The 70,996-nt window shown below is 41.8% G+C and overlaps 5 protein-coding genes and 2 long non-coding RNA genes across 13 annotated transcripts in view; 5 read left to right on the top strand and 2 right to left on the bottom strand.

Moving 5' to 3' along the window:
• The first annotated feature begins 5,833 nt into the window (after window positions 1-5,833).
• dnase1l1l (deoxyribonuclease I-like 1-like) lies at window positions 5,834-25,033 on the top strand. 2 transcript variants are annotated; one of them, XM_014147468.3, is made up of 9 exons: window positions 5,903-5,990; window positions 6,246-6,402; window positions 12,505-12,593; window positions 12,843-12,929; window positions 13,090-13,217; window positions 23,946-24,058; window positions 24,234-24,391; window positions 24,538-24,634; window positions 24,744-25,033. In XM_014147468.3, the coding sequence occupies exons 2-9, from the start codon at window positions 6,265-6,267 to the stop codon at window positions 24,822-24,824; spliced, it is 891 nt and encodes a 296-aa protein (XP_014002943.1). In that variant the 5' UTR covers window positions 5,903-5,990; window positions 6,246-6,264; the 3' UTR covers window positions 24,825-25,033. The 2 variants fall into 2 exon arrangements, with proteins under 2 accessions (XP_014002944.1, XP_014002943.1); XM_014147469.3 differs by lacking the exon at window positions 6,246-6,402 and having other exon boundaries at window positions 5,834-5,990.
• An 857-nt stretch (window positions 25,034-25,890) lies between these two features.
• Window positions 25,891-29,492, top strand: LOC106572891 (uncharacterized). 5 transcript variants are annotated; one of them, XM_045696461.2, is made up of 6 exons: window positions 25,892-25,970; window positions 26,157-26,385; window positions 26,527-28,630; window positions 28,775-28,847; window positions 28,955-29,050; window positions 29,131-29,492. In XM_045696461.2, exons 2-6 carry the CDS (start codon window positions 26,343-26,345, stop codon window positions 29,230-29,232), a joined length of 2,418 nt encoding a protein of 805 aa, XP_045552417.2. In that variant the 5' UTR covers window positions 25,892-25,970; window positions 26,157-26,342; the 3' UTR covers window positions 29,233-29,492. The 5 variants fall into 5 exon arrangements, with proteins under 5 accessions (XP_045552421.2, XP_045552417.2, XP_045552420.2 ...); XM_045696464.2 differs by having other exon boundaries at window positions 28,778-28,847; XM_045696465.2 differs by lacking the exon at window positions 28,775-28,847 and having other exon boundaries at window positions 25,891-25,970.
• A 961-nt stretch (window positions 29,493-30,453) lies between these two features.
• Window positions 30,454-34,930, top strand: LOC106572892 (emerin). Its single transcript, XM_014147471.3, has 6 exons — window positions 30,454-30,716; window positions 30,946-31,047; window positions 31,341-31,375; window positions 31,529-31,611; window positions 31,728-31,784; window positions 34,219-34,930. Exons 1-6 carry the CDS (start codon window positions 30,635-30,637, stop codon window positions 34,439-34,441), a joined length of 582 nt encoding a protein of 193 aa, XP_014002946.1. The 5' UTR covers window positions 30,454-30,634; the 3' UTR covers window positions 34,442-34,930.
• Window positions 34,931-35,022: 92 nt separating this feature from the next.
• On the top strand, window positions 35,023-36,938 carry LOC123727372 (uncharacterized). Its single transcript, XR_006759365.2, has 2 exons — window positions 35,023-36,302; window positions 36,335-36,938. It is a non-coding gene; the product is annotated as an uncharacterized LOC123727372 (long non-coding RNA).
• Window positions 36,939-38,268: 1,330 nt separating this feature from the next.
• Window positions 38,269-51,167, top strand: LOC145860930 (uncharacterized). The gene is made up of 2 exons (XR_014380731.1): window positions 38,269-38,667; window positions 40,807-51,167. It is a non-coding gene; the product is annotated as an uncharacterized LOC145860930 (long non-coding RNA).
• Window positions 41,405-53,941, bottom strand: LOC106572873 (uncharacterized). Of its 2 annotated transcripts, XM_082962255.1 has the most exons (7): window positions 53,345-53,939; window positions 52,599-52,955; window positions 47,812-48,123; window positions 47,310-47,426; window positions 46,809-47,006; window positions 43,717-43,872; window positions 41,405-43,420 (listed from the first exon to the last, which is right to left on the bottom strand). In XM_082962255.1, the coding sequence occupies exons 1-7, from the start codon at window positions 53,388-53,390 to the stop codon at window positions 43,365-43,367; spliced, it is 1,242 nt and encodes a 413-aa protein (XP_082818381.1). In that variant the 5' UTR covers window positions 53,391-53,939; the 3' UTR covers window positions 41,405-43,364. The 2 variants fall into 2 exon arrangements, with proteins under 2 accessions (XP_082818381.1, XP_014002891.2); XM_014147416.3 differs by having other exon boundaries at window positions 41,405-43,872; window positions 53,345-53,941.
• Window positions 53,942-69,716: 15,775 nt separating this feature from the next.
• Window positions 69,717-70,996, bottom strand: part of s2533 (Solute carrier family 25 member 33) — an 18,628-nt gene continuing 17,348 nt past the window's right edge. Inside the window, 1 exon segment of the mRNA NM_001140233.1 lies at window positions 69,717-70,924. Within this exon segment, the coding sequence (NP_001133705.1) occupies window positions 70,722-70,924 (203 nt within the window). The 3' untranslated portion in view covers window positions 69,717-70,721.

Here is a 70,996-nt window from a genome sequence, read left to right on the forward strand (position 1 = left end):
CACCCTGGCCTAACCAAAATAAAGAACAAAAACCCCTCTCTATGGCCAGGGCGTTACATTCCCATATATTTTTAATAGTCCCAGACTACTTCCCATATAGTTTTACTTGTCCCAGACTACTTCCCATATATTCTTACTAGTCCCAGACTACTTCCCATATGTTTTTAATAGTCCCAGACTACTTCCCATATATTTTTAATAGTCCCAGACTACTTCCCATATATTTTTAATAGTCCCAGACTACTTCCCATATATTTTTACTTGTCCCAGACTACTTCCCATATATTCTTACTAGTCCCAGACTACTTCCCATATGTTTTTAATAGTCCCAGACTACTTCCCATATATTTTTACTAGTCCTAGACTACTTCCCATATTCCTCTAATAGTCCCAGAGTATTTCGATACGGGGTAGTTTCTTTTGGTAATGGCCTCAACCACCTTGAGTCATTGAGGACCCAATTTTGTTCAATACTCAGCCCCCCGTTTTATATTTATCTAGATACTTTGTTACTTTTGAACTTTCTCTATATAAACTTCTAAAAACGGTATACTGAATATGAATCCTCCTGGACTTTAGTAATTATCACCTTACCTACACAAGAATTATAACAATGTATACATCTAATGCAAGTTTAGATCCTACCGCCGAAACCCATAAATAAAGACTACTGACCTTATTCTTGCAGCTGAGAATTCAATGTTGGTTAGATCTCGTCACCGTTTCTGTCGTATACCAGTTCGCCACCGGCCTGTAAAGAACCCTCAAACTGGGGCCAGGACTTTAATCTACGGATTTCTCATCCGCCCGTGCACGGTTTCGGTGTGTCCATGGACCGACAGAAGCAGATATTGAGATCCGGCCTCGAAAGGACCAAGCTGTCACGAGAATTTTCTATCCCAATGATGGTAACTAACAATTATTTAAGCTTTGACCAATCCCCGAGATTTGTAAGATCCTGGGTTTAATAATAATTAGGCAAAGACTCACCTTATGCAAAAGGTCCGTACAGTTTATTCAGAGAATTTTAAAGTTAAAAAAAATGCAAAGACATGACATTTTATAACTTCCATTTCTCCCATCTCCTTACACGTACATACAGACACACAAACAGTAGGTGGGCTGTATCTTTCCCCATTCCTAACCTAACCCATTCCTACATTCCTCGTCTATCACTACCAAGCTGGCAGTTCTATCCTCCCGAGATTAGAGGGACCTTGACGGGACTCCCTTTCCTGCCGTAAGTTTCTCAGAGTTCTAACCGGGTCAGGTCATGAATAGTTTAATTGTTCTCTGTGTTTTCTTAAGACACACACACACATTTCTACTTGTCTCGAACAAACCACACACACACACATTTCTACTTGTCTCGACCAAACCTTATTGGACTGTAGTTTATCATTCTAATTATTAATTATATATGTTACACAATCCATCAATTACGCTTCAGGGTGGAATTCTTTAGTCATTACCTTAAACATATAAATTCCCTTATCACAGGTGCCTTGGTGGAAGAGTGGGGTAACATCTCACAGCAAGAACTGGCAAATCTGGTGCAGTCCATGAGGAGGAGATTCACTGCAGTACTTAATGCAGCTGGTGGCCACACCAGATACTGTTACTTTTGATTTTGACCCCCCCTTTGTTCAGGGACACATTATTCCATTTCTGTTAGTCACATGTCTGTGGAACTTATTCAGTTTATGTCTCAGTTGTTGAATCTTGTTATGTTCATACAAATATTTATACATGTTAAGTTTGCTGAAAATAAAACGCAGTTGAAGTGCGAGGATGTTTCTTTTTTTGCTGAGTTTATTAAGCAAACCAGACGACACCATTTTTAAATGTATTTATTTTATTTATGGATAGCCAAGGGCACAGTCCAACATTCAGACATAATTTACAAATGAAACATGTGTGTTTAGTGAGTCCTCCAGATCAGAGGCAGTAGGGATGACCAGGGATGTTCTCTGTTACGTGAGTCCTCCAGATCAGAGGCAGTAGGGATGACCAGGGATGTTCTCTGTTTACTGAGTCCACCAGATCAGAGACAATAGGGATGACCAGGGATGTTCTCTGTTTAGTGAGTCCTCCAGATCAGAGGCAGTAGGGATGACCAGGGATGTTCTCTGTTTAGTGAGTCCACCAGATCAGAGACAGTAGGGATGACCAGGGATGTTCTCTGTTTAGTGAGTCCTCCAGATCAGAGGCAGTAGGGATGACCAGGGATGTTCTCTGTTTACTGAGTCCACCAGATCAGAGACAGTAGGGATGACCAGGGATGTTCTCTGTTTAGTGAGTCCTCCAGATCAGAGGCAGTAGGGATTACCAGGGATGTTCTCTGTTTAGTGAGTCCACCAGATCAGAGGCAGTAGGGATGACCAGGGATGTTTTCTTGAGAAGTGCGTGGATTGGACCATTTTCCTGTCCTGGTAAGCATTCGAAATGTAAGGAGGACTTTTGGATTTCAGATAAATATTTTCTTAAGGAATGTAGTGAAGTAAAAGTAGTCAAAAACATAATTAGTAACATACAGATACCCCAAAAAAATTACTTCAGTATTACTTTAAATTATTTTTACTTAAGTACTTTACACCACTGCTATGACATAACAAAAGATGTCAGCCTAACGTCTTTTCAACCAATAGTGCCATTTTGGAATATGACTGAAAAGCTGTAAAAAGAATAACATTACTTGTAAGACAAAATATCTAGTTAACTAGCATGGTAGCAGTTGGTATTACTTACACGCCATGTATCCCAAATGCCATGTGAGCAAACCCAACTATCTGTCCTTCCATAGTTGGCTTGACCTTTATGGTTCCCCAGTCTGATCTTTATGGTTCCCCAGTCTGATCTTTATGGTTCCCCAGTCTGATCTTTATGGTTCCCCAGTCTGACCTTTATGGTTCCCCAGTCTGACCTTTATGGTTCCGCAGTCTGATCTTTATGGTTCCCCAGTCTGATCTTTATGGTTCCCCAGTCTGACCTTTATGGTTCCCCAGTCTGATCTTTATGGTTCCCCAGTCTGACCTTTATGGTTCCCCAGTCTGATCTTTATGGTTCCCCAGTCTGACCTTTATGGTTCCCCAGTCTGTTCCCCAGTCTGATCTTTATGGTTCCCCAGTCTGACCTTTATGGTTCCCCAGTCTGATCTTTATGGTTCCCCAGTCTGACCTTTATGGTTCCCCAGTCTGTTCCCCAGTCTGACCTTTATGGTTCCCCAGTCTGATCTTTATGGTTCCCCAGTCTGACCTTTATGGTTCCCCAGTCTGATCTTTATGGTTCCCCAGTCTGTTCCGCAGTCTGACCTTTATGGTTCCGCAGTCTGACCTTTATGGTTCCGCAGTCTGATCTTTATGGTTCCCCAGTCTGATCTTTATGGTTCCCCAGTCTGACCTTTATGGTTCCGCAGTCTGACCTTTATGGTTCCCCAGTCTGTTCCCCAGTCTGACCTTTATGGTTCCCCAGTCTGATCTTTATGGTTCCGCAATCTGACCTTTATGGTTCCGCAGTCTGACCTTTATGGTTCCCCAGTCTGACCTTTATGGTTCCCCAGTCTGACCTTTATGGTTCCCCAGTCTGACCTTTATGGTTCCCCAGTCTGATCTTTATGGTTCCCCAGTCTGACCTTTATGGTTCCCCAGTCTGACCTTTATGGTTCCGCAGTCTGACCTTTATGGTTCCCCAGTCTGTTCCCCAGTCTGACCTTTATGGTTCCCCAGTCTGATCTTTATGGTTCCCCAGTCTGACCTTTATGGTTCCCCAGTCTGATCTTTATGGTTCCCCAGTCTGTTCCGCAGTCTGACCTTTATGGTTCCGCAGTCTGACCTTTATGGTTCCGCAGTCTGATCTTTATGGTTCCCCAGTCTGATCTTTATGGTTCCCCAGTCTGACCTTTATGGTTCCGCAGTCTGACCTTTATGGTTCCCCAGTCTGTTCCCCAGTCTGACCTTTATGGTTCCCCAGTCTGATCTTTATGGTTCCGCAATCTGATCTTTATGGTTCCCCAGTCTGACCTTTATGGTTCCCCAGTCTGACCTTTATGGTTCCGCAGTCTGACCTTTATGGTTCCCCAGTCTGACCTTTATGGTTCCGCAGTCTGACCTTTATGGTTCCCCAGTCTGACCTTTACGGTTCCCCAGTCTGACCTTTATGGTTCCCCAGTCTGACCTTTATGGTTCCCCAGTCTGATCTTTATGGTTCCCCAGTCTGATCTTTATGGTTCCCCAGTCTGATATTAATGGTTCCTCCATCTGTGGTAAAACATTACATTTACTGGAAAAGTCCACAATAGTGTCACAAATGACAGACATGTCATGACAACTTCCAGAGCTGGTTTATCCAGACACATTTTAAACCCAGTGCTGGACTAAGAAACACTTTCATTTGAGGAGTGCTTCTTAGTCCAGGACTAGGTATAATTTCATCTGTACTGGAAATCGGCCCCAAATGTTAAAAACAGTACAGCTGTTTACAGCTGAAACAGGCTCCTATCAGAACTTACTACGATCAAGAGGAGCGGTATTCCCTTCACAAGCTTGAACAAACTTATCTGAAAATCGTGACAAAAATAAACAAAAGTCATTCAATATTTTTTTCACGTATTATGTATACACTTGTATGGGGCTGTAAAAAAAAAATGGATAAGAGGTTCAAGTGGTGAAGGGTCCCTTTAAGAATTTCTGTTTTTTTTCTTCATTAAATCCATTTTATGTGGTAATGTATCTACTTGTTAAGCTTTTATTGTTTGATAAAAAAAATGCTTAGAAGATCCTGTATTGTAAGCTATTTCAAATATGATCGTATTAAAATAAATCCACATAGTATTCCATGGTAGAAGCGTATAAGGATACATTTAATGCAACAAAACAGATTATTTCTAAACTGCCGAAAATAAACACTAAAAGTGTGAGAAAAATATACTTAAAACATCAGACAACCCCACGTTTTGTCAAAGAACAAGAAACGATTTACTTAAAATATGCACAAAATTATATACTTTTACTTAAAGACCAGTTTCCTTACTCAGCACTACCAACGGGATACTATACACTTGATTGTCTAGTAATCATTGACAGACTTGGCCATAGACCCACAGTGTATTCCTTATTATTGTGTCTGAGTGGTAATTCATAAACACTACAAAGTGAAAGCTATTTTTTTTACTAGAGGGGCTGAAAACACAACTATTTCCTTGTACCTTAACTACCCCCTGAAATCTTAAAATGTAATGTCTAATGGCTACAATGCACAGGGTGAAAATATTTCGTTGGGCCAGGGGCTGATCATAGTTGGGGGTCCTTGACATGGAAAAGTTTGAAAACCCCTGATCTAGCTCACAGATTTAGAAGAATGATTGGCAGTCTTTTATTCATAGTCCTAGTATCATATGGATTCTCTCTGGTCTATTGTTGGGCAGCACTTCACCTTTGAGACAATAGTCAGTCAGAAGCAGAACTTTCTGAATGTGTGATGAAGTCCATTGTGCCTGTGTGTTTTCAGTGGTGTAGCCAATGTGGGTGTGTGTGTGTGTGTGTGTGTGTGTGTGTGTGTGTGTGTGTGTGTGTGTGTGTGTGTGTGTGTGTGTGTGTGTGTGTGTGTGTGTGTGTGTAGTCAGTCAGAAGCAGAAGTTTCTGAATGTGTGATGGAGTCCATTGAGCCACTGTGTTCAGTGGTATAGCAAACGTTTCCAGATAGAGCTCCATTCTGAATTTCCCACTGACACAGCACAACAGACCCCTGCCCTCTGCCCCATGTTTGTGTCCCAAATGGCACCTTGTTCCCTATATAGGCACTACTTTTGACCAGAGCCCTATGAGTAAAAGACAGTTGGGGCTAATGGAATAGGGTGCCGTTTGGGACGCAGAATCTCATGTCTTTCACCCTCTATGTTACCTGTATGTTCCCAATATAGCACAGGACAGGACATTCGGGAGACGGCTCTTCCCTCCACTAGGGCTGACCTACCTGAGAAACTAGCACAGAGGGTAAGAGATATTCTGATTTCAAATGAGTAATATTAAGGATGTCTAATTCGATGAATATTACAGATTATTACGCAATATGAATGACATATTATACAACGGAAATATAAACGTTAAGCTACACAGCTGATCTAGTACAAACTTAGTTATGGATGAGTATCTATAACCCCAGACAAATACAGGCCCACGAACATGTTTTTATGTTGTCACAATTCAAACATAATTTTGAGCAGCTCTACTGTTTTACTGTGTTTACAGAAATCCTATTCAAAACAGAATGAAGTGGCCAGTTCTTGTGACGTGTTTTGTGGGACTGTGGCACATTGCAATGTCACTGAAAATTTGTGCCTTCAACGTTCAGAGCTTTGGGGAGGCGAAAGCTAACAACAAAAAGGTTATGGGAATTCTGATCAAGGTAGGTGTAAGAGACAAGAACTGTGAAGATAGCTACAACTAAACAACTAAACTAGACAGCTACAACTAAACTAGACAGCTACACTAAACTAGACAGCTACCACTAAACTAGACAGCTACAACTAAACTAGACAGCTACTACTAAACTAGACAGCTACCACTAAACTAGACAGCTACCACTAAACTAGACAGCTACAACTAAACTAGACAGCTACTACTAAACTAGACAGCCTACTACACTAAACTAGACAGCTACTACTAAACTAGACAGCTACTACTAAACTAGACAGCTACCTACTAAACTAGACAGCTACTACTAAACTAGACAGCTACTACTAAACTAGACAGCTACTACTAAACTAGACAGCTACCACTAAACTAGACAGCTACACTAAACTAGACAGCTACACTAAACTAGACAGCTCACTCACTAAACTAGACAGCTACTACTAAACTAGACAGCTACACTAAACTAGACAGCTACACTAAACTAGACAGCTACTACTAAACAACTAAACTAGACAGCTACCACTAAACTAGACAGCCTACTCAACTAAACTAGACAGCTACTACTAAACTAGACAGCTACTCAACTAAACTAGACAGCTACTACTAAACTAGACAGCTACCACTAAACTAGACAGCTACCACTAAACTAGACAGCTACTACTACAACTAAACTAGACAGCTACACTAAACTAGACAGCTACTACTAAACTAGACAGCTACCACTAAACTAGACAGCTACCACTAAACTAGACAGCTACTACTAAACTAGACAGCTACCACTAAACTAGACAGCTACAACTAAACTAGACAGCTACAACTAAACTAGACAGCTACCACTAAACTAGACAGCTACTACTAAACTAGACAGCTACACTAAACTAGACAGCTACTACTAAACTAGACAGCTACCACTAAACTAGACAGCTACCACTAAACTAGACAGCTACTACTAAACTAGACAGCTACTACTAAACTAGACAGCTACCACTAAACTAGACAGCTACTACTAAACAACTAAACTAGACAGCTACTACTAAACTAGACAGCTACAACTAAACTAGACAGCTACTACTAAACTAGACAGCTACTACTAAACTAGACAGCTACTACTAAACTAGACAGCTACCACTAAACTAGACAGCTACTACTAAACTAGACAGCTACTACTAAACTAGACAGCTACCACTAAACTAGACAGCTACACTAAACTAGACAGCTACACTAAACTAGACAGCTACCACTAAACTAGACAGCTACTACTAAACTAGACAGCTACCACTAAACTAGACAGCTACTACTAAACTAGACAGCTACTACTAAACTAGACAGCTACAACTAAACTAGACAGCTACTACTAAACTAGACAGCTACCAACTAACAACTAGACAGCTACAACTAAACTAGACAGCTACTACTAAACTAGACAGCTACTACTAAACAACTAAACTAGACAGCTACTACTAAACTAGACAGCTACAACTAAACTAGACAGCTACTACTAAACTAGACAGCTACCACTAAACTAGACAGCTACACTAAACTAGACAGCTACAACTAAACTAGACAGCTACTACTAAACTAGACAGCTACTACTAAACTAGACAGCTACAACTAAACTAGACAGCTACTACTAAACAACTAAACTAGACAGCTACAACTAAACTAGACAGCTACTACTAAACTAGACAGCTACAACTAAACTAGACAGCTACTACTAAACTAGACAGCTACTACTAAACTAGACAGCTACAACTAAACTAGACAGCTACTACTAAACTAGACAGCTACTACTAAACTAGACAGCTACTACTAAACTAGACAGCTACCACTAAACTAGACAGCTACCACTAAACTAGACAGCTACTACTAAACAACTAAACTAGACAGCTACAACTAAACTAGACAGCTACTACTAAACTAGACAGCTACCACTAAACTAGACAGCTACCACTAAACTAGACAGCTACTACTAAACTAGACAGCTACCACTAAACTAGACAGCTACAACTAAACTAGACAGCTACAACTAAACTAGACAGCTACCACTAAACTAGACAGCTACCACTAAACTAGACAGCTACTACTAAACTAGACAGCTACCACTAAACTAGACAGCTACTACTAAACTAGACAGCTACTACTAAACTAGACAGCTACTACTAAACTAGACAGCTACTACTAAACTAGACAGCTACACTAAACTAGACAGCTACTACTAAACTAGACAGCTACTACTAAACTAGACAGCTACAACTAAACTAGACAGCTACTACTAAACTAGACAGCTACTACTAAACTAGACAGCTACTACTAAACTAGACAGCTACTACTAAACTAGACAGCTACCACTAAACTAGACAGCTACCACTAAACTAGACAGCTACTACTAAACTAGACAGCTACAACTAAACTAGACAGCTACTACTAAACTAGACAGCTACACTAAACTAGACAGCTACACTAAACTAGACAGCTACTACTAAACTAGACAGCTACAACTAAACTAGACAGCTACTACTAAACTAGACAGCTGCAACTAAACTAGACAGCTACTACTAAACTAGACAGCTACAACTAAACTAGACAGCTACAACTAAACAACTAGACAGCTACTACTAATCTAGACAGCTACTACTAAACTAGACAGCTACTACTAAACAACTAGACAGCTGCAACTAAACAACTAAACTAGACAGCTACTACTAAAAGAGCAAGAGGGAGTGCGGTGATGTAGTGTCCACTGTTATGTGTAAGGCTTGGATTCCACCTGCTGGTATGGTACTATACTGTTAGGTTACAGACCGGATGCCTTTGTTCTAACCGCGGGATATGACAGTTGTTACACGCTGGCTTCATGAAACATCCACAACTAAAGAATCATTGTGGAATCTGAAAATACACTTATCTTAAAAGTATGATGATGTACTTACTACGTGCTCATGCTAAAAGAACGGAATGAGGTGGGTAGTAAGTGTAAGTCTCTAAGTGTGTCATTGTAGCAAAGGATTTATAAGCTAAAAATCATATCTCTTAAACCAGTGGTTATCAACCTTTTCTGAGTCAAGATCACTTTCGAAATCAAAAAGCAAGCTGAGATCTACAGCTCAGATTTTTTATTTTTTACATTAACCTGACACAAACAGTTTTGTAAGAATGAGGTTTGGGCAGTAGGACTAATACATTATCACAGCATATTGGCTATATGATTGGCCTGCGAATATTGTTAATCAGACCATAATATATTTAAAAACTCGAGCTTTGATAACAAAATAGATCAGTTGGTTAAGCACTTGTGAGGCACTGTGGAGCATGAAATAAAATAATTCACTTTTTTATTTTACTGGACTAATGGTACCTGCATGGGGGGGGGGGGATGTGCCCCAACAATTTTGGACCCCTTGTGGCCCCCCTAAATGTGGAGTATGAATTTTTTGCTATCATTCTTTTTTACATCCATTATTAGACAGTGGCAACGCGGAACATGGTATTTTGCCTGCTAATGCCTGCGAAGAAAACGATATGACAACAATAACGTCTAATGTAACTGGCCCCTCTAACAGTACAACTGGCCCCAGCTTGGCCCCCCCCAGTTGAAATGGTCTAGAACCGCCACTGCCTGCATCTGGTGGTCAACGAGATCAAATCACGACGTCAGTGATCTTCAGGTCGAAAAGTCGGAGCTCTAGAAAGATGCCCGAGTCTCCGACTTGGAATTCCGAGTTGGATGACCGTTCAAAACGATTTTTCACCGTCCCTGCTCTCTCCTTCCTTTCCTCCGGTGAGACTGATCAGAGAGAGGGGACACCGTCTTCCCCCTGATGGCGAAACTCGAGTCGCACCGCATCTGCCTCATGCACAAATTCACATTGTTCCTATGACCAGAGAAAGTGAAATATTTCTTAATATTAAAATCGACACGACGAGCTGCTAATAATAATAAAACGCAGGGCTATCGATATTTGGCTACTCATTCAGCTGCAGCCCGAGCGGAAGTACGGAGAAGCGCGTTTTGTAATAGCGTTGAAGATGAACTCACTCATAAAAACAGCAGCTCTTTGATGTATTCGCTGACAGTCTCTCTGTGGTCATGGTTTGAAAAGTTGTTACATCTTACGTAGACTAGTAGCCTGTTAAACTTGGCTGTGGCCAGGGTCATGGAAGCTCTGTAGCCACGATGATTTGAGCTATCCGATTTGGGCAGCGCAGTAGGTGCACTCGATTTAGTCACAGATTCGCCGGTCCGCCGGGTAGGCGGAGTTTATCTCATGGGAACACTTTTCTACCCGGTGCGCAGGACTTTTGAATCAAGTGCACCTACCCTCAACAGCTCAACACGATTTTTAAAAAGGAGCGCAAGCCTTTATCGTTCGTTGGCTTTTCTACATAAATATTTGGTGTTCGACTAGGAATGCCTTAAAGATCGACCGGTCGATTGGCGACCACTGTGTTTAACGTTTCGTTCATTTTCTAAACAATAGGCCATAATTTATGTTGGCCCAATGGGCCTGGCATTTTCCCACGCTCAAGGAGCTTTCCGTTTTGATTGGGTTATTTTGTCTAAAAACCTTTAGGCCTACCTATAGAAATGTGTAAAAACAACTCTGCATCTCTGCCTAGCCTGACAAGACTGGCCAAAAGGTTGTTTAGCATCCCGTGGCTCTGCAGATGTGGAGAGAAAGTTTTCCGCTGCTGGCCGGTGCTGTGCCGAAAGTCTCCCCCCGCAAGACCCCCCCCCCCCCCCCCCTCGCTTGAACGCGCACACACTCAATTCTTCAGTGCTGCGACTTGCTTGCTAGTTGAGATTTCTGTTCATGTTAGGCTACGTTTCATTTTATTATCCTTCGCCCCTTCTAATTGTCTTAATTTTGTGGCTAGAGTCAAATACTTTTTGTGGCACCCATCAGAGTCAAATATTTTCTATAGAACAAACTTCTTGTCAGGATAGGCAACCGAAATGAATATTGAATGTATGTGTGTTAAATTATTAAACATAGAGGAGGGAGTAAAATGTAGGCAAGCAATAAACATTTCAGAACAACTACTAGTGGAATAAGACATGGCAGAGATCACGAATTTTGGCAAAGAGATTTATTTATAGACTAATACACTTGAAACAAATAGCCAAACCGAAAACTGCAGACATTACTCGTGCCTCCCCCGCGATCAAACCGACATAAAATAAAAAATAAAAATGAAACGCAGCCTAACGTGATCAGAAATCTCAACTAGCAAGCAAGTCGCAGCAATGAAGAATTGAGTTCGTGCGCGTCCACCCGAAGGGGGGGCAGAATTCTGTCAGGAGGGAGATTTTCAGCACAACACCGGCTCTCCAAGCACCATCGCATGAATCTGAAGCCACAGACTGACTGGTCAAACTCGTGTTTCTAAAAACGAATTCTAAAAACGAATTCAAAGGCACTAATAAGTCATTTCTCGTTTAATATATTTAAGTAAGTCACAGCCTAATAAGTAAGTCACAACCTATATGCGCAATTTATAGACTATAATGATTTAATACAACGAAATGTTGTTTAAATGCTGCGCGCTTTATGTCCCTACCAGCCTATTGTGTCGCAATCGCAAATCCTTCACAATGTATTTCTTTGTAGGTTATAGCCTTAAAATAATATAGCCTGAATAATTCATTTGCCTTCCTTCTTAGTCTCCCTGTCTGGCTCCTGACCTATATAGAGTGTTTATATGCTGTTTAATATGACATGTCGCCTATTTGAAACGATGTTCGCTTCTTAAATTCACCTTTTCATGTTTATTCAAAAACGTTTCATTCAAATCCATATGGTTTGGTTTCAATACTTAAAAAACAATTGGTAGGTCCAGGTAGTCACAGAAAATAGATGGGTGTTGGTTAAATGGTGATGTTAATGAATGGAGCGAATTTGCATGTTTTCCCTTTGCGCATGGAGCGTTTATAGTGGAGGCTTGGAGCGGTAGGAAAATACATGCAGCACCATGAGAGTGATTTCCAACTGCTCATCTCGGCTCACGTACTCTGGTCACAACTATTATGTGTTCATTATTATGGTATTTTGATATCCAACAATATAACCAAAAGCTTTTTCCCTCCCCTTCCCAGATTCTTGCTCGCTGTGACCTGTGTTTGATCCAGGAGGTCCGAGACGCAAAAGGTGAAGCAATACCTACACTGGTGAAAGATCTTAACAGGTACATAAATTGAAATTGCTTTGTTGACCTTTTTTAAAATGTGTGTTATGTTTTTAGATATGGATGATGCAGAGAGAGTGAGTCAGGTTAACATGTTTCCTGAAGTAATACATATACATATACAGCGGGGTCAGCCATTACAGAATAAAGCCTTTCCTTTATAACACATTTACAGTACGTACAGATTAAGTCTGGTCACGGTTAGGGTTCTAATCGTCACCTGATGTCTGTTTGTCATTCCACCATCAGCTTTGACAAATCACATGCGTACTCCTACGTGGAGAGTAAGAGACTGGGGAAGAAAACTTACAAAGAGCAATATGTCTACATTTACAAGTAAGCCATTACATTTTTACACAGGCTTTACATTAAACTTTACATTTTAGATAAAAAAATCTTTAAAACACTAACAGCACTCCTCATTTCAAGTATACTCTCTCTCGTTTGATTGGTTGGTTGGTTAGGTGATTGATTAATTGGCTTGAATCATCTCTAGGAAAGATGTGCTGCAGGTCCGAGAGCATTGCCAGTATCCTGAGATAGAGGGAGGAGAGGGGACGAATAACGACACTGAGGTTTTCTCCAGAGAGCCTTTCATTGTCCGGTTCCATTCACCCACTACCTGTGAGAACCTTCAATACATCGATCACTGGCTTAAGTTAAAATGTGATATCATCTCATATCATGCAATTTGGAGACAGGAACATGCCATGTGTTAAAGGATTTTAGGATAACTTAGACAGATAGCCCTAGCCTGGTCTCACATCTGTTTGTGCTGTCTTGCTAGCCATTGACCATGACGGTTGTCAAGACAGCACAAACCAGTGTTGTTTTCGTGACTACCTAAAGCGAGACCGATTCAAGACCTAGACCGGAGGGGGGGAGACCGATTCAAGACCTAGACCTGGAGGGGGGGAGACCGATTCATGACCTAGACCGGAGGGGGACGAGACCGATTCAAGACCTAGACTGGAGGGGGGGTGAGACCGATTCAAGACCTAGACCGGAGGGGGGCGAGACCGATTCAAGACCTAGACACCTTGAACAGAAAAATGCGAGTTCAACTCAAGATCATGATTGTAATTTTGTCAAATCGACAACATAATAATACTTCAACAAATCCAAGATTTCCATGTTCATATTTCAGAAGAACATGTGGATCCTTTAGATATACAGAATGGTGAAATAATTAGTTCTTAACTGATTTACCTAGTTAAATATAAAAAAAATATATCGGTCCTATGTGTTTTACAAAAAGTGCAATCCTATATGGAGTGCGCTGGTATAATGGGCGCTGGCCTTACAACATCAGGAGCCCGTTACAAACATCCTTGGACGTGTCACTGTTGTCGCTTTTGTGTGATAGTGTGAGAGTGATGGTGTCAGGCTACCACAAGGGTTGGGTAAACAGTCTGGTTGTGGTTGTTGCTATGGGTATTTTATTAGGATCCCCATTAGCTGTTGCAATAAAAGCCACAGCTTCCTGGGGTCCACACAGGACATGAAACGTGACATAATACAGAACGTTAATAGACAACAGCAGCTTAAGGACAGAAGTACATCAGTTTAAAAACACAAACCAAAACATACAAACTATCTAGGTCAAATACGGGAGAGGCGTTGTGCCATGAGGTGTTGCTTTATCAGTTTAAAAAAAAAAAAAAAGGTTTGCTGTTCATTTGAGCAATATGAGATGGAATGGGAGTTCCATGCAATAATGGCTCTATATAATATTGTATCATGACACAAGGCGAGATCCAGATGCACATGGTTGGAGTCTTACAATGTTTATTAATCCAAAGGGAGTAGGCAAGAGAATGGCCGTGGACAGGCAAAAAGGTCAAAACCAGATCAGAGTCCAGGAGGTACAGAGTGGCAGACAGGCTCGTGGTCAAGGCAGGCAGAATGGTCAGGCAGGCGGGTGCAGAGTCCAGAAACAGGCAAGGGTTAAAATCGGGAGGACTTGAAAAAGGAGAACGCAAAAAGAAGGAGAACAGGAAACCGCTGGTTGACTTGGAAACATACAAGACAAACTGGCAGAGAGAAACAGGAAACACAGGGATAAATACACTGGGGAAAAATCAGCGACACCTGGAGGGGGTGGAGACAATCACAAGGACAGGTGAAACAGATCAGGTCGTGACAATATTGTAGCTTTCTTTAATTTATTCTGGATTTATGGACTGTGTTGTTGGACTATGGGGGCTATGTTGTTGGTAGCATTATCCATGTGTGTGTTATCTCTGTTTGAGTGGCAGCTCGAAGCTCGGCTCAGCCTCAGGCCGGTTTGACTCAGTTGGGTGCATTCAGTTATTTTTATGATTTTTTAATTTGGTACAACGTGTTGGAAGGTCCAATAGCCACCGTTCGCCACTGCCCAAACATGTCTATATATAAAGACTGTTACAATTCGCCGGGGGGGAGTGCGCAACTTTCAAACAATTCCCCCCACTCTTCACTACCAGCCAGATGATGTGAGCTGAGCGGGGCTGGAACAGAGCGAGGAGCAGAGAGTGCCCAATTTGACTGGAGCGTGGAGCGAGATTCACAAAGGCTAGACATAGGCTTTCACGCCCGCTCCAATTTCGCTTACTTCAGGAGCTCAGGGAATACCCGCCCCAGCATGCAATTGTAGTCTACTTGTGTGCTGCTAATAGCCACTTGCTTTAGCTACTGTCATGCAGTTCGCTAAATATTTTCATAAAGAAACTGATAAAACACACAGGTGCAAAATCAAGGTGACTTACAAAGAATGAGGTCCAAGAGCAAGAGAGGGAGTGTGGTGATGTAGTGTCCACTGTTATGTGTAAGGCTTGGATGCCACCTGCTGGTATGGTACTATACTGTTAAGTTACAGACCGGATGCCTTTGTTCTAACCGCGGGATATGACAGTTGTTACACGCTGGCTTCATGAAACATCCACAACTAAAGAATCATTGTGGAATCTGAAAATACACTTATCTTAAAAGTAGGATGGTGTACATGCTGGAATAAAGGAATGAGTTGCGTAGATAACGACGTGTGTTATTGTAGAGAAGTATTTATAAGCTAAAAAATCAGATCTCGTAAACTTTTCGTTCATTTTCGTTCTATTATCTATACAGTAGGCCATAGTTGATTTTGAACCAATAGGCCTGGCATATTCCCACGTTCAAGGAGCTTTCCATTTGATCTGTCCAGCCTGGCAAGAGTGGCCAAAGGGGTGTTTAGCATCTCCAGTGTATCTGCAAGTGTGTAGAGGAAATTCTCCGCTGCTGGGAGGTGTTGTGCCGAAAATCTCCCCCTGCCAGAATTCACCCTTCTGATTTCCTTAATTTTGTGGCTAGAGTCCAATACTTTCTGTGACACACATCAGAGTCATAATTTCTATAGAACAAACTTCGTCATGATAGGCAACCGAAATTAATCATTAATGTACGTGTGTTATATTAAACATAGAGGAGGGAGTAAAATGTAGGCAAGCAATAAACATTTCAGAACAACTATGGCTGAATTATTATCCTTACACTTAAAAAAAAAATACTAGTCAAATAAGACATGGGAGAGATGACGAATTTTTGTCAAAGAGATTTATTTATAGACTAATACATATCAGTAGCGGATTTAGGTACGGGCGACATGAGCAGCAGCCCAGCGCTGCATCTTGCCGGGGGCGGAACGGGGCGCTCCCGGGTGTTGGCGGGCGCTGAAAAAAATACACTTGAAACAAATAGCCAAACCGAAAACTGCACACAGAAATGCTTTCTGCTACTAAGATCAGTGAAATGTAGGCTATACTGAGAACCGAGTGAAGAGCATAAATCTCAACTATCAAGCAAGTCGCAGCAATGAAGAACGCGAAAGGGGGGGATTCTGTCAGTGGGGAGATTTTCAGCACAACACCTGTTCCCCTTGCACCATCGCATGAGCCTGAAGTCACAGACTGGCCTAACTCGTGTTTCTAAAAATGAATTCAAGATGAAGGAAAAAAGGAAACCGCACACTGCTCTTGATAGTATCACTGATCTTTAATAAGCTTTAAGTATCGGCCTTCGTCAGAGCTTTTGTGAGTTTAAAAAAAAAAGAGCACCCTTATCTAGACCTAGCCCCACCCACATCCGTTCCACGCATCGAAGGGGGTTGGAGGCGAAGGAAAAACAAATAAGTGATACCAAATATAACAATATGCATTTTATAAATATTCAAATAAAGTGTGTAAAACCACAATGAGGACATAAACCTACCGAGCAAGTTTTCATTAATCATTGTGTACATCGTACAAAAAGCATCAGAGTAATCATAAATAGGGGCATAATTCATGTTCAAATTTACAACATAACATACATAGGTATTTCATCATTAAGTCCTTTAGGAAATAGTGTCTGGAGGGTGAAAATCCCCAAACATTCTCTTTTACTCAGAGTATTATTAATATCACCTCCCCTGTCTGATATCTTAACTTTATACCACATCATCTAAAGGTAGAAATGTCATGCTTTAGGTCATTAAAATGTACTGCGACTGGATAATCCCTGTCGTTTCTCCTGATTTGAACTTTTATGTTCATTGATTCTCTATTTGAGAGAACGAGAGGTTTTACCTACATAGCAGAGCCCACATGGACATTTAATCATGTAAATAACATGGGTGGTGGAACACGTAATAATGTCATTTATTTGGAACCGTTTTCCTGTTATGTGGGTGGCAGACATATTCACACTTCATCATATTGTTGCACTGTGCGCATCCTCTGCATTTATAGCCACCATTTGGAACAGGGTGATAAAAATAGCCTGATACTATCAAGAGCAGTGTGCGGTTTCCTTTTTTCCTTCATCTTGTTCTACTGTTGCCATGCACCTGCAAAATAAGATTGCTCAGATGTGCGAGTGCCTTTTGAAATTTAAAAATGAATTCAAAGGCACTTTTGGTTTAATTTGTAGGCTTTTTAATTCAAAGTAAGTCACAGCCTATATGCGCAATGTATAGCCTATAATTATTTAATACAACGAAATGTTGTTAAAATGCTGCGCGCTTTATGTCCCTACCAGCCAATTATGTCGCACTCGCAAATACTTCACGATGCCTTTCTTTGTAGGCTATAGCCTTGAACTAATTGAAGTAATATAGCCTAAATAATTCATTTCCGTTCCTTCTTAGGCTCCCTGTCTGGCCCCTGACCTATCTAGAGTGTTTATTTAATTTATCCTTTAATTAACTAGGCAAGCCAGATAAGAAAACATTCGTATTTACAATGACGGCCTACCAGAAGGTAATTGGCATCCTGCGGGGACGGGGCTGGGATTAAAAATTAAAAAATCGAATAAAAATATAGCACAAAACACACATCACGACAAGAGAGACACCACAACACTACATAAAGAGAGACCTGCCTGGCAGCAACATATGACAACACAGCATGTTAGCAACACAACATGACAACAACATGGTAACAGCACAAAACATGGTACAGACAACAGCACAAAGGGCAAGAAGGTAGAGACAACAATACATCACACGAAGCAGCCACAACTGTCAGTAAGAGTGTCCATGATTGAGTCTTTGAATGAAGAGAGATAAAACTGTCCAGTTTGAGTGTTTGTTGCAGCTCGTTCCAGTCGCTAGCTGCAGTGAACTGGAAAGAGGAGAGACCCAGGGATGTGTGTGCTTTGAGGACCTTTAACAGAATGTGACTGGCAGAACAGGTGTTTATATGCTGTTTAACATGACATGTAGCCTATTTGAAATGGTGTTCGCTTCTTACATTCACCTTTTCATGTGTATTCAAATCATTTTCATTCAAATCCATATGATTTAGTTTCAATACTTAAAAACCAATCGGTAGGTCCAGGAAGTCACAAAAAAAGATCGGTGTTGGTTATATGGTGATTTGAATGAATGGAGCGAAATTGTAACGGGATTTTTTTTTAGTATAGAGAAGTTTTTAACAGAGCAGTAGTAAAGGACATGGAGCGCTGGAGCGATGCGCGTGAGTGATGAGCTGGATTTTCAACGAGAGAGACAAAGTGTTGAGGATATTTATTTTAAAGAACTGATTCTAGGTCTGAAAGATTATTTTAAAAAGCGGCCAATTATTGCAGGCCCGATAACATTGCTGGGCCGCTGCTGTGAAATATTCATCAAGCTACTGGCATTACACACCTAAGCGTTGTTGGCATAACTTTTATAAATAACACCTTTTGGAAACAGAAGATGTTCTACCGTGGGTTAACTGCCTTGTTCAGGGGCAGAACGACAGATTTTTACTTTGTCAGCTCAGGGATTCAATCCAGCAACCTTTCGGTTACTGGCCCAACGCTCTAACCACTAGGCTACCTGCCGCACCAAATTAACATATACATTAACATATGTAGCCTAATAAACAAGGCTCATGAATTCAATAACTTGCTAGTAACATATGACATTCATATACTGACTAACTATCTCTTAAACTTAGATAATACAGTACCTTTGATGATACAGTGGTAGCAAAACATGATTTCAACATCTTCAGAAGAGACAGGAATGCCAATGGTGGAGGTGTTGCCGTTTATGTTCAGAGTCATATTCCTGTCAAGCTTAGAGAGGATCTCATGTCAAATGCTGTTGAAGTAATATGGTAACAGGTTCACCTGCCTCACCTAAAGCCCATTTTTGTAAGAGGCTGCTATAGACCACCAAGTGCTAACAGTCAGTATCTGGATAATAAACTCAGCAAAAAAAGAAACGTCCTCTCACTGTCAACTGCATTTATTTTCAGCAAACTTAACATGTGTAAATATTTGTATGAACAAAACAAGATTCAACAACTGAGACATAAACTGAATAAGTTCCACAGACATGTGACTAACAGAAATTGAATAATGTGTCCCTGAACAAAGGTGTCGAAATCAAAAATAACAGTCAGTATCTTGTGTGGCCACCAGCTGCATTAAGTACTGCAGTGCATCTCCTCCTCATGGACTGCCCCAAATTTGCCAGTTCTTGCTATGAGATGTTACCCCACTCTTCCACCAAGGCACCTGCAAGTTCCCGGACATTTCTGTGGAGAATGGCCCTAGTCCTCACCCTCCGATCCAACAGGTCCCAGATGTGCTCAATGGGATTGAGATCCGGGCTCTTCGCTGGCCATGGCAGAACACTGACATTCCTGTCTTGCAGGAAATCACGCACAGAACGAGCAGTATGGCTGGTGGCATTGTCATGCTGGAGGGTCATGTCAGGATGAGCCTGCAGGAAGGGTACCACATGAGAGAGGAGGATGTCTTCCCTGTAACGCACAGCATTGAGATTGCCTGCAATGACAACAAGCTCAGTCCGATGATGCTGTGACACACCGCCCCAGACCATGACGGACCCTCCAAATCAATCCCGCTCCAGAGTACAGGCCTTGGTGTAACGCTCACTCCTTCAACAATAAACGCAAATCCGACCATCACCCCTGGTGAGACAAAACCGCGACTCGTCAGTGAAGAGCACTTTTTGCCAGTCCTGTCTGGTCCAGCGACGGTGGGTTTGTGCCCATAGGCGACGTTGTTGCCAGTGATGCCTGGTGAGGACCTGCCTTACAACAGGCCTACAAGCCCTCAGTCCAGCCTCTCTCAGGCTATTGTGGACAGTCTGAGCACTGATGGAGGGATTGTGCGTTCCTGGTGTAACTCGGGCAGTTGTTGTTGCCATCCTGTACCTGTCCCGCAGGTGTGATGTTCGGATGTAATGATCCTGTGCAGGTGTTGTTACACGTGGGCTGCCACTGCGAGGACGATCAGCTGTCCATCCTGTCTCCTTGTAGCGCCGTCTTAGGCGTCTCACAGTACGGACATTGCAATTTATTGCCCTGGCCACATCTGCAGTCCTCATGCCTCCTTGCAGCATGCCTAAGGCACATTCACGCAGATGAGCAGGGACCCTGGGCATCTTTATTTTGGTGTTTTTCAGAGTCCATAGAAAGGCCTCTTTAGTGTCCTACGTTTTCATAACTGTGACCTTAATTGCCTACCGTCTGTAAGCTGTCAGTGTCTTAACAACCCTTCCACAGGTGCATGTTCATTCATTGTTTATGGTTCATTGAACAAGCATGGGAAACAGTGTTTAAACCCTTTACAATGAAGATCTGTGAAATCATTTGGATTTTTACAAATTATCTTTGAAAGACAGGGTCCTGAAAAAGGGCCGTTTCTTTTTTTGCTGAGTTTATGTGTGAAACGCTTGATAATTTATGTGACATCAACAGAGAGGTATATTTTCTGGGTGACCTAAATATTGACTGGCTTTCATCAAGCTGCCCACTCAGGAATAAGATTCAAACTGTAACCAGTGCCTGTAACCTAGTTCAGGTTATCAGTCAACCTACCAGGATATATTCAAACAGCACAGGAATGAAATCATCAACATGTGATGATCACATCTTTACTAATGATGCAGAAATGTGCTCGAAAGCAGTATCCAGATCCATGGGATGTAGTGATCACAATACAGTAGCCATATCTAGGAAAACCATCGTTCCAAAGGCTGGGCCTAATGTAGTGTGTAAGAGGTCATACAATACGTTTTGTAGTGATTCCTATGTTGAAGATCTGTGGTGTGTAATGAGGAGCAACCAGACGCTGAACTTGACATATTTATGAAATTGCTAATAAACATTCACCAATTAAGAAATACTGTAAAAACGGTTAAATAGCTGAGGATTGATGAGAAATTGAAAAATTGTATGGTTGAGAGGGATGAGGCAAAAGGAATGGCAAATAAGTCTGGCTGCACAGCCGTTTGGCAAACGTACTGTAAATTGAGAAAATCATGTGACTAAACCCAACAAAAAGAAGAATAAAACTGTACTATGAAACAAAGATAAATGATATAAAGAATGATGGTAAAAAGCTTTGGAGCAGCTTAAATGAAACTTGGGGCAAAAAGGCAAACTCAGCTCCATCATTCATTGAATCAGATGGCTCATTTGTCACAAAACCCATCGATATTGCCAACTACTTTAATGATTTTTTTCATTGGCAAGATTAGCAAACTTAGACATGGCATCACAATCACATCACATGACATGACAGCCACAAATTCTGAACCTTCATATCTAAGCATTACTCACCAAATTATGAACAAAAAAAATTATAATTGCAATTCGTGAAGTGGTGAAAAAATTGTTGTCTATCAACAATGACAAGCCACCTGGGTCTGACAACTTGGATGGAAAATTACTGAGGATGATACCGGACGATATTGCCACTCCTATTTGCCATATCTTCAATCTAAGCCTACTAGAAAGTGTGTGCCCTCAGGCCTGGAGGGAAGTAAAAGTCATTCTACTACCCAAGAATAGATAAGCACCTTTGACTGGCTCAAACAGCCGACCAATCTAACGCGAGTCAGGATAAGACCCAGATGCAGACACAGGAAGCAGACAGTTTGAATCTCAGATGTTTATTACAAAACAGGGGGCAGGCAAACGGCAGGTCAAGGGTCAGTAATCCAAGGCAGCGTCAATATGGGACAGAACAGTCGGCAGGCTCAGGGCAGAACAGGGAGGACTAGAAAACAGAAACTAGAGATACTGGAAAATGTGAAAACACGCTGGTAAGACTTGACAAGACGAACTGGCAACAGACCAACAGAAAATGCAGGTATAAGTACACAGGGGATAATGGGGGAAGATTCGGAGACACCTGGTGGTGGGTGGAGACAAGCACAAGACAGGTGAAACAGATCAGGGTGTGACACAATCAGCCTGTTACCGACCCTTAGTAAACTTTTTTGGGAAAAATTGTGTTTGACAAGATATTTCACAGTAAACAAATTAACAACAGATTTTCAGCACACTTATAGGGAAGGACATTCGACATGTACGGCACTTACACAAATGACTGATGATTGGTTGAGAGAAATTTACAATAAAAATATTGAGGGAGCTGTTTTGTTAGACTTCAGTGCAGCTTTTGACATTATTGATTATAATCTGCAGTTGGAAAAACTGATGTGTTATGGCTTTACATCCCCTGCTATATTGTGGATAAAGAGTTACCTGTCTAACAGAACACAGAGGGTGTTCTTTAATGGAAGCCTCGCCAACATAATCCAAGTAGAGTCAGGTATTCCCCAGGGCAGCTGTTTAGGCCCCTTACTTTTTTCAATCTTTACTAATGACATGCCACTGGCTCTGAGTAAGGCCTGTGTGTCTTTGTATGCTGATGACTCAACACTATACACGTCAGCTACTACAGCAAGTGAAATCACTGCAACACTTAACAAAGTGCTGCCGTCAGTTTCAGAATGTCTGGCAAGAAATAAGTTAGTCCTCAATATTTCAAAAACTTAAAGCATTGTATTTGGGACAAATGATTCACTAAACCCTAAACCTCAACTAAATCTTGTAATGAATCATGTGGAAATTGAGGCAGTTGAGGATATTAAACTGATTGGAGTAACCTTGGATTGGAAACTGTCATGGTCAAAACCTATTGATGCAACAGTAGCCAAGATGGGGAGAGGTATTTCTATAATAAAGCTCTGTTTTGTCACACCTGGACTACTGTTCAGTCGTGTGGTCAAGTGCCACAAAGAGGGACTTAGGAAAATTGTAATTGGCCCTGAACATGGCAGCACGGCTGGCCCTTAAAATGTACACAGAGAGCTAACATTAATAACATGCATGTCAATCTCTTCTGGCTCAAAGTAGAGGAGGGATTGACTTCATCACTACTTGTATTTGTTAGAGGTATTGACATGTTGAATGCACCGAGCTGTCTGTTTAGACTACTAGCACACAGCTCAGACACCCCACAAGACATGCCACCAAAGGTCTCTTCCAAGTCCAGAACAGACTATGGGAGGCACACAGTACTACATAGAGCCATGACTACATGGAACTCTATTCCACATCAAATAACTTATGCAAGCAGTAAAATTAGATTTGAAAGAAAACGGATAAAAAATACACCCTATGGAACAGCAGCGACTGTGAAGAGACACACACACATGATAACATACACACTATACACACATGTACACATGGATTTTGTGTTGTAGATATGTGGTAGTAGAGTAGTGGCCTGAGGCCACACACTTAATGTGTTGCAAAATTCTGTTGTGAAATGTAATGTAATGGGGATCCATAATAAATACAAATACAAATATTCCGCTTGTCTCGGGAGGAAATGACAAGTCCTCACTGTCTGAGACCGAGTCCAGACTGAGTAGAAATGTATCCGACACCGAGACAAGATCATGACACTCAACATGTGGTCTCGAGACCAGACTCGACAACACTGTCAGAAATAGATCTGGGACAAGGCTAAGATAGTCTTATCAAACTTCCAAAATTACAAAATGATATGAGAGGAATTTCTTTTAAATCTCTCCTTCTGCAGTGGTGAAGGATTTTGTCTTGGTGGGCCAACACACCTGTCCCAAAACGGCAATGAAAGAGATTGATGAACTCTACACTGTTTTCAATGGGATCTGCAAGAAGTGGAAGACTGAGGTTAGCTAGTTTAAATCATTGATATCAGATAACATTATTAGAAGCTCCTCAGATTTCTAGAATCTTATTCCTTCCTATTCTCCTGATAATAACTAACTATTCCATTGAGGTCAATGTACTGTAACTTCCTGTTTTGTGTTTATTTGTTTGATACTGTTCGTTTGTCTTCCTCTAGAATGTGGTGATCTTAGGGGACCTGAACGCAGCCTGCAGCTACATCACCATCAAGGGCTTTAGAGCTGTGCGTTTGAGAAGCGACCCCAAGTTCCGCTGGCTGATTGGAGATGAACAGGATACAACCGTCCGGCAGAAGACACACTGCGCTTACGACAGGTCAGTGACCCCTGACAATAGAATCATTGTACAAGACTTGGATGTGTGCTGGTACATGTGTTCTGTATGTTTATCTGTGGGTGAAGCTTCTTCTTCTTCTTACTGTAATCATGATATGCCTCCTCTCTCTATACGTCATACTCCAGGATAGTTATCCATGGCAGAGAGATGATCTCTGGGATAGTTCCAGATTCAGCTAAACCCTTCAACTTTAAAGAGGAGTTCCACCTTACTGAAGACGAGGTAACTTAACTTCTCAGACATTTGAAATCAGTTGATATGTATGATATACGTTTAAATTAACCTGTATTCTTTTGATTGACTGATTGATTATTTGTTTGTTTACATTTAGGCCTTGGAAGTCAGCGACCACTTCCCAGTAGAAGTTGACCTGAAGCCCATCCATCGCTATCTCTTGCGCCATGAACTTTAGACCCCACTGCACCATCAACATTACCAACAACCATTGCAATCATGTTTTTACTCCCAATTATTTCAGTTGTATTTATTTATTTCAATTTATTTTAGGTACTTAAATTAAATTATGTAGGAGTTTAGAAAAAAATGATAGTGATTGTTGTTGGAATTTATAGTGTACTAAACTGTATATACTATTAAGGAAATAAACATACTGTATCTTTGTCTACACAGAGACTAATAAACTTAATTTATTGGATATCTAAATATTGTGATGTAGAATGAATTCTACTTTGGATTAATCCCTAACTCAGACTAACATAAGGAAATCAGTTGATTTAAATAAATTCATTAGGCCCTTATCTATGGATTTCACATGACTGTGCAGGGGCGCAGCCATGGGTGGGCCTGGGAGGGCATAGGCCCACCCACTTTGGAGCCAGGCCCACCCACTGGGGAGCCAGGCCTAGCCAATCAAAATGAGTTTTTCCCCACAAAAGGGCTTTATTATAGACAGAAATACTCAGTTTCATCAGCTGTCCGGGTGGCTGGTCTCAGAAGATCCCGCAGGTGAAGAAGCCGGATGTGGAGGTCCTGGGCAGCTTTATGGTAGAGAAATTAACATTCAATTCTCAGTGAACCGTTCTGGTGGACATTCCTACAGTCAGCATGGCAATTGCACGCTTCTTCAAAACTTGAGACATCTTTGACATTGTGTTGTGACAAAACTGCACATTTTTAGTGGCCTTTTATTGCCCCCAACACAAGGTGCACCTGTGTAATGATCATGCTGTTCAGCTTCTTGATATGGCTCACCTGTCAGGTGTATAGATTATCTTGGTAAAGGAGAAATGCTCACTAACAGTGATGTAAACAAATTTGTGCCCAAAATTTGAGAGAAATAAGCTTTTTGTGTGTATGGAACATTTCTGGGATGTTTTATATCAGCTCATGAAACATAGGACCAACACATTACATGTTGCGTTTATATTTTTGTTCAGTATAAATTAGGGCCTGCCCTATACAGACGATGCTTCATTTGATAGAGCCAGACACAGTCAGGGTGGAAGTGGTAGCCTACATCTCTGAGGGAGGGAGGGCTGGGTCTTGTGTTAGACATCGGAAAGTAAAACCACAGCACGGCTTATGTGCTGAATCTACGGTGAGTACATCAACATCTTCCTATGTGGGACTTCATTTATGAACAACCAAAGCCTTTTAACAGACTTGGGTTTTGTGGCATTTCAATTTGCATATTTTTTAAAATTATTTTGTTGTTCTCTTTGTCCTGTCTGTCACTACTTGTCGATGAGTTTTGATCTATTTCTGCATCCCCTTATTTTGACAGGAAGCTAGTTGAAGCAATAACAGACGAGAAACCTAACACACTCTCTTCCTGTCAGAAATCAGAAGAATTTTGTTGTTAAAGATGCTTTCAAATCTTGCCAAAACGTGTCTCTTGGTAAACTGAATAACTTAAAAGGCACAGAAATCTTATGACATATAGTTTGACTTTACCTATTACCTAGAGAAGATGGAACAGAACTTTGCTGATTTGTTAACGGATGCATTTTCAGGTAAGCGTTATGCAGGTTGTAGTTAGAACACTGCACCTTCACTGACATTTAGTACAATCATTTCCGGAAAGTTACAATTCATATATTATTGCTTGGGTTTTCTGTCTGTCATTATTTGCCATGTTGATGTTGTTGTTGCAGACACATCCCTACCATCTTTCCCTGAAGGAGGGTTCGACTTTGAGCCTCTCGATTTTGACGAAGCCAAGACAGAAATGTCCTCTGGAAGATTACCAGTGCTGAGAGAGGAAGAGGAAGATGTGGATGAAGGACAGGAAGAGGAAGAGCCTGGTGGAGAAACTGGAACTGTACCTGACCATATCTCAGTGAAGACATATGATGTGAGTTTGACTGAAGAAGATACACAACATATTGATGATGTGGAGAAGTGGGAGGAGGAGGGCAAGGAGGAGGAAGAGGAGGAGGAGGAGGGCAAGGAGGAGGGCAAGGAGGAGGAAGAGGAGGAGGGCAAGGAGGAGGAAGAGGAGGAAGAGGAGGGCAAGGAGGAGGAAGAGGAGGGGGAAGAAGAGGAGATGGACTCAGGAGAAGAAGAGGACACAGGAATAGAGAACATTGGCTCCCCAGGGGTTAGGTCTGTGGTTGTTCACTACGACGAAGAGAATATAGAAAATATAACTACAGGACAACCTTTTGCCCAAGAGGAGAGGGAAAACCCTAACATCAGAAACATAGAGCAAGGTGCTTACGAGAACAGTGATGTGAGTTATTTTGAGAGTGTTACTGAAGATGACACCATGAAGATCACAGCAGATATAAGTGAAGGGATTGAAGAAGAGGAGAAACCGACGGCTGAAGAAAATCAAGAGAAATCATCTGATTCAGACCTGGAGGTCCTGACAAGCTCTATCACTGAAAACCAGAGAGAAGAGGGAAAGAAAGAAGTGAACTTACTCTCCCCACATTTTCCCCAGGAGAATGAAGAGGAAGAAGAGCAAGATGAACATGGAGCTCCAGAGATTGTTTCTGATTGTCCTGATCCAGCAGCAACACAGAATCTGCAATCTCTTATGGTCAATACCTTTGTGGAACACCCGCTTGAGGAGAAAATTAAGGACTTCCTAGGGGACGACCACCAAGAGGCGGGTGAAAGCTTTGCAGATTACCCCTCTGACTTCTCTCCGAGTGAATACGACAAGGATGGAGGGAAAGGGAGAGAGCGAAACAAAAATGGGAGCACACTGTCTAGTCCCTCTGAGGGTCATTTAAAGATAGACCAGAATGTCTACCCGGAGAGAGAAATAACCGAGCAGAAGGATAGCCATGTACAGGGAGAGGAAGATGAAAAGGAAGATGCAAGACCTGCTATCTCTCTGAGCGTAGAAGGCAAACAAGATTTTGCAGATTGTGCGATGTGTAATATCAATATTGACATTAGCATGGGCAAGGGCAAGATTATTGAAGACAATCTTGAAGCTGATTGCTCCAGTGATAGCTCCAGTGATAGCTCCAGTGATTGCTCCAGTGATAGCTCCAGTGATGGCTCCAGTGATGGCTCCAGTGAGGATGAGAAGGATGAAGACCCAGAGAAGCATAATGAAGAACACCCAGCACTGCCAAGATACCAGGGTATTCCTCAGAGAGACTGCGGATCTGATGTTTCACCTCTACCTGACTGGGAGGGTGGAGAGGAGAACAGCTCCAAGCAGAGTGTTGCTGACCTGCATCTTTCAGACACCATCTCCGATGTCCCCACTTTTACCCTTCACAGTGAGGCCGGACCCAGTACAGCAGAGGTAACCAGGTTTAACAGGGGTAAGAGGAGTACAGGCAACATGTCATCATCTGACTCTGAGGATAATTTTCCCGGAGAATTTTGTACGTTGGAGACTGAACTAAGAAAGGACAAAGGGGAGACTTGCATTTGGGGTAAAGAAGAGTATCTTCCAGAAATCCCGCCGGAGCTAGAAAGAACGTTGGAGAACCACCTTCACACCAATATAAGCTGGGACACAGGGGATAATAACGTGGACAGGAGTGGTTTCATTGTAAATTACAAGTATGAGGGGAGTGGAATCACAGTCGGAGAGGAACAATTTGCAGATGATGAAGAAGAGGAGGAGAGGAGTTGGAAACAAGAGAGAGTGAGAATCGAGGCATTCTACAAGTTCTATAATGACGAAGAGGAGAAGGAGGCGATGGAAACAGAAGATGCTTTTTCAGGGAGGAAGCCTAGAGTTCAGTTCTGCATGGATCCCCTGCCTCAAGTCATTGAATATACAGACAGGTAAGGGAAATTGCCTCCATAAAATTACTCAAGACACCCGCCAACCAGGAAATGCTTGTTTCTACTTGAACAAGACATGTTCACTGTGGTAGATAGATAAGTGAAATAATTTCCTATATTACTGTCTGTCTACTACGTTCTTAGCAGCAGTGACACGGATTTGGTCGACAGCTCATCTGACAGAGATGAGGACCTGGATTCTACAGCAAGGCTTGAAGTGAGAGCTCTCTCTCTCTCTCTCTCTCTCTCTCTCTCTCTCTCTCTCACTTTCTCTCTCTCTCTTAGCCACCAGCAGCACATGACAATGCAGTGTGTCTATTTCAGGAGCAGCGTGAGCCTGAGACTCAGGAGAGTCAGAAGCCACAAGGAGAACTACAAGATCTCAGCAAAATACCTCGGACACACAGCAAGAGAGACCGGGTAAGTCTTTAACCAACAACTTTCTGTAAAAAGGGCTTCATGAAATTGATGGATTCCTCTGACACACTGTGTTTGTGTAGTGTCTGAGGGTGCTGAAGTTCCTGCTGAAGATGGCCCTTTTGACATTGATTGGACTTTTGACATTCTGGTGGACAACAGACCTACTGGACTTGGACTGGTGATCTGGACCAAATACAGTTTTTACTAACAACTGTACTGTATTGTCAATATGCCTGAAAATAATTACATAATAAAGTAGCAGCAGCTAAGTAAAAAATGCTTACTTGTAAGGAAAATACTATCTCCTTATACTGTAGTTGCTGTCACTTTCATTTTCATCTGTAACATGACTTCATCTGTAATGTGACTTCATCTGTAACATGTCTTCATCTGTTTGATGGATAATAAAAAGGGGTCTATTTATATTCCCATTCAACTTTAAGGTTCAGTATTTTATATATTGTTTTACATCAAAGATATCTGTAACATGCGCAGTTCGGTGCTTGGCTTTTCCACACAAATATAAGCCTTATTGTCTAAATTCTCTGGTACTATGTGACTCTTGCCAGAGCATAAGATATACCTAAGAGGCTGCTGTCACGGATGATTTTTTTTTTTTTTTAAAGAGGAACCTGAAACAACGTTGTAACAATCATATAAATAGAATGAATCAAACGGATATCCGCTATTCAAGTCAATGACGGTATAATGATTGGACTGGTGGTCATTGGGAGTGTACCCACCCATAGGAGCAAAGCAGGAAGTAAAAGCAGGAAGTACACCCATCAATATAAATCAAATTAATTGTATTTGTCACATGCTTTGTAAACAACAGGTGTAGACTAACAGTGAAATGCTTACTTATGCTGTGATTTGTTGATCCAACTCAACTGACATTACAATACGTACATTCTATTGCATGAGCCACAACAATTAACATAATTTAAATGAACAAATCTACATTACCATTAAAATTATCGCATCATAATAACAGGCAACCATTGCGAGTGTACCAGTCAAACTGCCAGGGTAGTACCAAAGACAGTACAGTATGAAGAACGGTCAAAAATGTTTAATTCAAATCACAGATGAACAATTTACTTTATTATCCAAATATCATTTTTTAAATTCAAAATACAGATCAACAATTTACATTCTTATCCAAATTGAAATCCCCGATGACACGGTGGTGTTGGCTAACTAATCTCATGCTTTAGAAACACGTCGTCGGGTCCTAACAGTCGTCTCAGTCGTCTCGCACCGAACTGCGCATGTGCAAACCGTCAATTCAAACGCACTCCTTCGAATAAAATGTCGTTTATGACGAAAATTGAAAAACTGTTTGTTCCCGTTTCATAAAGCTTTTTCCCGGAAGTCTCGCGATATTACCCCTCCGGGTTTTAGAAACTTTGTGGTCTGAGGGTCCAAGTCCGTTCTGTTCATAATATTTCTATGGTAGCAATGTGTGGAAGTGGGTGGTGCCAGAACATTGTCGATTTTTGCTAATTAAACTGTAGTTAATGTAGCCAGTCAACACGAGTCATTTTCCGTTGCAATCAAAGAGCAAAATATATAGGCGACAGTATGGCCACACTGAGAAGTAAGTCTGACCAAGAAATCATGGAATTGTTGGACGAGTATGGAATTAAGCACGGGCCTATCGTTGGTAAGTCATGCTTTCATTTTTTAACGTTAACGATAGCTAGCTAAGCTTACCCAGCCCTCAGCTGAATTATGTTTTAGCTAGCTACTCTAGCTATTCATTCCTAGCCTACTAGTCTAACGTTATGTCTATGACCAGACAGTCTCAAACGTATTGATGATATTATAATAGTTATGTAGCAATGGTTTCATTGCATTACTTAGCCACATCTAACATTTCTGCATTTTTGGAGACACTACAAGACCCCTGTATGAGAAGAAGCTAAAAGAGGCCATGGCCAAAGACAAGAAAGTCACAAAACCATCCTCAGACAAAACCTTCTACAGAGAAGAGCGTAAGTTATACATACATGACAACACAATGCTACATTATGCATACACATACTATCTTTAGACTGAGCTAAGTGGAAATCAGGAATTATATTTTTGGTCGTTTAGCAGATGCTTTTATCCAGAGCGACTTACAGGAGTAATGAGGGTTAAGTGTATTGCTCAAGGGCACAGCGACAGGTTTTTCACCTAGTCGGCTCGGGGATTCGAACCAGCGACCATTGGGTTACTGGATCGACTCTCTAACACCTAGGTTACCTGACTGAATGTTTGTTTACTTTTTCTTTCTTCATTTCAGAGGAAGAAGTCACTTACGTTACCTATCGCACACCAGTAAGTATCCAACCTTGGGTTGATTCATTTGTTCGTAGTTGCGTCTACATTGTAAATAAGAATTTGTTCTTAACTGACTTGCCTAGTTAAATAAACTCATTTTATAGATGAAAAATCTTACCATCAATATTATTCTGTTTCTCATATTTGCAGGTTATAAGTGAAGGGCCTTCAGGAGATGGAAAACCTTACATGAGGTCAAGACCAGAGTATAGTGAGAGGGACTTTGTGGATGAGTACGTTTGTTTACAGATTTTTATGTTATCCGGTGTTTTTTTTATTTATTTTTATGGTCAGTTGATTTAAAGTAGACCAATAAAAATGAATCCACTTGTTTCTCTCTCCTTTGCAGAAAACTCTATTCAAGATCAAGACCAGAGTACAGCAGCGGAAGACAATACATTGATGAGTGAGTCTCTTGTTTTGAAAGATTTCAAATTGTTTATGTATAATAATGTTTTCATAGCTTGGTCCCAAATCTTTTTTTAAAAATGTTTTATGCCGTCTTGCCAAGTCATATGGTCGTTGTCATCCCGACAAGAACCATATGACAAACAGATACTGAAACTATGCTCATGTTCATGGATGTGATTCCTGCCTTTCTGACATTTATCCTCCATTCCTATTCCGTGCCTTCTGAAGGTATTCATACCCCTCGACTTATTCCACATTGTCGTTACAGCCTAAATTCAAAATTGATTAAATATTTGTTTTTTTTCCTCACCCATCTACACACAATACCCCATAATGACAGTGTAAACACGTTTTGAGACATTTTTGCAACTGTATTAAATGAAATACAGAAATATCTCATTTACATAAGTATTCACACCCCTGAGTCAATACATTTTAGAATCACCTTTGGCAGCGATTACAGCTGTGAGTCTTTCTGGGTAAGATTTTTGCACACTTTGACTGTACAATATTTCCCCATTCTCTTTTTTTCAAAATTCTTCAAGCTCTGTCAAATTAGTTGTTGATCATTGCTAGGCAACCATTTAAGTCTTGCCATAGATTTAAGCAGATTTAAATCAAAACTGTAACTTAGCCACTCAGGAATATTCACTTTCTTCTTGGTAAGCTACTCCAGTGTAGATTTAGCCTTGTTTCAGGTTATTGTCTTGCTAAAAGGTGAATTAGTCTTCCAGTGGATAGCAAACTGAACCAGGTGTTCCTCTAGTTTTGCCTGTACTTAGCTCCATTCAGTAAACATTTTTATCCAACAAAAAAAAACTCCCCAGTCCTTAACGATTACAAGCATACCCATAATATGATGCAGCCACCACTATGGTTGAAAATATGGAGAATGGTACTCAATGTGTTTTGGAATGTTTTCTATTCTGTACAGGCTTCCTTCTTTTCACTGTGAATTAGGTTAGTATTGGTGATCTATCCTCAGTTTTCTACTATCACAGCCATTAAACTCTCTTTTAAAGTCACCATTGGTCTCATGGTTAAATCCCTGTGCGGTTTCCTTCCTCTCCGGCAACTGAGTTAGGAAGGACGCCTGTATCTTTGTAGTGACTGGGTGTATTGATACAACATCCAAAGTGTAATAAATAACTTCACCATGCTCAAAGGGGATATTCAATGCCTGTTTTTAAAAATTTGTACCCATCTAGCAATAGGTGTCCTTCTCTGTGAGGCAATTGGAAAACCTCCCTGGTCTTTGTGGTTGAATCTGTATTTTGAAATTAACTTCTCGACTGAGGGACCTTACAATTATCTGTATGTGTGGGGTACAGAGATGAGGTAGTCATTCAAAAATCATGTTCAACACTTACTGCACACAGTAAGTCCATGCAGCTTATGTGACTTGTTAAGCACATTTTTATCCCTGAACTGATTTAGCCTTGAATACTTATTGACTGAAGATATTTCAGCTTTTCCTTTTATAATTTGTAAAAAATAAAAACATTCCACCCTCACGTGGTATTGTGTGTTGGCCAGTGATACAATCTCAATTTAATCAATTTTAAATTCAGGCTGTAACATGTGGAAAAAGTTGAGGGCTGTGACTACTTTCTGAAGCAGTGTATATACACTGAGCATACAAAACATTAAGAACACTCTTTCCATGACAGCATTTATCTAGTCAGTCTATCACCCTTTATTGGTCACTTATAAATCCACTTGTAGATGAAGGGGAGGAGATGGGTTCAAGAATGATTTTTATTTTTTATTTTTTTTAAGATTTGAAATTAAATGAGACATGGATTGTGTATGTGTGTCATTCAGAGGGTGAATGGTCAAGACAAAAGATTAGTGCCTTTGAACGGGTTTTGGTAGTAGGTGCCAAACACACCGGTTTGTCAGGACTGCAACGCTGCTGGTTTTTTTTCCCACACTCAACAGTTTCCCGTGTGTATCAAGAATGGTCCACCACCCAAAGGACATCCAGCCAACTTGACACAACTGTGAGAAGCATTGGAGTCAACCACAGGAGGTTGTTGGCACCTTAATTGGGGAGGACGGGCTCGTGGTAATGGCTGGAGCAGAATAAGTGGAATGGTATCAAATACATGGTTTCCATGTGTTTGATGGCATTGCAGCCAGTATTATGAGCCGTCCTCCCCTCAGCTGCCTCCACTGCAGTCAACATGGGCCAGCATTCTGGTGGAATGCTTTTGACACCTTGTAGAGTCCATGTCCCTGACGAATTGAGGCTGTTCTGAGGGCAAACGGGGAGGGGTGCAACTCAATATGAGGTAAGTTGCTCATAATGTTTGGTATACTCAGTGTCTATGGAAACTGACCTATCCCCTAGCTAAGAGCCTGCTTTTCTATGTTCTGATCACATACCTGAATGTAGTCATGTGAGACTAAACCCCCCCCGTTTTCAGGCCCCATGTCTACAACACACCATCATACTCCTCCTACTCCAAACCAACGCCTGTGGTGAAGTCTGGAGGTGGCGTTGTTAAGGATGAAAAAACAGAGAGTTCTGAGAGACTGGTCCCTCTCTGGATCCAGTTCCTGGTCTTCCTGATCGTAGCCGGATTCCTCTACTTCATATTTATCAACATGGAGTCCGTAGAGAGTAACCCCTTTAACAGAATCCAATGATCAAATTTTACCAAAATCTGGGATGTGTTCATTAGGCAGAAAATTTCAAAAGAAAACAGTCCAAAATGGGGAGGTAGTATTTTTTTAAAAACGTATACATTAATAAAATTGCAAATTTTCCGTTGGACGTTTTTAAAACGTTTCACTACGGTGTGAATGAATACGACCCAGTGTTCATATTTTGACAGATGTATTATGGCAAATCCCATGCCTGTCATTCTTTGTGCTTGTGGTTTATATAAAAAGGTGACTGACATTGGATTCTGCCAAAGGAAAGCCAGAACATTTCCTCCCGTCCAGACTCGTATTTAGTTACTAGATGATGTATAGTATTCTGTTATCATACAGCTATGTTACCAAAATGGGGTGCTTCTACTATGGGTAATAGTGATGACACTTTCTCACAGTACTATCTTCCAAAAAATGTAATGTCCACAGCTTATAGTAAATACATATACCACATACAATATATATATATATATATATATAGTATATCAATGTGTATCAAATCACGAAATACACAAGTATGTGGTCACCCCATCGGGAAGGCAGGCTGCTGGTTCGGCCCGCCATGCTCTCCATAGACAAAAAGTATAATGGCCAATTTCAACGTCAGTTCCTCAAATTTTTGCCCTGCTAGAGCTGCCCCGATTAACTATAAGTGCTGTTATTGTGAAGTGGAAACGTCTAGGAGCAACAACGGCTCAGCCACACAGTGGTTGAGGCCACACAAGCTCACAGAACGGTACCTCCGAGTGCTGAAGTGCCTAGAGCGTAAAAATCGTCTGTCCTCGGTTGCAACATTCACTACTGAGTTCCAAATTATCTCTGGAAGCAACGTCAGCACAATAACTGTTATTTGGGAGCTTCATGAAATGGGTTTCCATGGCCGAGCAGCCGCACACAAGTCTAAAGCCCACTGCCATTGGACTGAAGCAAGCAGTGGAAATCAGTTCTCTGGAGTGATGAATCACACTTCACCATCTGGGTTTGGCAGATGCCAGGAGATCGCTACCTGCCCCAATGCATAGTGCTAACTGTAAAGTTTGTTGGAGGAATAATTGTCAGGGGCTGTTTTTCATGGTTCTAGGCCCCTTCGTTCCGGTGAAGGGAAATCTTAAAGCTGCAGCATACAAATGACATTCTAGACCATTCTGTGCTTTCTAACTTTGTGGCAACAGTTTGGGGAAGGCCCTTACCTGTTTCAACATTACAATGCCCCTGTGCACCAAGCGGGGTCCATACATAAATGGTTTGTTGACATCGGTGTGGAAGAACTTGACTGGCCTACACAGAGCCCTGACCTCAACCTCATCGAACACCTTATGGATGTAGCCGACTGCGAGCCAGGCCTAATCGCCCAACCTCACTAATCCTCCTGGCTGAAGTGGAAGCAAGTTCCTGCAGCAATGTTCCAACATCTAGTGGAAAGCCTTCCCAGAAGAGTGGAGGCTGTTATAGCAGCAAAGGGGGGACCATCTCCATATTAATACCCATGATATTGGAAAGAGATGTTTGGCGAGCAGGTGTCCACATACTTTTGGTCATGTAGTGTACTATGATTTGGTTATGGCTATTTGTGTAAAAGTCCTGACACAATGTGCTATCTAGTTGTATATAGTCTGGCTTAGTCAGTCATACGCAGTATCCTCATATTCTCTCTACGTCCTGGGGTATACTACAAAGTAGCAACAATGACTCTTGCCTAACTATTGTGAAAAACGGTATTTATTTGGAAGATGAGCTTGAAATGGGCATGGTCTAATTGAATCAAAAACACAAGTTAAGCTTTCTTCATAAACAAGAAAATCAATTGTTATTTTTGGTTGTTTAAATGACATTAAAAGTTCTAAATTACAAGGTCTAAATGGCATTAAAGTTCTAAATGACAAGGTTCTTAATGGCATTAAAGTTGAAAATGAAGTGCCTTAGCATTTTGACCTGTTAAAGGTTCCATTCACACTATTATACAAATGCAATTGCTGTGATAGGTGTGTTGTCATTCAAATGTTCAGTGTGTGAGGTGGTTCTGTTAGATGTACATTTACATTTTTTACATTTTAGTCATTTAGCAGACGCTCTTATCCAGAGCGACTTACAGTAGTGAATGCATACATTTCATACAATTTCATACATTTTTTTTTCTGTGCTGGCCCCCCGTGTACTCGTGACGTCACCATAAGACATGTTTCTACACCTGCAGTATCATTTGTAATACTCACTATGACGTTACCAGACACTTGTCTGTTTTATCAGAGATCACTTTGGTCACACAATAATGTTTAGCACAGATTGCATCCTATATGGCACCCTAGTCCCTATATAGTGTACTACTTTTGTAGTTCGCGTGCACTATATAGGGAATAAATAGGATGCAGTCTACAAGTAAATACTTTTCAGCAAGACAGTAACTGTTGACATATTTTGTATCCAGTCATTTTGAGTCATTCCTATGAATCTCCCAATTTTAAAATAAATGTTTCTGTATCAAACAGAATTTCTGTAATTTCTTTCTTTAACTTATTGAATACAGGTTAGTAGAGAATAAAATATAAATATTTTGTATTTATTCCCAGCAACATACGGTGAACAGAACTTACAGCGATACCGGTGAATGTGGGAACTGAAATATAAAACCCTGGGACCCAGAGATTCTAGATACTAAAGGGCAAACTGTTTCTATTGGAGATGGACCAGTCAGTCTCTACTGGAGATGGACATCAGCTAGTCGGTCTCTACTGGAGATGAACATCAGCTAGTCGGTCTCTACTGGAGATGGACATCAGCTAGTCGGTCTCTACTGGAGATGGACATCAGCTAGTCGGTCTCTACTGGAGATGAACATCAGCTAGTCGGTCTCTACTGGAGATGGACCAGTCGGTCTCTACTGGAGATGGACATCAGCTAGTCAGTCTCTACTGGAGATGGACAAGTCAGTCTCTACAGGAGATGGACATGAACTAGTCAGTCTACTGGAGATGGACCAGTCAGTCTCTACTGGAGATGGACCAGTCAGTCTCTTCTGGAGATGAACATCAGCTAGTCAGTCTCTACTGGAGATGGACCAGTCAGTCTCTACTGGAGATGGACATCAGCTAGTCAGTCTTTACTGGAGATGGACATCAGCTAGTCAGTCTCTACTGGAGATGGACATCAGCTAGTCAGTCTCTACTGGAGATGGACATCAGCTAGTCAGTCTCTACTGGAGATGGACCAGTCGGTCTCTACTGGAGATGGACCAGTCGGTCTCTACTGGAGATGGACATCAGCTAGTCAGTCTGTACTGGAGATGGACATCAGCTAGTCTCGCAAATTCTAACTTCCAGATCGATCGAATCCTGGGCTTCCGAGGCTACATCATAACTACCAGCAAGATGGTCCCATATCGGTTTGTGCGACCCATCCTAACTATGGTCGCGTGGGTCCCCTCTACTCAAACATAACTACACATTTCTCTAACTAATCATGGACTGTTATCTGTGAAAGCAAGAATTCATGATCCTTGATGTAGCCTCGTGGTAATTTACAATCTTGTAAAATAAAAAAATGGATTCAACGAATAAATAGTGGAAATACACAACATATTAACAAGAGACATGAAGCGAATAGATGGATTTCACAGTCAAAGCTTTGAATACCAGTATCATCGAAAACGGCTAGCGACCACTCCTGTGGTCATTGTCTCACCAACAGTGGCAAAACAGCAAAAACTGATCTGGGACCAGGCTATCAAACTACTCCACCAATCAGGAGTGGAGCTGCCAAGACTGAAGGCATCCATCGGCATGCTTACAAACCGACAACCAGTTCGGGAGAGTTTGTGCATATATTATGACAATTGTGTCGTTTTTTAATGTTGTTCATGCACACATTTTTTTTTTAAAGGCAAGCCGAACCCCTTCGTCGGTGATTCTTCAGTAAAGTCTGTTGTCATTCAACGAGAGACGACGTTTGCGGTTCCAATTCATAAAAGACACACCCTCGCCTTATGCCCTTGGGGGAATCCCCGTCACCATCTTGGTGGGCGGTCCAAATGAATAGTAAGGGAAGTTTGCAACGTCAGCCCCTCAGCCCTCGTTTTTAGACTAGTTTGCTTGTGTACAGTTATGTTCACTTCGGAGCCTGAAACTCCCCATAATTCAAATCGCGGCGATTGTACATCCGCTAAGAAAAGTACGCCAAAAAATTAAAACCTCAACGTCAATATATGGAGTCAAAATACAAGTGTAAGTAAAAACGAATATAAATAAGTTAGAAATTGTGCTACTAATGCACATGAAGGCACAAACATGTCTCATTAAAGTAATGATGTTTTTGTTTGGTTAGCTTTTGGAAATTGTAGAAATAAAACATTTTCCTTCAGAAGTTCCAGCTAGGCAGGCTAATGTCATTTAGCTAATACATTTTTCTAGACATCATATAGTAGGCGTATATTAATAATTATATATTTAATGTAAGTAGACATGCAATCATAATTGACTGTGAAGCATATACAGCCCCCACAAACTACCGGTGGCTGAAAACATAATCACCGCGGGGTGAACGACTGACGAGTTTCCGGCCAAGGACGGTCCATTTAAAAATCACTCCTTCCTCCCCCGCCCTGCAAGTTGTCATGACACGTCATCAGAAGTGTCCACTTCATTTGAGTGCTGAGGGGATAAGATGCTTTTCGGTCTTGTTGTCATGCACATTTTTTTCATTGCGAAATACTGCACCAAACGTCTTAGTTAGATGTAAAATTACACGACTAAAGTCCCCTGAGCAAAAACGTCAAGACAGATGTCTTGAGTTACTGTACCTTAGATTAATTCATACTATTTTCAGGAAGTATATACTGGCTACGGCGTCTCAAACTGGACAAACAGTACTACTGCCTCTTTTCTTGTTTTTCAAGCGAAGGTCTTTTAAGGGAGTAGGCGACCACACTCGTTCGGTTTGCCTAGCCGAACTGAAGTATGCCGACGCCTTAAAGTGAATCTTTCTTCAGTCCAACAAGTGTCCGCTGTTCTCTTGTTGACGTCAATAGTGAAATAGTTTAACTGACCGTCAGTCTTATTCAACCATCATTTAACAATTAAAATCATTGGCATTGGAACTTAGTGCTCAGTCGAATTCATGTCCAGTCTCCTCACTTGTAGCTGCTTTTTGGCATGAGAACTGGCCTAGAAAGGCCAAAGTGTCATTGTAGTCATTGTCCTTTTATAGTTAGTTGATTGTAGTGTTCATTACAGTGTGCCTGGTATATGGATGATGGCTTAACAAATCTACCTACAAGTGTTGTCATGTTCTAATGCAGGATTCTACCAGGTTCTAGTAGATGTCGTGTGTATGGCTCAGGGGCGGAAATCCCGGGGGGGCGGGGGGGACACGACCCCCCCATCCTGGAAAAAATATGATTTGACCCCCCCAATATATCACTGAAACATAACTATGTAATTTAAATAATATTAATAATACGCAATGAAAGCAATTGTGCTGATTATAGACACTTAATAGCGCGTTTTTAAGTTTTAAAAGATTGCGACCCCTCCGCCCTTTGCCTCACAATGGTTTGATCCACTGCCAGTTCCTTAGCTTGCTACGTAACTGCCGTGAGGTTCATCCAGTCAATCGCGCACACACACACTAGCTGAATATGCAGAGCTAGCGCGCAAATATTAACTATTAAGCTAGCTAGTACCTATTCCATTTATGTGGCATCGTCAAAGATGGAATCAGCATGCAGATGATGTAAGTTAGTGCTTCAAAGTCCCTGTGATAAGGTTAGCGATAAACTGAAGTCCAAACTGAACAGAACTACACTCTCATCTACCATTGTCTTAAATATATTTAATGGTCTCGTTGCAAAAGCTAAATTGTCGCAAGGGAACTTTTATTTATTTAATTTCACCTTTATTTAACCCGGGTAGCAAAGATTATAGCAAACACCACTGAAACTGAATTGGTGCTCGCTAGCTTTGCAAATTCAGCTATTGTTGGAAGCCAGCCAATATGAAACAAACTATTAAAATTACAAAAGGTTGCAGCATATGTTGTGTAAACTCATACAGCTGTCAACTCTTGTCATTTTAATCCGTTTCACATTTGCTAGCTACCTTTTAGATCGAAGCCAATATAGAATGATTGAAGATGATAGAAGCCCATCTCCTACTGCAAATAACCTACACACTGTGTGTGTGTGTAGCCAGCCAGCCAGGTAGAAAAATGGCAGAAAAATAAAAGACGGACATCAGAGTATTTTTCAATACACCAAAACGCATAGTAAGAACGCTAGTAGCCTAATATCTCAAAGACTAGTTGATAAAATGTTCATAAGAAAGAAATGGAATTCTAATGGAAATGTTTCACAATGATGTCATTAGGCAGAGCAGGCAACAGATGGCACACAGACAGCAGAGTTGGGGACAGATATGCAGAGACAGACTGGCAGAGACAGGGAGTCTCAGGTAAGTTTGTTGAGTCTTTGTTTGGCAACATTATGAAAGGTTCTCAATTTTTTTTACTTGTAAAATAGGAACATAATTGGAAAATGCCATGGATACCCCCACTCTCAACTTAAACTGGTGACTGAACTAAGATTTGTTAAAGGCAATGGTATTGCTGTTGTGATTAGTTGTGTAGTTTTGGGTACCGGTAGTTAGGAGTACGGCAAACACCTTATTTCTTTGGTTCCTCAATATACATTTACCATATTACAATGTAGGCTATGTGTTACAGCACTACTTTTGGTGTCCCCCTCAGGAATTACTCTTGAGAAAATTTCATGTAATTGTCCCCTCCAAAGTGGATATCAGATTTTCGCCCCTGGTATGGCTCCTACGTAGTGCTTTGGTACTTGTCTTGTGTCACTATCTCTGTCTGTGACCCATCCCTGAGGAAGGTTGTCAGCTCAGGAATGTCTGAATTGTGGGTTCCGTTGTGGTGGAAAATTGTCTTAAGAATAACATTTCTTACAAGAACTTGTAAATTCAATATAGACTTTAATACAGAGTAAAAAAGCCGAGCCGGTCCGCGGACAACAACTCCCTCTTTCCGGCCCCGGCTCTGCTTTTATGCATATACAATACATAGGTCCATCCTCTATGTAAATGAAGTAAAACCCCCTATGCCTTCTGCCACCTTTTTCTTTCAACTCAATGGATAACGCCCATATCTGCTTTTAGCTCTAACATAGTAGGGGCTAGACTCCTCATATGGATATGAAATAATGCTTGCATTCAGGGGCGGAAATCCCGGGGGGGACGGGGGGGACACGACCCCCCCATCCTGGGAAAAATAAGATTTGTCCCCTCCAATATATCACTGAAACATAACTATGTAATTTAAATAATATTAATAATACGCAATGAAAGCAATTGTGCTGATTATAGACACTTAAATAGCGCGTTTTTAAGTTTTAAAAGATTGCGACCCCCCCGCCCTTTGCCTCACAATGGTTTGATCCACTGCCAGTTCCTTAGCTTGCTACGTAACTGCCGTGAGGTTCATCCAGTCAATCGCGCACACACACACTAGCTGAATATGCAGAGCTAGCGCGCAAATATTAACTATTAAGCTAGCTAGTACCTATGCCATTTATGTGGCGTCGTCAAAGATGGAATCAGCATGCAGATGATGTAAGTTAGTGCTTCAAAGTCCCTGTGATAAGGTTAGCGATAAACTGAAGTCCAAACTGAACAGAACTACACTCTCATCTACCATTGTCTTAAATATATTTAATGGTCTCGTTGCAAAAGCTAAATTGTCGCAAGGGAACTTTTATTTATTTAATTTCACCTTTATTTAACCCGGGTAGCAAAGATTATAGCAAACACCACTGAAACTGAATTGGTGCTCGCTAGCTTTGCAAATTCAGCTATTGTTGGAAGCCAGCCAATATGAAACAAACTATTAAAATTACAAAAGGTTGCAGCATATGTTGTGTAAACTCATACAGCTGTCAACTCTTGTCATTTTAATCCGTTTCACATTTGCTAGCTACCTTTTAGATCGAAGCCAATATAGAATGATAGAAGATGATAGAAGCCCATCTCCTACTGTAAATAACCTACACACTGTGTGTGTAGCCAGCCAGGTAGAAAAATGGCAGAAAAATAAAAGACGGACATCAGAGTATTTTTCAATACACCAAAACGCATAGTAAGAACCCTAGTAGCCTAATATCTCAAAGACTAGTTGATAAAATGTTCATAAGAAAGAAATGAAATTCTAATGGAAATGTTTCACAATGATGTCATTAGGCAGAGCAGGCAACAGATGGCACACAGACAGCAGAGTTGGGGACAGATATGCAGAGACAGACTGGCAGAGACAGGGAGTCTCAGGTAAGTTTGTTGAGTCTTTGTTTGGCAACATTATGAAAGGTTCTCAATTTTTTTTTACTTGTAAAATAGGAACATAATTGGAAAATGCCATGGATACCCCCACTCTCAACTTAAACTGGTGACTGAACTAAGATTTGTTAAAGGCAATGGTATTGCTGTTGTGATTAGTTGTGTAGTTTTGGGTACCGGTAGTTAGGAGTACGGCAAACACCTTATTTCTTTGGTTCCTCAATATACATTTACCATATTAAACGTAGGCTATGTGTTACAGCACTACTTTTGGTGTCCCCCTCAGGAATTGCTCTTGAGAAAATTTCATGTAATTGTCCCCTCCAAAGTGGATATCAGATTTTCGCCACTGCTTGCATTGCATGCTTACGCTTGGCATATATTTAGTCATGGCCATACATACGGCTTGCCTGGCCTTTGCGTGGTTCCTGCTTGGGGATGCATAGCCATCTGTTATGTCCACTCAGGGCCTGCTGCCAGTCTCCTCTTTCGCTAGCTAATGTATTTCTATTTTTCTTTCCCTCAGCAAGTCTACCTTTCTCCCACACCGTCTTGATGGTTCTCTCACAAACACATGGTCCTTCTCTTTATCCAATATATCTGCCCTGCTCATCACCCAAGGCAACGTACGTGTTGTCCACACCTGTTGGTCAAATCAGACATGTAAATAGTCTGTTAGTGGTTATATAGGATGATTCTTCTGAATTAACTTGACAGTGGTAAGCAAAGATAGCCAGGAATCCAAACTGATAAGCCCTGTTTCACCAGTGTTTTCTATCTGTTAGGATTCCAGCAGAGTTCAAGTCAAATTATTTTCAATGGGAGGAAAATATGGAATTGGGTTTACTTTCTGATTTGACTGGAATTGAAATGGAAATGACCCCAACCTGGATTCCAGGATAAAAGCTAGGAGTGGGACGATACAAGACAAGGACTCACTGGTTCTGGTCTCTAGCTCTAGCGCCAAGTGGTTCTCCTGTCTCTTGCAGAGCTTGACTCTGGCAACGATGATGATGATGATGATGGCGACGAGAGTCACGAGGAAGGTCAGAGCAGAAGCTAGCCAGCTGATCACCATAGGGCTCAACACTGGGTCTGGGTCGCACACAACCCAGATGGACAGACAATATGAGAAGTGATAAATGTTTTATATTACAGTTAATATCTTCCAAAATCATGGGCATTAATGTGTACTTGGTACCCTTCCCCAGATCTGTGCCTCGACACAATCCTGTCTCGGAGCTCTACGGACAATTCTTTCGACCTCATGGCTTGTTTTTTGCTCTGACATGCACTGTCAACTGTGGGACCTTAAAAAGACAGGTGTATGCCTTACCAAATCATGTCCAATCAATTGAATTTACAACAGGTGGAAACATCTCAAGGATGATCAATGGAAACAGGATGCACTGGAGCTCAATTTAGAACCTCATAGCAAAGGGTCTGAATACTTATGTAAATAAGCAGTTTATGTTCAATACAGTCTCAGTCAAAAGTTTGGACACCTAATCATTCAAGGGTTTTTCTTTATTTTTTACTCTTTTATACACTGTAGAAAAATAGTGAAGACACTATGAAGTAACACATATGGAATCATGTAGTAACCAAAAAAGTGTTAAACAAATCAAAATATTTGAGATTCAAAGTTGCCATCCTTTGCCTTGACAGCATTGCACACTTGGCATTCTCTCAACCAGCTTCACCTGGAATGCTTTTCCAACAGTCTTGAAGGAGTTCCCACATATGCTGAGCACTTGTTGTCTGCTTTGCTTTCACTCTGCAGTCCAACTCATCCCAAACCATCTCAATTGGGTTGAGGTAGGGTGATTGTGGAGGCCAGGTCATCTGATGCAGCCCTCCATCACTCTCCTTCTTGGTCAAATAGCCCTTACAGCCTCCCGAGTGGCGCAGCAGTCTAAGGCACTGCATCGCAGTGCTATCTGCATCACTACAGATCCTCGTTCGATCCCAGGCTGTGTCGCAGCCTGCCGTGACCTGGAGACCCATAAGGTGGCGCACAATTGGCCCAGCGTCGTCTGGGTTAGGGGAGTGCTTGGCCGGCCGATGTGTCCTTGTCTGATTGCGCTCTAGCGACTCCTGTGATAGTGTGCACTGCGCCCGGCCTAACACGGTCGCCAGGTGTACTGTGTTTCCTCCGACACATTGGTGCGGCTGGCTTCCGGGTTAAGCGGGCATTGTGTCAAGAAGCAGTGCGGCTTGGCGAGGTCATGTTTCGGAGGACACAAGGCTCTCGAACTTCGCCTCTCCCGAGTCCGTACGGGAGTTGCAGCGATGGGACAAGACTGTAACTACCAATTGGAAATCATGAAATTGTGGAGAAAAGAGGCTAAAAATATAATAAACATATATATTAATATAAAAAAAAATAGCCCTTACACAGTGAAAAACAAATGATTGTCCCACTAAGCCCAAACCAGATGGGATGGCGTATCGCTGCAGAATGCTGTGGTAGCCATGCTGGTTAAGTGTGCCTAGAATTCTAAATAAATCACAGACAGTGTCAACAGCAAAGCACCATCACACCTCCTCCATGGTTCACAGTGGGAACCACACATGCAGAGATCATCCTTTCACCTACTGTGCGTCTTACAAAGACACGGCGGTTGGAACCAAAAATCGCACCTTTGGACAGATTTCCACCGGTCTAATGTCCATTGCTCGTGTTTCTTGGCCCAAACAAGTGGTTTCTTTGCAGCAATTCGAAGGCGTGAATCACACAGTCTCCTCTGAACAGTTGATGTTGAGATGTGTCTGTTACTTGAACTCTTCATTTGGGTTGCAATTTCTGAGGCTGGTAACTCTAATGAACGTATCCTCTGCAGCAGAGGTAACTCTGGGTCTTCCTTTCCTGTGGCGGTCCTCATGAGAGCCAGTTTCATCATAGCGCTTGATGTTTTTTGCAACTGCACTTGAAGAAACTTTCAAATGTTCCGGATTGACTGACCTTCATGTCTTAAAGTAATGATGGACAGTCATTTCTCTTTGCTTATTTGAGCTGTTCTTGCCATAATATGTACGTGGTCTTTTACCAAATAGGGCTATCTTCTGTATACCAACCCTACTTTGTCACAACACAACTGATTGGCTCAAACACATTAAGGAAATAAATTCCACAAATGAACTTTTAACAAGGCACACCTGTTAATTGAAATGCATATCAGGTGATTACCTCATGAAGCTGGTTGAGAGAATGCCAAGAGTGTGCAAAGCTATCATCAAGGCAAAGGGTGGCTACTTTGAAGAATCTCAAATATAATAATTATTTTTTTTAACACTTTTTTGGTTACTACATGATTCCATATGTGTTATTTCATAGTTTTGATGTTTTCACTATTATTCAACAATGTAGAAAATAGAGAAAAACCCTGGAATAAGTAGGTGTCCAAACTTTTGACTGGTACTGTACATTTGCTAAAATTTCGAAGAATCTGTTTTCGCTTTGTCATTATGGGCTATTGTTTATAGATTGATGAGGATTTAAAAAAAAATGTATTAATCAATTTTAGAACAAGGCTGTAACGTAACAAAATGCGGAAAAAGGGAAGGGGTGCGAATACTTCCCGAATGTACTGTACGTCTACGGACACAACCGAGATGGACAGAGTCATTATATGAACATTGAGAAAATGTTGCAGTTTTAAAGTAAGTTTGCTGCAATTCTACACATTTTACCACGGGGAGAAATATATGCAGTTTTTAATGATATGAGTGAGACTGACTAACAAAATCAATGGGGGCCCCCCGGGCCAGTAATTCAATCATGATAACAAGTTTAGATAGCTGGCCGCTAAACTAATTTCAGCAATCCCCCCAAAAACATATTGCTGACATAGGCTAATTGACTGACTATCAGTGACATAACAAAACAAAAAAACTGCTGATACACAACATTTTGAAATTGCATATTTTCTATTCTACTATTTTGGGGGAAATTGAGCCGAGGGCTTCAAAAAGGGGACCCTGTGCCAGTTGCCCATCCCTGCCGTAGATGCTGACTGGCCTGCCCTCACCTCTGATGGAGACAAGGAGCGGTTGGCTCTCCCGGGACACGAAGGTTCTCCCGTCAAGCTGGACCATATAGAGGCAGTAATAGAAGCCCTCGTTGGAGAGCTGTGCGTTTGTGAAGCTGAAGGTGACAGCGGGAGTGAGGGCGGGCAGTGAATAGCGTACCGTTTTGTTGGAGCGGATCAGACGCAGCTGGAAGGAACCTCAATAAGGAAATAAAACAATTTCTTTAATATCGTGTTATCCTGGATAAGTTTTGTAAATGTAGCTATGTACGGCTTGTTCTTGCCTATATGGGCCGGTACTGCTTGTTCTCCGGTTTTCCGGAGACAGCTTAGCACTAGACTAAAAAGATTGCTTATTGGAGAATCTCCATTGAAATTGCTATTTAGTCCAGGTCTAGGCTTAATGTCCAAGAAACCAGATCAATTAGTATTTCAAAATCTTTTTTTTTTTGAAATGGTAAAATAAATCAAATCATTTAATGTGTCAATCAATCAAGCTACCTCCAGGATACTGCTTCTCAGTGAAGCAGGTGATGTTGAAGCTGTGGCCTTTGACGACAGAGCCTGTGGGAGCCTCGATGGACATGTTGTACCAGTGCTGAGGGGTGAGCAGCTCCACTGACGAGATGGGAGGGAGACAGGGAGTTGTGGATCAATTTGACCCGTCATTGAGTTACAGGACAGATCAAAATGACAAAACGAAGTCAGTTTTTTTCTTTTCTTTTGTTTTGTTACTGGAAAGGATGTCAGGATCTCATGACAAAACCAAAATGATAAAAGATGAGTTCAGTAGGGAGAACAGAGTGAAACGAGGCAGTACTACCTATCCTGAACTCGTCCAATAAAAAAAAACAAGTTGTCCCTTTTTTTATGTTGCAAAAACATTTCTCTACGTTTTGCTCTAATGAACTTTAAAGCATACTGTAGCAAATCCCTTTTTCCTCTTCCATTGGAGCAAATCCCTTCCATCTTCCTCTAACTGAACAGGCCCTAGATGACTCACCCACAGTGATGTTGATAGTGTTGCTAGGTGGAGAGCTGAGCATGGAGGAGGAGGGAGGGATACCCTTGATCCTGTACAGACAGCTATAACTGCCCTGATGAGTAGTCTTCAGGTTTGACAGAGTAAACTCCACCCTGGACTGGTCAAAGCCCACCGGCTGAGTCTTCAACGGTGTGGCTATGCCCCTCTTATACAGGTGGAAGTCATTCAGGTGGTGGCCCAGTAGCACAGTACAGCTGAAGCGAACCGCCTCACCGGGAGATAAGGTGGTGTGAGGGGAGAGCAGGGACAGGGTGGGGATCAACATTGCACCTGTCAGGGAGATAGGTACAGTGCCTTCAGAAAGTATTCATATCCATTGACTTATTCCACATTTTGTTATGTTACAGCCTGAATTCAAAATTACATTGATATTTTTTCTCACCAATCTACAACCAATACCCCATAATTAAAAATGTTTTTAGAAAATGTTGCCTATTTATTGACAATTAAATACTGAAATCTCATTTACATAAGTATTCACACCCCTGAGTCAATACATGTTAGAATCACCTTTTGGCAGTGATTACAGCTGTGAGTCTTTCTGGGTAACTCGAAGAACATTCCACACCTGGATTGTGCAACATTCGCCCATTATCCGTTTCAAAATTCTTCAAGCTCTGTCAAATTGGTTGTTGATCATTGCTAGACAACCATTTTCATGTCTTGCCATAGATTTATGGGTATGCTTGTATTTGTTAAGTACTGGGGAGTTTCAAGATAAAAAGAAATGGAATGGAGCTAAGCACAAGCAAAATCCTAGAGGAAAACCTGGTTCAGTCTGCTTTCCACCAGACACCGGGAGGTGAATTCACCTTTCAGCAGGACAATAACCTAAAACACAAAGGTCAAATCTACACTGGAGTTGCTCACCAAGAAGACAGTGAATATTCCTGAGTGGCCGAGTTACAGTTTTGACTTAAATCTACCTCTTAAGGATCCACCTCTTTTTTTTAAATTTTCGCCTAAAATGACACGCAAATCTAACTGCCTGTAGCTTAGGACCTGAAGCAAGGATACGCATATTCTTGATACCATTTGAAAGGAAACACTTTAAAGTTTGTGGAAATGTGAAATTAATGTAGGAGAATATAACACATTAGATCTGGTAAAAGATAATACAAAGAAAAAACCAACCATGTTTTGTATTTTTTTTTTACCATCTTTGAAATGCAAAAGAAAGGCCACAATGTATTATTCCAGCCCAGGTGCAATTTAGATATTGGCCACTAGATGGCAGCAGTGTATGTGCACAGTTTTAGACTGATCCAATTAACCATTGCATTTCTGTTCAAAATGTTGTATCAAGACTGCCCAAATGTGCCTAATTGGTTTATTAATAACTTTTCAAGTTCATAATTGTGCACTCTCCTCAAACAATAGCATGGTATTATTTCACTGTAATTGCTACTGTAAATTGGACAATGCATTTAGATTAACAAGAATTTAAGCTTTCTGCCCAAATCAGATATGTCTATGTCCTGGGAAATGTTCTTGTTACTTACAAGCTAATCGCATTAGCCTATGTTAGTTCAACCGTCCTGTGGGGGACCCACCAATCCTGTAAAGGATAACATGATGCAGCTACCACTATGCTTAAAAATATGGAGAGTGGTACTCAGTAATGTGTTGTGTTGGATTTGCCCCAAATGTAACATTTTGTATTCAGGACAAAAAATGTATTGCTTTGCCACATTTTGTGCAGTATTACTTCAGTCCCTTGTTGCAAACGGGATGAATTTTTTTGAATGTTTTTTATTCTATACACAGGATTCCTTCTTTTTAATTCTGTCAATTAGGTTAGTATTGTGGAGTAACTACAATGTTGTTGATCCATGCTCAGTTTCCTCCTATCACAGCCATTCAACTATTTTAAAAATCTCCACTGGCCTCATGGTGAGATCCCTGTGCGGTTTCCTTCCTCTCGGGCATCTGAGTTACGCCTGTATCTTTGTAGTAACTGGGTATGTTAATACACCATCCAAAGTGTAATTAAATAACTTCACCATGCTCAAAGAGATATTTTTTTTTACCCATCTACCAATAGGTGACCTTCTTTGCGAGGTTTTGGAAAACCCCCCTGGTCTTTGTGGATGAATCTGTGTTTCACTGAATGAATGACGTCAATTGATGAACATCAGATAGAAACTGATAATTGTGCACATGACTTCACGATTACATTTGAAGAGAACTGAAATAATGAGGATGATTATTGGTGTGGGGGCTGTGCTTTGGCAAAGTGGGTGGGGTTATATCCTGCCTGTTTGGCCCTGTCCGGGGGTATCATCGGATGGGGCCACAGTGTCTTCTGATCCCTCCTGTCTCAGCCTCCAGTATTTATGCTGCAGTAGTTTATGTGTCGGGGGGCTAGGGTCAGTCTGTTACATCTGGAGTATTTCTCTTGTCTTATCCGGTGTCCTGTGTGTATTTAAATATGCTCTCTCTAATTCTCTCTTTCTCTCTTTCTGTCTTTCTCTCGGAGGACCTGAGCCCTAGGACCATGCCTCAGGACTACCTGGTATGATGACTCCTTGCTGTCCCCAGTCCACCTGGCCGTGCTGCTGCTCCAGTTTCAACAGTTCTGCCTGCGGCTATGGAACCCTGACCTGTTCACCGGACGTGCTTGTTGCACCCTCGACAACTACTATGATTATTATTATTTGACCATGCTGGTCATTTATGAACATTTTAACATTTTAACATTTTGACCATGTTCTGTTATAATATCCACCCTGCACAGCCAGAAGAGGACTGGCCACCCCTCATAGCCTGGTTCCTCTCTAGGTTTCTTCCTAGGTTTTTGGCCTTTCTAGGGAGTTTTTCCTAGGGAGTTTTTCCTAGCCACCGTGCTTCTTTCACATGCTTTGCTTGCTGTTTGGGGTTTTAGGCTGGGTTTCTGTACAGCACTTTGAGAATATCAGCTGATGTACGAAGGGCTATATAAAAATAAATTTGAAATTTGATTGAGTTTAGAACAACAGTGTGTAAGAATTGCTCTTCCTCTGTCCCAAGCGCACAAAGGCTCACACCTGGGAAAAATACACCTTGTTTTTTGTTTTTACTTTGTCAGAAGAAGCTATAACTGGACTGTAGAATATGACTTACTATAACTGTTGTTACACTGTAATGTTTTTAAAGAGAAACTAAAATGTTACATTATATTTCATTATATTCTTACTGTAAAATATGTTGACTGAATATATGCGATTGGTGTCTGCTAAATGAATGAGTTTGATGGTGCAGCCATATAGCCTCGGCTACTAAGCACAGATAAATTCAACTCAAAACACAATATTAATATATTTTAAAATACATTGTCTTAGTTTCATGTTTTTTTTTTTTATGACCTTCCTAAATGAAAGCCTCATATGAAGCAGACAATGTGGTCTTGGATAGAGTGAGGGGTGCAGAGAAATAAATCTGGTCTCTTTGAAGCGAGAGGAATTCAACAAGAGCCCCAAGTATTCTTTCACAATAGCTGGCCTTATGTTATCTGCAGTTTTGCGCTGGGAACTGTTCCTCTCCATGGTGGATTGCAACCTCTCCACGAGCATCCACTCTCTGTTTATGTAATGGGCTGTATCCTATTTTTTTTTAAATCGTCAGTTCACGTGAAGTATAACTGCGCCATTACTCAAGTTCTCTCAACTGATTTAATTTTGTCCCGATTCAGAACTAGAGTGCGAGAGGAGAGAGACTCTCAGACAGAAACATTCACACCTCCATTAATTTACAAAGGGATAGGTGTGAAAATCCCCCAATTTGTGCCAGGAATGGGTTTATCCTGCTGATGAATGAATGAATTATTATGTTATATTACCGAACAGATGACAAAAATAGAAAGAAGCATCTTGTAGCATCTAGATTTACAGCATTTCTCTCACTCAGACAACAGAACATTTCTCTCACTCAGACAACAGAACATTTCTCTCACTCAGACAACAGAACATTTCTCTCACTCAGACAACAGAACATTTCTCTCACTCAGACAACAGAACATTTCTCTCACTCAGACAACAGAACATTTGCAAAAGTAGCCCAATTAGCTGGAGAGATGGGGCATCTTGTTGTTGTTGTTGCGCGGTGCTGAAGTTTCTAACCGCTGTCAGTCAAACCCATACAGCCCTGTGAACCGGAGAACGGGCTACCACTAAAATCATCCTAAATAAAATATCAACAAGAGAATGTAGAATGGAACAAGTCACATTTGAATTGAAATAACCAGATTTAAATTGAAACGACCAAATGTCGGTCTTTAACCATCCAAATATTTCATACAGTATTCTGCCCATGTTGGGACTCGGCTTGCTTGATCTTCTTCCGTTTCGCTTCCCATTGACCATAAATGAAATATATCATTCCATTTTAATCATGAAGTGTACTCACAATTGCATGGCATGGTGATCTCTGCTCAGCTTCAAAAGCCCTTACTAATAAATGGAGTAGAAGTGCTCAAAGATGCCGGCAAGCACTGTAACTCATACCGCACACTACACCATGGTATGATGCAACTTTTAATTGAGGAACCACTGTACAAACACATCACACGCATATTATGAATTCTTAAAACGTTACTATTGTTAAGATGTATTACTTAATTACATTCCAATGTGGAAATGTTTTCTGTCCCATAACAAAACCCCTACTATTTTAGGTGTCTTTACCTCCTGAAGCATGGGGGCCCCAGATCTGTTTAAACAATTTCAACTGATCTGGTACCAGGCTATCCTCCTGGGACTCAGTCTCACCTGAACATTTCACCCCAGCGTCATTATCATGGGTGCAGGTGGGGTTCCCGTTGTCAACCCTGGGACATCGCGTCAGGCTCGCCTCATGGCCCGAACACTTGACGTGCCTCAGCCAGATCTCTCCGGTGCCCCTTCCAAACGCAGCTCTACGGACGGCTTTATCAGCCAGCCCACAGCCCAACTCCTTGCACAACACGTCAGCATCTTTCAGGTCCCAACCTTCGTCACACACCGTCCCCCACTGCTCTCCCTGGAGCAGCTCCACGCGCCCCGCACAGTCACTGTCCCCACGGACTAGACGGATGAACGAAAAGCCATCTGCAGCTGGTATTATTCTGAGTGACTCACCGTCTGCACCTACCCCATCCCAAATAACAAGAGCACAGCCTGTACAACAAGAGCACAGCCTGTACAACAAGAGCACAGCCTGTACAACAAGAGCACAGCCTGTACAACAAGAGCACAGCCTGTACAACAAGAGCACAGCCTGTACAACAAGACCACAGCCTGTACAACAAGACCACAGCCTGTATGGGAACAGCAAGAGAAAGAGTGAGGAAAACTGCAAATTTAATCTATAATCTTGAAAATACTTGTCATATCGATGTTAGTTGCTACAGTATCAGTACTCAAGGTTGTCTCTGATACTTAACTCATCACACAAGCATATTGAAATACTTAAACTAGCTAATTCTAAAATTAACAAATTACACCACACAGAAAAAAAAAATGGAATGATCACTGACCTAGCGTTGTAAAGACGAGTAGAATATTCAGCATCTTTGTCATCATTTCATTTGACAGCAAGTCGAGAGATGATTCTGCTGACGTTTAGCTTGATGCGGTTTTCGAGGGAAACGGTCTCCTCAAACTGCACCCAAAAGTGGAGTAGAGACCTTCAACTTGAGACCGCTATAGTTGGCTAACTAGTCAAATTACCGCAATACTATCTGAAGGATTTCGGTGTGTTAGCCTGTAGTACAGCTGGCTACTACATACCTACTCGCTGCCAGGCAGCTAGCTTAATTCCTTCAGTCACTGACACTGTTCGATCATGCCTGGTTAGTTTAGCTGGCTAACTTCAGGTCCGACCCGATCTTTCCTTTCGCGTTTCATAACGTATATCAAACACATACAAATATCAATCCGAGAAAACTACTCCATGTCCTAACTATGAATATTCTTTCACTACAAAACCTTGTTTTAAAGAACGCGAAAGTTATAGTTAAAAACATTAATTATTCAATATGTAGATACAGTATTATTTGTCATCGATATATAATCACGTCAAAACTATCAGGGAATCCTTTCGAAAGATTTGTTGTTTTCGGAAGAAAAAAAAATAGCAAGACACATATACGTAATTACATATCCTTAAATACGTAATTACGTACGGAATTCTACCAGTGTTTGGGGAACTACATCAGCGTGAGCAACTATAGTGGAATCGGCGGTTCGCCTTCAAAATCAATGGCCCCCAATGAAACATGTAAACTGATAAAAAACTATAATAATAGTGGAATCATGCCACAATTAGAGTAAATAATGGTGAATACGTTTGGAATGCTGTTACATATATTCAACAAAACCAAATAATGAGTTAATTTTACAAAACAAATCTGTGCAAATCGCACTGTGGATGTATTTAGATTCAGAATTGCGTTGGGGGCTTATATGCCTAGCCCTTGATCATCAAAATCAAATCAAATTGTATTGGTTACTTACACATATTTAGTAGATGGGTGTAGCGAAATGTTTGTGCTCCTAGGTCCAACGGTGCAGTAGTATCTAACAATTCACAACAATACACACATCTAAAAGTAGAAGAATGGAATTAAGAAATATATCATTATTAGGACGAGCAACATCGGAGTGGCATTGAATAAAATACAGTAGAATAGAATACATTATATACATATGAGATGAGTAAAGCAGTATGTAAACATTATTTAATCATTATTAAAGTGACTAGTGTTCCATTATTAAAGTGGCCAGTGATTCCAAGTCTATGTATATAGGGCAGCAGCCTCTAAGGTGGAGGGTTGAGTAACCGGGTGGTAGCCTGCTAGTGATGGCTATTTAACAGTCTGATGGCCTTGAGATAGAAGCTGTTTTTCAGTCTCTCTGTGTCAGTTTTGATGTACCTGTACTGACCTCGCCTTCTGGATGATAGCGGGGTGAACAGGCAGTGGCTCGGGTGGTTATTGTCCTTGATGATCTTTTTGGCCTTCCTGTGATATCGGGTGCTGTAGGTGTCCTAGAGGGCAGGTAGTTTGACCCCTGTGATGCGTTGGGCAGACCGCACCACCCTCTGGAGAGCCCTGCGGTTGCTGCCTGTGCAGTTGCCGTACCAGGCAGGATGGTCTCAATTGTGCATCTGTAAAAGATTGTCAGGGTCTTAGGGGCCAAGGCAAATTTCTTCAGCCTCCTGAGGTTGAAGAGGCACTGTTGTGCTTTCTTCACCACACTGTCTGTGTGGGTGGACCATTTCAGTTCCATTACACATAAGAGGGAAAGGGGGATACCTAGTCAGTTGTACAACTGAATGCATTCAACTGAAATGTGTCTCCCACATTTAACCCAAGCCCTCTGAATCAGAGAGGTGCAGGGGGCTGCCTTAATCAACATCCACAGCACCTGGGGGTTAACTGCCTTGCTCAGGTGCAGAACAACAGATTTTCACCTTGTCAGCTCAGGGATTTGATCCAGCAACCTTTTGGTTACTGGCCCAACGCTCTAACCACTAGGATACCAGTCATTGGACAAAGGTGTTTTGTGTTTTGTTAAGATCTCCGACGGTATTGGAAGCCTAAGGACGTCTTTCATATCAGTGAGAAATCATTTTGGAAAAACAAATGTTAAATTGATACACACGTTTATAGGGTTAGTGTTCCCACAGGGCCATACCTCCATGTTACAGCGTGTGTTTACAGAAAACACGGAAGATGAGGCGACCGCCGCTACTAATTAGCTACCTAGCATGCTCCGAACAACTGCATGTAAACGTAACTCGCGAAGTGTATCAGAAATGTAGTTTGATCTGGAGGCACCCGTAGCTGTATAGAGCCCCACAGTGGAGGTGTCATTAATACCCATAAAATCTAGCGGTCAAACAGGGAAATTAGCATTTTTGAAATCTGAGAGTAAATTGAAATTGGTTATCAAAACGTCACGCAAGGGTAAGCCTACACGAAACACAGCCCTTATTTTAAGTGTTTCTAAAATTCCCTATGGGAAAAATGAATGGTGGAAAAACAATTGGAACTATTTCCTTGTTTGACCGCTAGGTTTTATGGGTATTATGACTCATACTGTAGTACTCTATTGATCTGTACAAAACTGCTACAGTAAATGTATATTTTTATTTAAAGGATTGCTTCTCTCTGATGAAAGATAAGGGCCATACGTTTTGAAAGCCGTTATCACAAGCGACGATTATTGACGTTCCCAAAGGCTAAAACACAGCGTCGGTATTATACTTATCATATGAGGCAGTCGTGTGCGAAGCTAATGGCTGAGAACTGTAGGGAGAGAAGGCAGAATGCAGCCTAGAGTTTTTTCGAGAGCCATGTACAGCCTAACCTATGGACTGTGCACCCATGAAATGGAGTATCAGCCTACTCAGTGACATCAACAGAACACAACTATGTAGAGTTTACACCTATATTAGCTTCGCAGCTCTTATTGCAGAGCTTTGACATAGGGCACTATACAGTTGAAGTCGGAAGTTTACATACACTTAGGTTAGAGTCATTAAAACTCATTTTTCAACCACTTCACAAATTTCTTGATAACAAACTATAGTTTTGGCAAGTCGGTTAGGACATCTACGTTGTGCATGACGCAAGTAATTTTTCCAACAATTGTTTACAGACAGATTATTTCACTTATAATTCACTGTATCACACTTCCAGTGGGTCAGAAGTTTACATACACTAAGTTGACTGTGCCTTTAAACAGCTTGGAAAATTCCAGAACATGATGTCATGGCTTTAGAAGCTTCTGATAGGCTAATTGACATCATTTGAGTCAATTGGAGGTGTGGATGTATTCCATGGCCTACCTTCAAATTCAGTGCCTCTTTGCTTGACATCATGGGAAAATGAAAAGAAATCAGCCAAGACCTCAGAAAAACTATTGTAGACCTCCACAAGTCTGGTTCGTCCTTGGGAGCAATTTCCAAACGCCTGAAGGTACCACGTTCATCTGTACAAACAAGTATAAACACCATGGGACCACGCAGCTGTCATACCGCTCAGGAAGGAGACTCGTTCTGTCTCCTAGAGATTAATGTACTTTGATGCGAAAAGTGCAAATCAATCCCAGAACAACAGCAAAGGACCTTGTGAAGATGCTGGAGGAAACAGGTACAAAACTATCTATATCCACAGTAAAACAAGTCCTATATCGACATAACCTGAAAGGCCGCTCAGCAAGGAAGAAGCCACTGCTCCAAAACCGCCATAAAAATGTCAAACTGCGGTTTGAAACTGCACATGGGGACAAAGATCGTACTTTTAGAAGAAATGTCCTCTGGTCTGATGGAACAAAAATAGAACTGTTTGGCCATAATGACCATCGTTATGTTTGGAAGAAAAAGTGGGAGGCTTGCAAGCTGAAGAACACCATCCCAACCGTGAAGCACGGGGGTGGAAGCATCAAGTTGTGGGGGTGCTTTGTTGCAGGAGGGGCTGGTGCACTTCACAAAATAGATGGCATCATGAGGGAGAAAAATTATGTGGATATATTGAAGCAACATCTCAAGACATCAGTCAGGAAGTTAAAGCTTGGTCACAAATGGGTTTTCCAAATGGACAATGACCCCAAGCATACTTCTAAAGTTGTGGCAAAATGGCTTAAGGACAACAAAGTCAAGGTATTGGAGTGGCCATCACAAAGCCCTGACCTCAATCCCATAGACAATTTGTGGGCAGAACTGAAAAAGCATGTGCGAGCAAGGAGGCCTACAAACCTGACTCAGTTACACCAGCTCTGTCAGGAGGAATGGGCCAAAATTCACCCAACTTATTGTGGGAAGCTTGTGGAAGGCTAACCGAAACATTTGACCCAAGTTAAACAATTTAAAGGCAATGCTACCAAATACTAATTGAGTGTATGTTAACTTCTGACCCACTGGGAATGTGATGAAAGACATAAAAGCTGAAATGAATCATTCTCTCTACTATTATCCTGACATTTCACATTCTTAAAATAAAGGGGTTGATCCTAGCTGACCTAAGACATGGAATTTTTACTAGGATTAAATGTCAGGAATTGTGAAATACTGAGTTTAAATGTATTTGGCTAAGGTGTATGTAAACTACCGACTTCAACTGTATATTAGCATTGTAACTCTTACTGCGGGACTCTGAAACCGTTGTAATGAACATTAAGCTCACCAGTTAAACAGTGTGTATTGCAATGTCCAGCCTACTTCAGTGACAGCCACAGAACACAACTATGTAGATGTGATTGCCTCTGCGTTGTGTTTTGATCGGCTTACAGGATCAGGTTGGTGTTGATATTTTATTCTCTGATAAAGAAACAAACAACATCCATAAATGAAGCGTTGTGCTGCACTTATGCATCAAACTCATCTATTCCACATAGATACAATAGAAAAAGGCAAGAATAACAATAATGTAATTTGACAATGTCCTGGAAGATGTCCTTGATCATCAGGCCAACAGGCAGCCTGGGTTCTCTACCAAACATCAAGTAGAAGGGTGCAAAGCCAGTGGTCTCATGAGCAGTACAGTTGTACACCAAAGTCAAGTTCCGGATTATCTGGGGCTACTTCTGCTTTGACTTTGTGGGGGCAAGGATCTCAGTATGTTGCCTAGTGTTCTGTTGAACCTCTTGATGCTCTCCAATGGGGCTCTTGCTGCGGGCACACCTTTGACAGGTCTTGACATAGTTGCGGACGTTTTTCTTCATTTCGTGCCAGAAGAACCTCAGACGGGCGAAGGAGAGGGTGTGTGGCTTACCCTGGTGGCCAGCCATGTTGTGAACACTGGACAAGGCCTCCTTCCTCAGAGTCTCAGGCAGGACGTACTGGTATCTCTTACTCTTGGTCAGTGGATCATTGGAAACTGTACAAGATACTGTTCAGCAGTCTGAGCTTTTCCCATTGCTTCAGAATCTTCAGAGCGAGCAGGTTTCTCATTGTGATGCTCACGCTTGGATGGTCTGCGCTTTCTATACAACAATAGTGGATCACTCTGGAGATGGCAGTATTTTGTTGTTGTTGGGACTTGAGCTCTTCCATGGACAAGGAGCGAAATGTGTCTTTTTTTAGCCATCTGGGGGCTAACGTGCTCATGTGGTCCACTAACACAGCAGCTCTCTGCCGAGACGCAGACCCCCAGTGAGAGGAGAGTAAAGCTGACTCGTCATTCTCAGACAAGGACACACACAGGGAGGAGTTGTCCAGGACTTGCGGCTGACACATCGGGGACACACACACACACACACAGGGAGGAGTTGTCCAAGACTTGTGGCTGACACATCAGGCGGAATGCATCCTGCACACATCCATCTCCCAGGGGTGTCGTAAAGGCTGTTCATTTTTAGTTAGACTCATGGGGGCGGTAGGTAGCCTAGTGGGTAAAGTGTTTGGCCAGTAACCGAAAGGTTGCTGCATCCAATCCCTGAGCTTACAAGGTAAAAGTCTGTTGTTATGCCCCTGAACAAGGCAGTTAACCCACTGTTCCCCGGCAGGCCGTCTTTGTAAATAAGAATTTGTTCTTAACTGACATGCCTAGTGAAATTTTAAATAAATGTATGTAGAGGGACATTGTAGAACCCTGGTGTGAGGTCCATGATGCAGAAATAGGCGTTTCAACCAAGGGCAGCCAGGCAGTCAGCTTGAGGTGGCGTCCTTGATTGTCCTCGCGTTGATCCATAGGTAAGGCTGTACAGTGAAATATGAATGCACAATAGGCTGAATAGTGAGGTAAATTCCCACAGTCAAAGCTCTGCAATAAGAGCTGCGAAGCTAATACAGGTGTAAACTCTACATATTTGCATTCTGTTGGTGTCACTGAGTAGGCTCATGGGTGCTCAATCCATAGGTTAGGCTGTACAGTGCAGTATGAATGTCCAATACACACAATAGACTAACTGGAAAGGTCAGTCTTTCTTTATGCCCCCAATGCAATTCTGAATTCAAATACATCCACAGTGCGATTTCAACTGATTTTAATTTTTGTTGTTGTTGTTTAGTTGTCTTTTGTTTAATTTATATAACATTCCAACCTTGTTTAGCATTATCTAGTCCAGTGATTCCACAATTTGTATCCGTTTGTATCAGTTTCAATGGGTGACTTTTATTTTGAAGGTGAACCACAGATTCTACTATTGCTGCTCAAGCTAATGTTGTTCGCAACACACTGGTAGGAATTATCATGGTCCACACACACCAACACAGTCATCTTCCAGCCTCTTCCCCCCTCGGGAGGCTGCAAAGATACACCATGGGTCCTCAGATCCTCAAAAAGTTCTACAGCTGCACCATCGAGAGCATCTTGACTGGCTGCATCACCACATGGTTTAGCAACTGCTTCGCATCCGACCGTAAAGTGCTACAGAGGGTAGTGCGTAAAGCCCAGTACATCATTGGGGCCGAGTTCTCTGCAATCGAGGACCTCTACACCTAGGGTGACCATATGTCCTCTTTTTCCAGGACATGTCCTCTTTTTCCAGGACATGTCCTCTTTTTCCAGGACATGTCCTCTTTTTCCAGGACATGTCCTCTTTTTCCAGGACATGTCCTCTTTTTCCAGGACATGTCCTCTTTTTCCAGGACATGTCCTCTTTTTCCAGGACATGTCCTCTTTTTGGACCTAAAAAAATGCGTCCGGCCGGGATTTCTAAATCGCCCAAAATGTCCGGGATTCGGCTTTTGCTTTCTACAGTCTCCATTCAGTGTGTGCGTTTTTGGGGTTTTGCATTGCTTTGACCTTTCTCTTTAGGTCCCGCCTTCTCACACGCCACCATTGGTGGGTCATGTAGGGCCTACGCAAACATTGGTCAAACTGCATCTCAATCATTACCCTCACCATGGCAACAGCCAAGAGACAGAGCAGCAGCTTGCTTGTCAACAGTGGCACATGGCTCCAGAACAGCGTAAAAATGCCCAAACGCAAATGTAAATTCACAGACGATTTACAGAGAAAATTCCAGTGTTTTTGTCTTGGTCGGGATCCGTGTGAAGCAGAATGCATGACCTGCAAAGCTGGCACGTACGTGTCAGTGTCAAATAAAGGTGCTAGCGACCTAGAAGCCCATATAAGCTCCGCAAAACACAACATTGCAGCTAAAGGAGAGAGTTCGTCAGGTAAATTAACTGACTATTTTGTGAGAGCAGGTAAAACAGAAGATTGCATCACAAAGGCTACAGATCAATGGACTGCACGTCTGCCTTGTTAAAAAAGGCTTTCCCTGATTCCGAGACTGCGCCAAAAATGTTCAGGCGCTCGTACTAAGACCGAAGCTGTGATAGCAGCACATTCTGTCGACAAAGCTCAGAAAGCACTAGAAGACATACCTTACTGTGGTGTTTCTACTGATGGGAGCAATCACGGTGCTGTGAAAATATTCCCCCTGCTTATTCAGTATTTTGATTGGAAGAATGGTGGCGTGCAAAGTAAATTAGTCGAAGTTAAAAAAACACTCCAAATGAGACAGCTGATACGATCGCGCAATACATCAAAGAAACACTGGAAAATAATTGGATTTTTTCCAAATGTATTGCATTTACAGGTGACAACTGCAATACAATGTTCGGGGGAATCCGGCGTGATGAAGAAGGGAAGAATGTTTTCGCAAACTTAAAGAAGTCATTGCAGAACAAGTCTTTAATCGGTGTGGGCTACCCAGCACACGTCCTGAACAATTGTGTTCATTACGGGGCAGACACACTAGATGTCGATATTGAGAACATCATCTTCAAAATATGTCAATATTTTCACATCTACACTGTGCGCACAGAGAATCTGAAGGAGTACTGTGAATGTGTTGATGTTGAATACAGAAGTCTCCTTTCTCACAGCAAGACGCGATGGCTGTCATTATTCCCAGGTATTGAGAGGCTGCTACAGATGTTTCCAGCCTTGAAAGCATTCTTTTTGTCACAGGAAAAAACACCCTCCTTGATCAAGAAGTTTTTTGGAAGATGAGTTCAGTGAAATTTACCTCTAGCACATGCACTCACTCATGTGTGTGTTTCATTCACATATCCAAGAGATGGAAAGGGAGAGTAATTCAATTGTGGAAGGGAAGAACCTTTTGAACAAAGTCCACACCATGCTTCTTGAACGCAAGACCAATAACTTCATGTCCCTTAAAGTTAAGGGACTATTGGCACAAAAGCACAAGGATGGACTTGGTAAGAATTGTGACCATTTCAGTGCTCAAGTACAGGGTCTGTACAGTTCATGCCTGGAGTATCTGGAGAAATGGATGGCACCCATGGAGGAGTTCTCCTCTTTCATGTGGATGGATCTGAGTGAGACACCTGACTGGAATGACATAGAAGCCTGTATAAAACACCTGGGAGAAAAGGGGGTGCCAATTGATGATGCAAAGTGCTTTGATCAGGTCACCAACCTGAAGAAATTCACAGAAATGTGTAACAGTGATGGAGAGTTCAGTAATCTGCAAGCACACAAGAAGTGGACCAAATATTTTGAAAGGTCCAAAAGCATAGATTTTCATTCAGAGCTACTGAAGATTGCACAGTTTTTCTTTGCTAATCCTTCTCACAATGCAAATGTAGAGAGAGTTTTTTCACTGATGCAAAGCCAGTGGACAAAGGAAAGGAATCACTTGTCTGTTGAGTCACTGAAGGGGCTTCTGTGTACACAATACAACTTTACAAACATGTCTTACAAAGACTTTCATGCCTACTTGATTGGTAATCAAGGACTGTTGGGAAAGATTCGATCTTCAGGAAAGTATCAGGAGGACTGACATTATTTTTGACTGAAATAGTGGATTTTTTTTGTAACTGTTTTTTAACCTATGGCCATGAAAAGAAAGGTGTTAAAAGCTAAACTATTTTTTGTTTGTTTTTTGTTATTATTCTATTGTTGAGGGCCAACAGTTGAATGGAAAGGATGTATTACTTCATGTATTAAAGTTCAATAACATGGTTGAATGGAAAGGATGTATTACTTTATGTATTAAAGTTCAATAACATAGTTGAATGGAAAGGATGTATTACTTCATGTATTAAAGTTCAATAACATGGTTGAATGGAAAGGATGTTTTACTTCATGTATTAAAGTTCAATAACATGGTTGAATGGAAAGGATGTATTACTTTATGTATTAAAGTTCAATAACATAGTTGAATGGAAAGGATGTATTACTTCATGTATTAAAGTTCAATAACATGGTTGAATGGAAAGGATGTTTTACTTCATGTATTAAAGTTCAATAACATGGTTGAATGGAAAGGATGTATTACTTTATGTATTAAAGTTCAATAACATAGTTGAATGGAAAGGATGTATTACTTCATGTATTAAAGTTCAATAACATAGTTGAATGGAAAGGATGTATTACTTCATGTATTAAAGTTCAATAACATAGTTGAATGGTTGTGAACGCATTTGTATTTACCGCCCCCTGTGTCCGTCTGATAATACCCTACCTACACCAAGCGGTGTCAGAGGAAGGCCCTAAACGTGGTCAAAGACGCCAGCCACCCAAGTCATAGACAGTTCTCACTGCTACCGCACAGCAAGTGGTAACGATGCAGCAAGTCTGTAACCAGCAGGACCCTGAACAGCTTCTACCCCCAAGTCATAAGACTGTTAAATAGTTAGTCCAGGTATCGATTGGTTAACTATTTAACTATCTGCATTCACCCTTTTTGCAACTCTTTTGACTCATCACATATGCAGCTGCTACTGTTTATTATCTATCCTGTTGACTAGTCACTTTATCCCTACTTACATCCGCAGCCGATGTGAGAAAGACCTTTAAATAGGTCAACATTCACAAGGCCGCAGGGCCAGACGGATTACCAGGACGTGTACTCCGAGCATGCGCTGACCAACTGGCAAGTGTCTTCAATTACATTTTCAACCTCTCCCTGTCTGTCTGTAATACCAACATGTTTCAAGCAGACCAGTGCCTGTGCCCAAGAACACTGTCATCCCTGTGGCTCAGTTGGTAGAGCATGGTGTGTGCAACGCCAGGGTTGTGGGTTCGATTCCCAAGGGGGGCCAGTACAAAAAATAAAAAATGCATGAAATAAAATGTATCAAATGTCTGTATTCACTACTGTAAGTTGCTCTGGATAAGAGCGTCTGCTAAATGACTTAAATGTAAAATGTAAACACTAAGGTAACATGACTACAGATCCACAGATGATGCCATCTCTATTGCACTCCACACTGCCCTTTCCCACCTAGACAAAAGGAACACCTATGTGAGAATGCTATTCATTGACTACAGCTCATTGTTCAACACCATAGTGCCCTCAAAGCACATCACTAAGCTAAGGACCCTGGGACTAAACACCTCCCTCTGCAACTGGACCCTGGACTTCCAGAGGGGCGGCCCCCAGATGGTAAGGGTAGGTAACAACACATCCGCCACGCTGATCCTCAACATGGGGGCCCCTCAGGGGTGCGTGCTCAGTCCCCTCTAGAGTGAGCAGGTTGAGAGCTTCATGTTCCTTGGTGTCCACATCACCAACAAACTAACATGGTCCAAAGCACACCAAGACAGTCGTGAAGAGGGCACGACAAAACCTATTCCCCCTCAGGAGACTGAAAAGATTTGGCATGGGTCTTCAGATCCTCAAAAGGTTTTACAGCTGAACCATCGAGAGCATCCTGACGGGTTGCATCACTGCCTGGTATGGCAACTGCTAGGCCTCCGACCGCAAGGCGCTACAGAGGGTAATGTATTCGGTGCATGTGACAAAGCCCAGTACATCACAGGGGCCAAGCTTCTTGCCATCCAGGAACTCGGTGTCGGAGGAAGGCCCTAAAAATTGTCAAAGACTCCAGCCAGCCTAGTCATAGACTGTTTTCTCTGCTGCCGCACGGCAAGTGGTACCGGAGCACCAAGTCTAGGTCCAAGAGGCTTCTAAACAGCTTCTACCCCCAAGCCATAAGACTCCTGAACAGCTAATCAAATGGCTACCTAGACTATTTGCAATGCCCCCCCCCCCCCCCCCCCCCATGCTGCTGCTACTTTCTGTTATTATCTATACATAGTCACTTTAATAACTCTACCAACATGTACATATTACCTCGACACCGGTGCCCCCGCACATTGACTCTGTAGCGGTACCGCCTGTATATAGCCCCGCTATTGTTTTTTACTGCTGCTCTTTAACTATTTGCTATTCTTAGCTCTTACATTTTTTTGGGTTCTTAAAACTGCATTGTTGATTAAGGGCTTGTAAGCATTTCACTGTAAGGTCTACATCTGTTGTATTCGGTGCATGTGACAAATACAATTTGATTTGATTTTTATGTACATATCTACCTCAATTACCTTGTACCACTGCACATCGACTCGGTACTGGTACCCTGTGTATAGCCAAGTTATCATTACTCATTGTATATTTATTCCTTGTGTTATTATTTTTCTATTTTTTTTCTCTCCCCGCATTGTTGGGAAGGGTCCTTAAGTAAGCATTTCACTGGTAGTCTACAAAGTGTTTGACAAATAAAATGGTATTTTATTTGATCAGATGTTGTTTTCTCTTAAGTCAATGACATGTGACTATAGAATTAGGATTCTCTATGCGTGACCATCATCCTGCAGACAGAGGTCACTCATTCACCACTAGCTAATCTGCTACAATGTATCCCGAGAATGCCGAGAGAATGCCAAGAGTGTGCAAAGCTGTCATCAAGGCGGCTACTTTGAAGAATCTAAAATGAAAAATATATTTTGATTTGTTTAACACTTTTTTGGTTACTACATGACTCCATATGTGTTATTTCATAGTTTTGATGTCTTTACTATTATTCTACAAAGTAGAAAATAGTAAAAATAAAGAAAAACCTTTGAATGACTGGTGTTCTAAAACTTTTGACCGGTAGTGTATATAGATTGTGTATAGGCTTGTCTCCCGTTTCGATCTTATTTTTGTGCCAGACTGGGTTTTTCTGTATATGTTATGTGTATATATACAGTGTATATGTACATATGTAAACTCTGCAAAAAAAGAAATGTCCCTTTCGCAGGACCCTGTCTTTCAAAGATAATTCGTAAAAATCTAAATGACTTCAAAGATCTTCATTGTAAAGGGTTTAAACACTGTTTCCCATGCTTGTTCAATGAACCATAAACAATTAATGAACATGCACCTGTGGAACGGTCGTTAAGACACTAACAGCTTACAGATGGTAGGCAATTAAAGTCACAGATATGAAAACTTAGGACACTAAAGAGGCCTTTCTACTGGTCTCGTATGGCTCAGTTGGTAGAGCATGGTGTTTGCAATGCCAGGGCTGTGGGTTCGATTCCCACGGGGGACCAGTACGGAGAAAGAAATGTATGCATTCACTGCTGTAAGTCGCTCTGGATAAGAGTGTCTGCTTAATGACTGAAATGTAAAATGTACTGACTCTGAAAAACACCAAAATAAATATTCCCAGGGTCCCTGCTCATCTGCGTGAACGTGCCTTAGGCGTGCTGCAAGGAGGCATGAGGACTGCAGATGTGGCCAGGGCAATAAATTGCAATATCAGTACTGTGAGACGCCTAAGACAGCGCTACAGGGAGACAGGATGGACAGCTGATCGTCCTCGCAGTGGCAGACAACGTGTAACAACACCTGCACAGGATCGGTACATCCGAACATCACACCTGCGGGACAGGTACAGGATGGCAACAACAACTGCCCGAGTTACACCAGGAATGCATAATCCCTCCATCAGTGCTCAGACTGTCCGCAATAGACTGAGGGCTTGTAGGCCTGTTGTAAGGCAGGTCCTCACCAGACAGCACCGGCAACAATGTCCCCTATGGGCACAAACCCACCGTCGCTGGACCAGACAGGACTGGCAAAAAGTGCTCTTCACTGATGAGTCGCAGTTTTGTCTCACCAGGGGTGATGGTCGGATTCGCATTTATCGTCAAAGGAATGAGCATTACACCGAGGCCTGTACTCTGGATCGAGGTGGAGGGTCCGTTATGGTCTGGGGCAGGGTGTGACAGCATCATCGGACTGAGCTTGCTGTCATTGCAGGCAATCTCAACGCTGTGCGTCACAGGGAAGACATCGTCCTCCCTCATGTGGTACCCTTCCTGCAGGCTCATCCTGACATGACCCTCCAGCATGACAATGCCACCAGCCATACAGCTCGTTCTGTGCGTGATTTCCTGCAAGACAGGAATGTCAGTGTTCTGCCACGGCCAGCGAAGAGCCCGGATCTCAATCCCATTGAGCACGTCTGGGACCTGTTGGATCTGAGGGTGAGGGCTAGGGCCATTCCCCCCAGAAATGTCCGGGAACTTGCAGGTGCCGTGGTGGAAGAGTGGGGTAACATCTCAGAGCAAGAACTGGCAAATCTGGTGCAGTCCATGAGGAGGAGATGCACTGCAGTACTTAATGCAGCTGGTGGCCACACCAGATGTTACTTTTGATTTTGACCCCCCCTTTGTTCAGGGACACATTATTCAATTTCTGTTAGTCACATGTCTGTGGAACTTGTTCAGTTTATGTCTGTTGTTGATACAAATATTGACACGTTAAGTTTGCTGAAAATAAACACAGTTGACAGTGAGAGGACGTTTCTATTTTTGCAGAGTTGATATTCTTTTACCACTCTAGGGATATAATTAGTTTTGATAACCTTATTTACTATTATATACTGCTCAAAAAAATAAAGGGAACACTTAAACAACACAATGTAACTCCAAGTCAATCACACTTCTGTGAAATCAAACTGTCCACTTAGGAAGCAACACTGATTGACAATACATTTCACATGCTGTTGTGCAAATGGAATAGACAACAGGTGGAAATTATAGGCAATAAGCAAGACACCCCCAATAAAGGAGTGGTTCTGCAGGTGGAGACCACAGACCACTTCTCAGTTCCTATGCTTCCTGGCTGATGTTTTGGTCACTTTTGAATGCTGGCGGTGCTTTCACTCTAGTGGTAGCATGAGACGGAGTCTACAACCCACACAAGTGGCTCAGGTAGTGCAGCTCATCCAGGATGGCACATCAATGCGAGCTGTGGCAAGAAGGTTTGCTGTGTCTGTCAGCGTAGTGTCCAGAGCATGGAGGCGCTACCAGGAGACAGGCCAGTACATCAGGAGACGTGGAGGAGGCCGTAGGAGGGCATCAACCCAGCAGCAGGACCGCTACCTCCGCTTTTGTGCAAGGAGGAGCACTGCCAGAGCCCTGCAAAATGACCTCCAGCAGGCCACAAATGTGCATGTGTCTGCTCAAACGGTCAGAAACAGACTCCATAAGGGTGGTATGAGGGCCCGACATCCACAGGTGGGGGTTGTGCTTACAGCCCAACACCGTGCAGGACGTTTGGCATTTGCCAGAGAACACCAAGATTGGCAAATTCGCCACTGGCGCCCTGTGCTCTTCACAGATGAAAGCAGGTTCACACTGAGCACGTGACAGACGTGACAGAGTCTGGAGACGCCATGGAGAACGTTTTGCTGCCTGCAACATCCTCCAGCATGACCGGTTTGGCGGTGGGTCAGTCATGGTGTGGGGTGGCATTTCTTTGGGGGGCCGCACAGCCCTCCATGTGCTCGCCAGAGGTAGCCTGACTGCCATTAGGTACCGAGATGAGAGCCTCAGACCCCTTGTGAGACCATATGCTGGTGCGGTTGGCCCTGGGTTCCTCCTAATGCAAGACAATGCTAGACCTCATGTGGCTGGAGTGTCAGCAGTTCCTGCAAGAGGAAGGCATTGATGCTATGGACTGGCCCGCCCGTTCCCCAGACCTGAATCCAATTGAGCACATCTGGGACATCATGTCTCGCTCCATCCACCAACGCCACGTTGCACCACAGACTGTCCCGGAGTTGGCGGATGCTTTAGTCCAGGTCTGGGAGGAGATCCCTCAGGAGACCATCCGCCACCTCATCAGGAGCATGCCCAGGCGTTGTAGGGAGGTCATACAGGCACGTGGAGGCCACACACACTACTGAGCCTCATTTTGACTTGTTTTAAGGACATTACATCAAAGTTGGATCAGCCTGTAGTGTGGTTTTCCACTTTAATTTTGAGTGTGACTCCAAATCCAGACCTCCATGGGTTGATAAATTGGATTTCCATTGATTATTTTTGTGTGATTTTGTTGTCAGCACATTCAACTATGTAAAGAAAAAAGTATTTAATAAGATTATTTCTTTCATTCAGATCTAGGATGTGTTGTTTAAGTGTTCCCTTTATTTTTTTGAGCAGTGTACATTGAATTGTTTCACTCTTTATGCGATGCACCCTGCAGAGAACACCGGAAGAAGAATTATCACTGAATTACCTCAGTGAATTGTAAAGTCTGTTTGTGTCAATTCATTCCATAAGGGATGGGTTGTAAATTGGCGATTTGACATGAAAACATTTTTCATTCATTCAGTGTAAGAATAGTTATTACTGACACACTGTATGAATAGTGATAATACACTGTATGAATAAAGGTATCGGTACTTATCACAATTAAAATGTTAGACTTTGGATACAAACCCATGGGATTGCATTCCAAATCCACTAAATGTACTTTACAGTACTTTACTTTTAATTATTTTAGTAGGGATAGACTTTTCAAGCTACAGTATTTTAGTGTGCACAGTCCTCTCCAAAACAGTTTATACAACATGTTATGGTAATCAAAAATTTCATTGGATAAAGATTAATAGACAATCACTAATATGTACCCTTCAAAGTACAGTAATGTAATAATCTCAATCAGGCATAGTGGTTCAATCAAAAGTGAAAATCATTTATATAAGTGTAGTTTGATTTATATTGTGAAGCTGTGAGGAAACTCAGTTAACATTTTCAGCACCTTTACTAAATTCCACCAAGTGAAATCTTAAACACCACTGGTCCAGTCCATCTTTCTCAACCAGATTACTGTAGTTTTACACCATTCAAAAACAATGAACCGAACACTGGAGCCAAATTTTATTGAGCCACTGGTCAAATAAGCATTCACGTTGTGATATTGTAAAAAAGGCGATTATGTTCTTTAACACAATATAGAAATTAACCTGTATTTAACCTGTATTTGTCATGGAAAATAATTAAAATCACACTTCAAAAATCACTAATGGTAGTAAATGAATAAGCAGGAACTATCGTGATGGATGGTGTGTGGTGGCTCACAAGGAACAATTCTAGCTATGCCTTGATCTTCCTTAATTAGAGGAAAATTAAATAACCTGTAGCCCAAGACCTTTGACGGATCTTTGGACATTCAACATTGATAAGCATCAGAGAAAGTCAGACAATATAATAACAAAATACTAAAATAATTTAGTTCCAACTTAAAACAGTACTCTTCTATTCAGATGACCTCTTAATCTTGTATGACAACTACAGTTATTCTCATATGGTCCTAGCCTGAATCCCAGATACTTTTGTGCCGTCTTGCCAACTCAACCCATGACAGCAATGGAGTTGGCGATACAACACAAACAGATCTGGGACTCAGGCTAGAGTTGTCCTGTCAGTAGTACCACAATTCTTGAGAGTTTAAATTCTTCTGAACAACTTCTAAGTAACATGCTTTAATTAAAACAAAAAAAAAAGTGTGTTAAGTGTCCAAAATGGCCCCTTATACAGTGCACTACGTTTGACCAGAGCCCTATGGACCCTGGTCAAAAGTAGTGCACTAAATAGGGGATAGTTTGCTATTTAGGATGTATCCTAAAAATCCGTTACAGCTCATTGGATAACAGTAAAACCTGCCTTCAGATTCCCTCAAGAGAAACCAACCGTCTCTAAACCAGTCTTTCCAACAGAAATTCAGTTTCTTCTGCAATTTCACAATTGTCTCTTTCTTGCCCAACGTGCCCTTGGATATATCTACATTGTGTTGCCCTTCCATCTAGGATGGGCCGACCAAAACTGGTCTTTTCCTTAGCTACCATGTTGTTGTTGTTGTTGTCGTCGATCACTGCGAGGAGTCTCCCATCAGGTGGACAATGAGTTCGTAGGTGGAGAGGACGATGGCTGTGTTGGGGATCTGTCTGATAAGCTGAGGAATGAGTCCTCTGTAAAAAGCAGCGTAGCCCTCCTCCACTGCAACCAACCGTGCTGTCTGGAAAAAGTACTGATATTTACTGCCCTCTTCTCGCAGCCTTGTACGAATCACCTCTGATGAATGGAGGGAACGCGAGAGAGAGAGAGAGAGAGAGAGAGAGAGAGAGCGACAGAGACAGACAGAGA

The sequence above is a fragment of the Salmo salar genome, chromosome 15 (genome assembly GCF_965601325.2).
Source record: "Salmo salar chromosome 15, fSalSal1, whole genome shotgun sequence".
Taxonomy (NCBI): Eukaryota; Metazoa; Chordata; class Actinopteri; order Salmoniformes; family Salmonidae; genus Salmo; species Salmo salar.

Bases quoted from the DNA above. Each gene is read 5' to 3' on its own strand.
- dnase1l1l (XM_014147468.3), top strand. From the start codon at position 6,265: ATGAAGTGGCCAGTTCTTGTGACGTGTTTTGTGGGACTGTGGCACATT. The intron at 24,392-24,537 runs GTCAGTGACCCC...GTCATACTCCAG, and splicing joins ACACACTGCGCTTACGACAG to GATAGTTATCCATGGCAGAG. The intron at 24,635-24,743 runs GTAACTTAACTT...GTTTACATTTAG, and splicing joins TCCACCTTACTGAAGACGAG to GCCTTGGAAGTCAGCGACCA.
- LOC106572892 (XM_014147471.3), top strand. From the start codon at position 30,635: ATGGCCACACTGAGAAGTAAGTCTGACCAAGAAATCATGGAATTGTTG. The intron at 30,717-30,945 runs GTAAGTCATGCT...GCATTTTTGGAG, and splicing joins TAAGCACGGGCCTATCGTTG to ACACTACAAGACCCCTGTAT. The intron at 31,048-31,340 runs GTAAGTTATACA...TCTTCATTTCAG, and splicing joins AACCTTCTACAGAGAAGAGC to AGGAAGAAGTCACTTACGTT.
- LOC106572891 (XM_045696461.2), top strand. From the start codon at position 26,343: ATGGAACAGAACTTTGCTGATTTGTTAACGGATGCATTTTCAG. The intron at 26,386-26,526 runs GTAAGCGTTATG...TTGTTGTTGCAG, and splicing joins GTTAACGGATGCATTTTCAG to ACACATCCCTACCATCTTTC. The intron at 29,051-29,130 runs GTAAGTCTTTAA...GTGTTTGTGTAG, and splicing joins CACACAGCAAGAGAGACCGG to TGTCTGAGGGTGCTGAAGTT.
- LOC106572873 (XM_014147416.3), bottom strand. From the start codon at position 53,390: ATGATGACAAAGATGCTGAATATTCTACTCGTCTTTACAACGCTAG. The intron at 48,124-52,598 runs GTGAGACTGAGT...TCTCCCTGACAG, and splicing joins CGCTGGGGTGAAATGTTCAG to GTGCAATGTTGATCCCCACC. The intron at 47,427-47,811 runs GTGAGTCATCTA...CCATCTCGTCAG, and splicing joins CACTATCAACATCACTGTGG to TGGAGCTGCTCACCCCTCAG.